This window comes from Panthera uncia, assembly GCF_023721935.1.
Source record: "Panthera uncia isolate 11264 chromosome B2 unlocalized genomic scaffold, Puncia_PCG_1.0 HiC_scaffold_24, whole genome shotgun sequence".
NCBI classification, from domain to species: Eukaryota; Metazoa; Chordata; class Mammalia; order Carnivora; family Felidae; genus Panthera; species Panthera uncia.
In genome coordinates, this window is record NW_026057580.1 from 81,844,350 (window position 1) to 81,916,438 (window position 72,089).

The window sequence follows — 72,089 nt, forward strand, 5'->3', positions numbered from 1 at the left end:
TCCTTCCCTCCTCCCTCCTCCCGTCTCTCTCCTCCCTGTTTACCTCTTCTCTTCCTAACTTATTTTAAACACATTTAGCAAAATAAAACTATACTCATTGTTCTTTTCATTGAATTTTTTTTCATTCAACAATATATTTTGGAGATCTTTCCACAAGACTATATGATTAATTTTGCCATTTCTTTTTACAGCTGTATGCTATTTTCTTGAATGCTTGTATAGAGTACATTTAGAATAGAATATATTTAAAGTCTTCACAAGTACCCTTGAACATATGTCATTTCACTAATGCACAAATATATTTATGGGGCAAGTTCTTAAAGGTGGAAATGCTGAGTTGAATGACCAACACAGTTGGAACTGTAAGAGATATAGCCAAACAATGAAAGGTCGCATATTTGGTTTGATCATTAAAGAGTGCCTTGGGACCCTAGTTAAAATATCCAACAATGACAGTATCGGAACGATTTCTACAGTAACAGGAGTATCTAGTTTTTAGTTTATTCGTCATTTTCAAGTTATTCATATTTTGGTCTCTTTCCTTTGCAGAGGTGATCAAAGGTTATCTTCCAAATACAAAAGCAGAATGCAATCCGGGGAGTATGGAAAGATCTCACAACAGTGGTTTAGTTTAAAGACATATAATTTGTAAATAGAAATGCCTATTTTCCTCCACCTATGTCTTCTTTCATCTTCTTGATCATTTTGGCCACTGATGTTCAAAGCAAATCTGTCTTCAATAGAGTTACTAAATTCTGTAGGACTTGGATAATCTTTTTGCATGCTTTTATAAGCTGGAATTAGAGACAGCAACACAATTCAGCCTCTTGCTGTGGAAACCACAAGCTTCTAAAGGGCATCCTGCCTGGACATCACTTCATAGAGAATAAGCTCTATCCCTTGGGCGCCTTGAGGACTACCCACATGACTTGTTGCATCATGTGACCTTTGGCAGTAAACTTAAATTTAAACCAGAGACCAAACAGGGTTTTTTGCCTTTTACCAATTGAAATCCCTCTAATTTCTGTGACTGTACTCTTCCCATTGTTACCACCACTTCCCAACCAGGTTTATCATCTATACATTCCTGATTTGAACCCCAGACAACTGTTCAACATGGGCCAAGTGGCCCAAAGAGTAACTGATTTTGCCTTAAGGAAGTAGATGGAAAGAAAGAATATTGGTTGGCTCTTTGTCTTCAAAAATCCTACCTATTGTGCAAAGGATCATGGGAATCTGTTTACCTTATGGTGAACATTAGGCAAAGAATCTCCCAGTGAAGATACTTCTGTGGTATTACATGGTGTGGTGAAATATGCTGTGTGGTGAAAATGTTGCCCCGGGATCTTAATGAGTTGCCTTGAGGGAGTGGGGGGAGCAAATGAGTTTATGAAGTAACGTATCATTATTCTTAGTTCTAACATGGCAGTGCATTCAATGACTGAACAGTGAAATTAGCAATTTTCACCTCCTTGTATAGCACACTGCTTCCTTTCTTGATCGGGAAGACCACTAATCCGGAAGTGATAAGAGAGCAAAGTAGCTGGAAAAGTCAAATTGTTTTAAATAAAAGGATAATGCTGTATGATGGCACGCTGCTTACCCAACATTTTATTAGCCAGATCTTGCAGCAACGTTGGGTTGGCGCTCATGAGAGTGAGGGTCAGCCTAGGCCTCAAGTCTCACGTGTGATACAGGAACCAAGGCACTTTTGAGTGGTCAATGACTGGCAGGGCTGTAATGAAGTCTGAAGACCATCTTCTGTAATTAGTGCTGCTCTATGCAAAGAAAGAGGTATAGTGAGTAATGAATATGATCATGGAACCATTATAAATGAAAGAGAAGCAAAAGGTCACTCCAAAAAACAAAGAAGAAAGGAAGATGAATCTAAAGCACTTTAACAGGAGAAGGAAAAGGAAGCAGCTATGATTTGACCAAGTGAGGAGACTAATGACCAGTGGCCCATTGTGAATACTTAAAAGTATAAAGGGACCTGGTATAATGAGCCTGAGACAGGAGGTGGGGTTCTTTTTGTTTTTTGTTTTGTTTTATTTTGTTTGTTTTTTTTTTAAAGTTTTTTTAAAACCAAGAAGTGAGTGAAATGCTTTGGTGTGAGGTTCGTAAAGAGTGAGGGAATAAATGGAAGTATACTGGGTCTTACTGTGACCCAGACCTCAGTATCTTATGGTCAGGTTCACTGCAGTGAACCCTCCACAGCATCCCAGGAGGCTCCTGCTGTTTACAGAGCCTTATGGCTGACCACGTCAAAGGACAGCAACAAGAGCAAATGATGCCACTGGCCCAGAGAAGAAGGACACAATAGTTACCCTGGAGGAGGCATGTCTTGCCCCCCACACACAATGTGGCTCACTTGCTCTCTTCTTCTCTTGTCTCTTGTCTCTTTGGACAAGGCCGAGGGATGACTGAGTTATCTCTTCTTCTTATCCTCATGGGGGGAGGCATGGGCCCATGCTGGTCAAGCTAACTTCTCATGTAAGTGGGGCTGACTCTGAGTGACTAGAATCACATATGGTTTCATTTCTAATGACATCTGGAAAGCAAGGAGTCAAGTATTGTCTTGTAGAGATGTCCTGGTGAACACAGGGAATGAGCTGACTCTGTTCTCTCTGAGAGATTAGTAGGGAGTGAAGTAGGCAGGCCTTGCTCAGGATGGAATTTTAGTAAGGAATTAGAATAATGTTTCTTTTCCTTTACTCCCTTTCTCAAATTACCGCTAAAAGGAGGTGTAAGGATGTAGAAAAAATAGGAAAGGAGGCAGAAGGAACTACCAGAGCAAACGCAAGAATTTAAACAAAATTACAACCCTCCAAAAAGAACTGAAAAATTTTTGGACCTCATTTGACCACTTGCCTCATGTCTCAACACTGAGTGGATTCTAATTAATATTATACATTTAGAAATAGCTTTTGTACATTTATAGCATTTTGTCTCTTAAGGCATCATAATTTTCGTTTAATTTTACGTGATCTAATAACATAAGCCTTGTTACATTCACACAAGTGAACATCAAACTAGGAATAAAGAAAGCATGTTCTTGTTAAAATAGAAGAAATTTATGTCCAATTCCTCCATCCCCGGAATTGGCACTGAGCAATGTGATAGCATGACAGGAAGATGAAGCCAAATGCGTCTTCTCCTCTCCTGGACGTGTAACAAGTTCCCTCAAGTCTAATCCCCCCAGCAAGGGACCCCACAGTTTTCATTAATATAATGCAAAAACATATGGTTATGAAAAGAAAAAGAACATAAAGAAATGAGCAAAAGAGCTACAGAATTCAAAGAAAACACATTCCCTAGTACATACCCACATCTAACTGCCTAAGAAATTTCAATGAAAATCAGATGTGATTTTCAGCATATATTCTGCTTAAATAAAATATGAGTGAAATACAGGATTTCTCTATGTGGTGGTAAGAATTTTCCTTTTATGGAGTTATAATTGTATAGAGTTAGGTGAGGTTTAAAATTAGATAACGTTTGTAAACTTCTAAAGAACCATATAAGCTTATATCCCCAAGGTATGAAAATTAATTCTTAGTGTTCAGGAGATGCAGATATGATTATAGAAGAGGGGAAAAAAAGATGATTTTTAACCTATATGTGTACCAACCTCAAGACATAAATTAGAAGTTGTTTTTAAGAGACAAAAAAAATCCTAGCAGTTTTTTTTTTTTTTTTTTTTTTTTTTGGTGTTTGGGGGGAGTTTTAAAAAATGTGTTGTTGTTTTTGTTTTTTTCCTAAGAGTAAATTCCAGAGAAAAGTAACCCAGTGCTCATTTCATGTGTCTGTCCTGGTAGAATACAAGAGTGCAGAAATCCAGTGAAAAGAAAGCCTCTGCCCATCAGGTTCCAAATTTCTTAGAAGACCCTGGGATCACCATAAAAGAATAAAATGGGGAAGGGAAAGAGGAAAGAGGAAAGAAATAAAAGTGGGGAGAGAGGAAGAACACAGGAGATCGATCCAACGAGGAAATGAGTCTTGGTGTATTCCTAGTAACTTGATGTTTCCCCACTGTATACATTCCAGCCCAGCGTCACTATTTGGGACTTAGCTTGTTTTTTAATCTGAGGCTTTGACTTCCTTTCGTCTTTCTGAATTTGATATAGTTCATCTTTACAAGGTGTTTAGGGACTGAGGACCGTGAAGACTCACTCTAAAATGATTAGGATAAGTAACAGGTTGAGGAAGGTTTTTTTTTTTCTTTTTTCTTTCTTTCTTCTTCTTCTTCTTCTTCTTCTTCTTCTTCTTTTTTTTTTTTTTTTACTTCAGACCTTTGGGAGTATTTTTATATTTATTCCTCTTTAAAGCAAAGTATAATTCCTTTACAGGAGTTGAAATTCAGCATCATAACAGAAGGACGGAATATCTATTATGCACTCATCTGTATGTGACTGAAAGACACATGAGGGTAAGAATGTCAACAAAATCCTAACCTAGTTCTTCCAAATGCTGTCATTCCTTCCACCAACACACGTTTACTGACCACCTCCTGTGTGCCGTGCATTCACTCTCCCAGGCCTGGGGATATGGCAGTTAACAAAACAGATAAAAATCCCTGCTCAAGGAACTGACATTCTTGGGGGTAGGAAATCTGGCAGCAAATTGGAGATGTCAAAGAGATTATTTACTTTAAATATTGTCACATATACTTATATAGAGTAAATCTAAGAGTAAAATGTAAGATATTTTAAAATTCTAGAATCACAAAATAAATATTTTAAAAATTCTTGAACACTTGGGGTGCCTAGGTGGCTCAGTCTGTTGGGTATCTGACTTTGGCTCAGGTTATGATCTTGTGGTCCACGGGTTCCAGCCCCACATCAGGTTGTGTGCTGACATGACAGCTCAGAGCCTGGAGCCTGCTTCAGATTCTGTGTTTCCCTCTCTCTCTGCTCTTCCCCTGCTCGCTCTCTCTCTCTCTCTCTCTCAAAAATAAACATTAAAGAAATCATAAAAAAGTTCTTGAATATTTGAGAAAATTGGCATACTACAAAACATGAGTTTTAGTAGTTTTGAAACAAATCTGAAGTTATTTTGTTGGTTTAAAGAACAAAAATATGTTACATATAATCTGTTTTTTTTTCAAAAAATGTTAATTTCATATTCAGTGATAGAAGTCTCAAGTGAAAGATGGATAAGGAAGAAAAAATATTTTTCTAATCTATTTCACAAGCGAGTGGGGAATTGGAGGGAAACTTCTTAAAAATATTTCCCCCCCAACTTATCTAGTTTTATTTTTGTTATGTTTCTATAAAGCCTATCCCAGTGTCTTGCCTTTCATAGTTTTTCAGTGAATATATGTCGCACAATTATTTTGTAAGTATAACACAAATTCTCGATTAAGAGAGCACCTTCAATTCATTTTGGAAAAAAACTTTTTATTGGTTTGAAGAGGAATAATAACCATAATTTACAATGAACTCTAATCTTTGAATCCTCAAGAACCCAAATTTTCCTTTACGAAATGGGTAGTGGTTATGGCTTATTGTTCAAAATTTATTGGAAATGATGACATTGTTTTATTTTATAACCCACCAGAAAGATAGTTATTACCAAACTGCTTCATTATCCTATAATTCCAGAAACTCCACATTATTAAATTACTTAAAATATGAACTGGTCTTTTCTTTTTTGATGGTTTATCATTGTTTAATTGGCAGCATTTTTTTCTTTCTTTGTGGCACGCAGAAATAGAGATACATCTTATACTTGATGGCACCTTAGATTTGATGAAATGCCCTAGAGTATAAGCTGAATTTCAGTAACAAAATGATCCAACAATTCAGTGGCCCAAACTAAGCAGAAATTTTTCTTCTCTCCTTAGGAATCTGGAAATGAATGTTCTGGGTTTTCTGGAGACTGCGTTGCTCCATATGAACATTCAGGGTTGCAGGGCCCTCCCACCTTATTGCTCTGCCACTGTCTTTGCACAGTCAAAGCTGGGTCATCAGCATGTCTAAATTCTAGTTCATGAGAAGGGAGAAAGAGAGGAAGGGGAAAGCAAACAATGTCTTTGTGGGCAAGTGAGACAGAGGGGGCAGGTCATACATCCCATCGGTGAGAACACTGTCACGCAGCCAGGGCTGCCATGTTGGTTGCTCATAGTCACATCCATGCAGTGAGGTGAATGATGTAGGTGTTGTGACATAGCATTGGGCTGCTATTGACCTGATGTGATGACAGAAGGAGCATCATTTGCCTCTGGACACAGTTGACTGTAGGTAACTAAGACTATAGAAAGCAAAAATGTGAATGAGGGGAAGAACTTTTGTAGACATTTTTCCAATGTCTTTTCCAAACAATTGCCAAGGGATTCAATGAGATCAGTGACAAGACTGGTATTAGCTATCTGTTGTTGTGTGACAAAGTAACCCAAACTTGCAGCTTAAAACAATTTACTGTCTCATGGTTCCCGTGGGTAAGGAGTCCAGAAGTAGCTTGGCTGAATGTCTCTGGCTCAGAGCCTTTGGCAAGGCTGCAATTAAGGTGTCAGCTGGGGCGATAGGTATCTCCATTTCCAAGATCATGCTCCTGGCTGTTGGCAGGCTTCATGTCCTTGCTGGCTGTTGGCTGAATTTATCAGCTCCTTGCCACATGGACTTTTCAATGGGGCAGCTCACAATATGGCAGCCAGACTTCCCTCAGAGGAAGTGAGATAGATATTGAAAGAGAGCAAGGCAAGGAGTGAGTTAGATAGAAGTCACAGTATTTCTAACTGAATATCAGAAGGGACATGGCATCACTTTGGCTCTATTCTGTGTCAGAGGTAACTTACTATGTCCAACCCATACTCAAGCAGAAGGTGTTATACAAGGGCATGAATATTAAGAGGTGAGGATTATTTAGAGCCTTCTTGGAGTCTGCCTACCATAGTAGTCCACAAAGAAATCTATATCATTAGATATTTTTACAACAGAATAGACAACAATTGGTCATGAAAGGAACAGGCATTCACCTGTCTGGAGGCAGAAACTGACATTATCTCAAAAGTTCCTTTACCTCTCTGATTATATTCTCTGTAATGAAATGGGTTCTTTCTATATTCTTGGTAAATTTTGTCAGACACACTACTGTAGTTCAACCATTATTTCCTCTATTGTCACACAGGGGGAAAAGTCTGACTAAACTCTCTCAAAGCAGTGTAAAATAGTAGTTTAGAGACAGACTACTGGGTGTGAATCCCACCTCTTAACTTACTAGCTTCTGGATGTTTTGTCTCCATTTTCTCATCTGAAAAATGGAGATAATATTTTTACTTACATCATAGGGTTGTTAAAAGGACTAAATGAGTTAAGGGCTTAATAAAAACTAAAGTACATATTATATGATCAATACATGTGAGCTAACTAAAGAAATTTAATCTGTTCTTTAACTATGGAGAACTTTTTTGGGAAAAGGCAGTTAATCTTTCTTTATATGATTTCCTACATGTCAACCACATTGACATTTTCTCTTCCCTGACGTCTTAAAATGAGTCTATATATCTAACGCAATGATTCAAACACCTAAGCTCAGTGGCAAGATAAATGTGAGTATAGAATTGGCCAAGGAGATGGGGACTTCTATCTTCTATTGTCATATTCTAAGTCTATATTAAGCCTTTCATCCATTTATAATATATTTATTTTTTGGAGACTATTTCTTGGGTAGTGATCTTTTCAAATCTCCATGAAACAGTTAGAATTCAAATTAGAAATGTTCCTTTGATGTCCTCTTAGTTGATTCTTTGTAGCCTTTGATATTTTTATTTTATTTTATTTTATTTCATTTTATTTTAAAGTTTATTTATTTATCATGAGAGAAAGAGAGAGCCGGGGAGAGGCAGAAAGAGAGGGAGAGAGAATCGCAAGCAAGCTCCATGCTGTCAGTGCAGAGCCTGATGTGGGGCTCGAATTCATGGACCATGAGATCATGACCCGAGCCGAAACCATGAGTCAGATCCTTAACCGGCTGAGTCACCCAGGCACTTTTGATATTCATATTTTTAAAAAATCATGTTTATTCTAGAAAAAATAGTGAAAATAAGTAAAAAAAAAAAAAAAAAGAGGAAAAGTTAAAACAAATACACTGATAATCCCAATATTCATGAGCTCTTCTTAGTTCATTTTTATAGCTTTATATTTTTAATTTAAGAAACCATGCTTATCCCAGAAAAAGCAAATTAGGTAAAAAAAAAAAGTAAATAAGTAAGAAAAAGTTTTTAAAAGGAAAAGAAAAGAAAATACACTGATAATCCCTTATCCATAGAGAACTGTGACTATCATATTTGAGTCTATCCTGGGCAGCATTTTTCTATGTATACGTGTCTGTGTGTATATATATATATATATATATATATATATATAAACATTAGTGTGTCTGACAGAATTTACAAAGAATATAGAAAGAACCCATTTCATTACAGAGAATATAATCATAGAGGTAAAGGAACTTTGGAGATAATATCAGTTTCTGCCTTCAGACAGGTGAATGTCATATTAGCCGATAATACAGATTTCAATTTAATAGGTGATACTTTTAGAAGAAAAAGGTATTTTTTAATAGGTATTGGCCCTTTCATTTTGTAATCTGTATTTTTTTTTTCACTCAAAAGAACACTCTGAGCAAGTTGGTTCACTCTAAACAGAGGTACACCAACAGATGGAAAGAAACCTGTGTACAACATAACAGGGAAGAAAGGGAATCAACTAAGAACAGGGAGACGTGGGGAATAGTAAGACTGGAAAGGGACTGGAGAGCAAAGGGAGGGAGCTCCTTTGGTTATCTGGGAAATGCTGGATTGGCTCTTCTTTCCCCTGAAACACAGAGAGGCCTGGAACAGCTTGCTCTTTATGCCGGGGCTGAAAAGATCCAGCCGGCATGCAAGCCAGTGGCAGACTTTCTTCCTGCTTACATTTTATGCATTTGATGACTACCCTGAGTATATGGAAGGGGTTCTCAAGGGTACATTCTGAACACCTAATATATATGCTTATGTAAATATATATACATTCATCTTCCTAAAGGACCCCATTGATGTCTCATTTGGGGACCAAAATGAAAGAGCCAATACCTATTTAAAAAATACCTTTTTCTTCTAAAAATAACACCTATTAGATTGAAATCCATATTATTGGCTAATATGACATTTTCCCAACCTGAATGAAGATACTGGTCTATTAAACTGGAACATAATAGTATATTTTTTTCATATTTTCAATGAAAAATAACTAATACAACGTTTACATTTGACAATTTAATTTAACTTAATTTAGTTGACCAAGGAGAGAAAAAATAGAAAAAAAATATCTGCACAGATCACTAATTTCTTTTAATTTTTTTTAATGTTTTATTTATTTTTGAGAGAGACAGAGTGCAAGCAGGGGATGGGCAGAGAGAGAGGGAGACACAAGCTTAACTGGCTGAGCCACCCAGGCGCCCCACAGATCACTAATTTCAAGAATGAAAAAAGATATTATTCTATGGACATAAAGCAATAATGAGAAAATATCATAAACAATTCTATGCTGATAAATTCAATAACTAGAGAAGCTGAACGATACAGACTCTAATTAAAAACGATAAATGTACAGAAAGGACATTTATGTATTTTAGACCAGAAGAAACTGAAAAGGAGAGGAAGACTAAAAGGCCAGGAACAATTTAAGGATTTCATTTTGAAATACTTCCCAGTAAATTAAACAATGGGTCATTGGCTAGAATGAAGTAGGAAGAGGGCTGGGTATAAAAGGAAAATAGGAATTTTTCTAACAAGTAAGACTAGATTGCCTTCTTTAATGGAGAGGCAACTGATAATTGAGATGAAAAAAAAAAATGGGGCACCTGGGTGACTCAGTTGGTTGGGCCTCCCACTTCGGCTCAGGTCATGATCTCAGGGTCCGTGAGCTCGAGCCCCGCATCTGGCTCTTTGCTGATGGCTCGGAGCCTGGACCCTGCTTGAGATTCTGTGTCTCCCTCTCTCTCTGACCCTCCCCCATTCATAGTTTGTCTCTCTCTGTCCCCAAAATAAATAAACATTAAAAAAAAAAAAAAAAGCAAGGGTGCCTGGCTGACTGAGTCGGTGGGGCGGGTGACTCTTGATCTCAGGGGTGTAGGTTTGGGTCCCATGTTGGGTATAGAGATTACTTAAAAAAAAATCTTAAAAAAAAAAGCAGAAGAGTCACCTTTACATAATCCTTATAGGATTGATGGCACAGAAAATCTCATAAAAACTGACTCGGGTCAGATATAACCAGTGATATTTGGGAAATCTTTCATGACTTCTGGCATCTAAGCAACACAGTATCATATTGCAGCCTGCTTTTTTTTTTTTTATTTTAACCGCTGAAACATTGCAGTTAGAAGTTTGGATTTTACAATTCTATTCTGTTTCTGAAAGGATTTCTGAAGGATTTTTACAAACAAGGCAGTTTGTTAAAGAAGTCCGGATGCTAAAAAGAAAGCTAAAAAGTTGTATTTTCTGCACATCTAGCCAGCAGGTATATTTCCATTACCTGGTTGCAGTGTTCCTAAATTTCTAGTGGCAAGTGTATTTTCATTAACAGAATCTAAAGCTGGGACCCACATTATGCATTTTATTAAAGCCCCTTATTTTACAGGCGAGACAGCCACACAGCTTCTCTTGGCTCACAGATGTTAAGTGATTCGCACAAGGTCACGTAACTAGTTAGTGACAAACCCATATTTTAAAGTAACATCATACATATCTGCCTATTATGAAGCGTTCTGTGCTAAGTGCTTCAATGTCACAAGAAACTCTGGTGGAAAACATTGTAAAAAAAAAAAAGTCTTTTTAAATCCCGTTTCCCATTTCTGTTGGTAAAAATGAAAGCCTGAACTGATAGTCCTATCAAAACTTGACTGGTAGATTTGTAGAAAAACAAGTGTGCAAGATCATTAAACAGCCCACACTGTTGCACATCAGCTTCTGACTCTGAGAAATCCAACACTGGTTTTAAAAAATGTAGGTTTTTCTCCTTGGTGGCCCTGCAACCCTATACTTCCTTTTTCTCAGGCTGCTCTGCCTTAAAAAATTACACATCTGGAGTACTCACGGGCTCAGTGCACCCAATCTAAATCTTTTCCCACTCATAAATGGGCTCCCATAAGACCAGTGTTTTTCCAACTGAGGATCATGACCCATTAGTGCACCATGAAATCAATTCAGTGGGTCATAACTGACGTGCTTTTTTAATTAAATAAAATAGAGTGCATTCTCTTCTTTACCATTCGACCCCCACTAATATTTTAGGCTTGAAGGGGATTTTCTTTGATTTATATCAGGGAGCCTTGAGGAGAGGTAGTTTCTTTTCATTTTGATTTTGCTTGAGTTAACATTCATTCTAGAGTTAGTTTACTAGAATCCCCGTAAATCCTGACCAAGAAAAGTCCCTTGCAGAGGGTCCTTAAAAGAAGAGACCCTGCTTCCCTATGAACACTTTATGTACTAATTAACTCAGGGTGCTGTAGTCTCCTTTCCAGCTTGCTCCTTGCCAGGGGGGCCTAGAAGCTATAGACTTTGAGGTTAATTGCACCCAATTGAATTCCTGCCTCTTCAGTGCAAGTCAGACTCTCAGAGCCTTAAGGGCTCTTTGAAGCTTTGGCTGCCAGAAAACACGGGACTGAGAGGATGAGAATCAGCTGGAGTTCAAGACTTAGTCCCACTCCCTCCCCAAATGGAAAACCACATCGAAATATTTGTCCTCTGTGCTTTGTTCCCAAAGCAAACACTATTTAGCTAAGTATGGTGTAAAGGGTTGCCATTTGCCACAACTGATAAATAAACTGGTAACCACAATGATGAGGGAGAAGTGGGGGTATTTTGTGGTCTTGGGGGGAACTGAAAGCTCTCTTTCATTGGAGACAGGCTACAAAAGACAAAAATCATCAAAACAAAGAAATAAATTGTTTTCTTAGAATAAAAGCTTTGTTGGCTGCAGTAGGGGAGCACATTTTTAGTTTTAAATGATTGCTTATTAGCAGGTAGAAGAATGTGTCTTGATAAAGGGAGGAAGTACAACTCAAATTTCGTTTTTTATTTTTTTGTTTAAAAAGTTTTATTTAAAAATTTGTATTTTGGAGCCTAAAAAGTATGGCAAAAATAGTCAGATGACTGGATTTTCCTGGTCAAAGCAAATTTAAAAGGGACAAAATTTAAAAACCATATAATAAGTAATTGATGCTATAGGTTCAGATAAATTTAAAAGTTTAGCTGTGTATAATAGTCACACTTAATCCAGGAGAACCCATTTTTTATTTTTTTCTTTACTGTTTATTTATTTTTGAGAGACAGAGAGCAGGGGAGGGGCAGAGAGAAAGGGAGATACCGAATCCAAAGCAGGCTCCAGGCTCTGAGCTGTCAGCACAAAGCCTGATGTGGGGCTTGAACTCACAAACCATGAGATCATGACCTGAGCTGAAGTCAGATGCTTAACCCACTGACCGACCCAGGCACCCCTGGAAGAATCCATTTTTCTATCCTTATATTGCAAGTCTTTTCCATTCATGTAAGCTTTTGGTTTTATGGGGATTTGATGAAATGTGCTTTATATGTACCTACAGACATACAGATTAGTGCTAAAGAACTACACCAAATAATTTTCACAGTATCTATGAATCAGGGGCATATCTAAATTTACCATTAGCTGTCTAAAACACAAAAATACGATCTTGGCAGTATTCGTATATTTTATCCATGTGTGCCAGATTGTTTGAAAAGAAAAACAAACTAGGAAGAAAAATTCTTAAAATTCCATTTATATTAAAAACTTTTTGAATCATCTATAATTGAAACATGATTGTAAACTCCTTGGGATTGTGGTAGTGTAGAGTAGCATGAGTATTGAAAACAACCAGAAGTCATCTATGATTACATCTATAATGTCCATAATTTAAAGCAGTCTTAAATTTTTTCTAGATATAAAATGCTCAAGGTTCAAAAAGGAAAAGCCAGTGTTAACTTTGTCTCTATATACCCTTAATAATTTTATAGATTTATGTAATTACCCCCTTTAGTTCCTTTTATTTTCTTAATATGAAATTTTTTGTCAAATTGGTTTCCATGCTCATGGATTGGAAGAATAAATATTGTTAAAATGTCAATATTATCCAAAGCAATCTACACATTCAATGCAATCACAATAAAAATTGCACCAGCATGCTTCTCGAAGCTAGAACAAGCAATCCTAAAATTTGTTATGGAACCACAAAAGACCCCGAATAGCTAAAGTAATATTGAAGAAGAAGACCAAAGCAGGAGGCATCAAAATCCCAGACTTCAGCCTCTACTACAAAGCTGTAATCATCAAGACAGCATGGTATTGGCACAAAAACAGACACATACACCAATGGAATAGAATAGAGACTCCAGAATTGGACCCACAAAAGTATGGCCAACTAATCTTTGACAAAGCAGGAAAGAATATCCAATGGAAAAAAGATAGTTCCTTTTAGTTGGTAGATTCAAGTATCTCATATTTTTGTCTATAAAAATACATATATAACATTTTGGTGTATATTCTTTCACTTTTTGTACATACAATATTTATAATCATGATGGATTTATAGTTTCATGAAAATACACAATAATTATTTTCCCATAGCAGTGAAAATTTTCAAAAATGTAATTTTAAGGGCTATCTTTCATCATGTGGCTCTGCTCTAGTTCATTTAATCATTCTGCTATGTTACAGGGTAGTTAGTTGTTTCCAACCTTTTGTTTTAAATAATGTGTGATAAATGTGTTTGTTTAGGAATTCTTGACTTTTTCCCCCTATTAACTACTTAGAAAGAATTCCATACAGTGAGAATATTGGGACAAAGCTATTTTCCCCATTGATTTAAGACAATTTATTTATCATATACTAGATTCTTAGAGATTACAGTCAGCACCAAAGCCTATACATTCTGTTACATTGATCTATCTATCCATTGATTTTACCACTAAATTAAAATTTTAAAATATTTATTTATTTATTTTGACAGGGGAGAGGGGCAGGGAGAGAAGGAGAGAGATTAATCCCAAGCAGGCTCTGCTGTCAGTGCAAAGCCCAACACAAAACCACACAATTTTTTAAGGAGGTGATATTTTTATTGGAATTGGATAAACATGTAAATTAATTTGGGAAGAATTAATATTTTCTGTATTCCTTGAAATGTGATATATATTTTCCAACAGCAAAACTTCCTTCTGCATCTCAAGAAAAATTTATAGTTTTTTAAAATATTTTTTAATGTTTATTTTTGAGAAAGAGACAGAGCATGAGTGAGGGAGGGGCAGAGAGAGAGATGGAGCCACAGATCTGAAGCAGGGTTCAGGTTCTGAGCTGCCAGCACAGAGCCTGATGTGGGGCTTGAACCCACAAACTGTGAAGTCGTGACCAAAGATCATGAGCGAAGTCAGATGCTTAACTGACAGCTGCCCAGGTACCCCTATGGTGTTTTTAAACATAGGTCTCACAAGTTTTTGATAAACTATTACTAGGTTGCTTTACTATTGGATTGTCAGATTTGTATTATGCTTAATATGTTATTATAATTATTTTATAACCACTTTAATTGCATATAGATTTATTAATTATTAGATTGATTATCTTGGATTTTCTCAAAAGTTAATACTATATACATATTATGATTTATTTATTCAATGACAAATACTTGTTAAACATCTACTATATGTCAGCCAAAAGTTCTAAGCGCCGGCACACAATACTTGGGGGAAAATATAGATTATGGGGGTTATGTTTCCAGCAGGAAAGAACAATATTCCAAGTTTTACTAGAATAACCTATAAATTAGTATAGAGTGTGCTTACAGCAATTGAGCAAAGAAGAGGCATATAAAATAACCAGGATTGGTACTGAAATTTTAGATAGAGCAAAAAGCCTGATGAAAAGTATCCACTGAGTAAAGAGGTTGGAGTAAACTGGAAAGAGTAGTAGTCAAAGATATTTAAAAAAAAATACATAATGAGATCTTGCCATTTCCAACAAGGTGGATGGAACTAGAGTGTATTATGCTAAGTGAAAAAAGTCCATCAGAGAAAAACAAATATCATATGATTTCACTCATATGTGGAATTTAAGATTCAAAACAGATTAACGTGGGGGAAAGGAAGGAAAAAGAAGGTAAAAACATATAGGGACAAACCATAAGAGACTCTTAAATACAGAGAACAAACAGAGTTGATGGAGGGAGGAGGGTGGGGGGTGGGCTAAATGGGTGATAGGTATTCAGGAGGGAAGTTGTTGGGGTGAGCACTGAGTGTTACATGCAAATGATGAATTACTGAATTCTGCTCCTGAAACCAATACTACATTGTAATTTAACTAACTTGAATTTAAATAAATAAATTATATACATATGCAGACAGGCCAAATAACAGGTCATTATGAGTCATAGTAACACTCTGGAGTTTTTATCTGGAGTGACTTGGAGAGATATTAGAAGATTTTGAGAAAAAGAAAGTGACTGATATGAAATACTTTAAATAGCTATGGCTTTGGCTGCTGTGGTGAGAACAGATTTAAGAGGATGGAAGCAAGGAGGCCAGTTGGGAAGTAGAGCAGAAGCTGTAGGTTTCTTGCCCATGGAGTCTTGGTCCACTTCAAAATCACCTGTAGGTAGCTCTCGTGTATACTGACTGCTTCCTGTTTCTGTGCCTGAGAAGAGCAGCAGAGACATACCAGGGAGCCATGCTTAGAATTGACCCACTAAGAATGAGAAAGGGAGTTGGTGAATAAAGACTTTCGTGTCTCTCAGTGGGACAAGTCTGAGGTGTGTTCTGCCCAGTCTCTTAGAAGGTCCCCAGCAGAACTGAGCTCCCAGGTTCTCTTTAATGCAGCTCCATCCACTTTCCCTGTTCCACTCTCCATCCAATCACCATGATTCCTGGGAGTACCCTCTTAGAGATGGCTTTTGGAGGAATCCAAGCTGAGATAGGGGACTATTGTAGTAATCCAGGCAAGACAGGATAATAACTTGGACCACAGTGTATCCTTAAAGTAGGGACAATTGATTTAATGCTGATTATACTTTCAGGAAGAGCTGAAAGGATTTGCTGATGCATTTAATGTGAAATGTAAGAGAGAAACAGGAATCAAGATGATGTTTTTTTGTATGAGCACTTGGAAGGATAAGGTATCCATTAACTAAAATGAGAAAGAGTGTAATACATCTGGAAGAGACCTAGTATACAGTGTGTGGTAGGGGTCATTTTTTAAAAAATATAAATATCCAGTTGATCCAGCACCATTTACTGAAAAGAACTTCTATGTACACAGTACTGCAGTATCACTTCTGTCAAAAATCAAGAGACCATCAATGTGTGGGTATTTGTCCATACTTGCTATTCTGTTCCATTAGTCTATTTGTCTGTTCTTAAACAAATACCCCACTTTCTTATTTTCTGTAAATTATAAATCATATATTCATCAATGTAATCCTTCTAGCACTGTTCTTGAAGATCACTTTTTATAACTTTATAATGTCTACAAAGTTCATAATAACTCTTAATATCCAGCACATAATTCCTTCAAATCTGTTCTTCTTGAAGATTGCTCCTATAACATTATAATAATTTTAATAATTAGTGGTATAATTCCTCCTTTTCTGTACTTCTTGAGATTACCCTTAGACTTGTTCAACTTTGTAAAAATTTAAAAACAGCTTATTACTTCATGCACACACACACACAGTGAATATTACTAGAATTAGGTTGAATCTTTCAATCGATTTGGAAAGAATTCACATTTTTACAGTATCAAGCTTTCTTTTTTTGCCTTTATTTTTATGTTTTTTAAATTTACATCCAAGTTAGTTAGCATATAGTGCAATAGTGATTTCAGGAGTAGAATCCAGTGACTCTTCCATACATATAACACCCAGTGCTCATCCCAACAAGTGTCCTTTTTAATGCCCTTTGCCCATTTAGACCATCCCTCCACCAACAACCCCTCCAGCAACCCTCAGTTTGTTCTCTGTTTTTAAGAGTTTCTTATGTTTTCTCCCCCTCTCTGTTTTTGTATTATTTTTGCTTCCCTTCCCTTCTGTTCTTCTGTTTTGTATCTTAAATTCCACATATGAGTGAAATCATATGTTATTTGTCTTTCTCTAACTAATTTCACTTAGCATAATACACTCTAGTTCCACCCATGTTGTTGCAAATGGCAAGATTTCATTCCTTTTGATTGTCGAGTAATACTCCATTGTTACAATACTGAGCTTTCTAACCAAAAGAATATTTTTAATGGAGAAAATAAAGCATATTTCTATAGTTATTAGAATAATTAAGTAAACAAGAAAAATCATGATGCAAGGTGGGTAGAATTGTTGGAACCAATATTCTGGAGTGGGCAACAGTAGATGGGATCTAGTACTCAAGTGGCAGCATTGACCTTAGGTAGGGACATGGCTGGTTCAGCAATTCCAATAGGAAAGAAGAAAGAGTAAATGGTAACATGTGCCAGTAGATCAGTAAACTCATGATGATGAGACTTTATGGACATTCTCTTTTGATTGCTTCACTTCACAAAAAGTAGCTGCCTAATAGCATGGTTAGAGTAAATATCCTTGTGTTCTGATTTTTAATGAGAATGCCTCTGGTGAGGCATCGTCTAGTATAAAGATAGCTGCTGGCTTAAGATAGTTATTTTGTCATCTTTTAAACATGTATTTTCTGAAAGTTATCAGGAAAAGTGCCTTCTTTGCCTGTATCTTTTGAGATCAATGTCCATTTAGTTTAAATATTTGTACTTCTCTTATTATGAACATCCCCTTCTAGAAGTCAAATTTTGTACCTTCCTCGGGGCCTTGTCTAGGTCTGTTATGTTTCTGCTGATGTTTATCCATCAAGGCAACATACCCTAGTGTGAATTCACCAGGTTTTCTGCAAGGCAATGGTAGTACCCAGGAGGGAGGTGGTGTTGTGATTCTGCACCTCATTTATACCAGACAATGTTGTTTAACTTTTATGGTCATGGCAGGATGTTGGAATAGTCCGCAATGATTGTGCTAGCTGGAAGCACAGTTTCTTTGGTAGCTCAGAGACAAGGATCATAAGTAACTTTTGATTCTTTCCACTCTAAAGTGCATTACCTTATGATTGCTCGCACTGAAATGTATTTGCTGCATTTCTACTAATGACACACTTTCATGAAATTTGTCTCATGACTTTTGTCCACAGACATAGACTTTGATTTCCAATAAAAAGTTAATTTAATTTATCAACTTGTTTCGCTGGACTCCTCATTCTACACATTTAATAAAGGTCAGAGAAGAGTCTAAGCATCCATTCCTAATACCAGACATAAATATGTTTCAAAATTTGAAAAGTTTAGTCCAGGATTTCAGAGTTTTTATCGGTGGCTGTAACAAGTGATACTTCTTGATAGGAAGGTCAGAGCAAAGCACTGCTGGAGTGGCAGGCTCTCATGCACCTGGGAGGCAGATGAACTATTGTGTCAATTGTTAGACAAAGATGCAATGGCTGGGATGGGAGCTACAGGTGTGGATGAAGGTGGAGGGATTGAGCATGAGAGTGGATGCCAAGAAAACTGGGGATGGAAATGAGCGATCGATATGAACTCAGAAACTAATGGGAAAAGAATGGGAAGCTCTGATGAAGCCAGGAACCAGAGAACAGATGAGGGAACACAGAGAACTAAATTGATTTGTCTAATGAAAAACAGGGCCAGTCAGCTACAGAGCCCATGACAAATATAGGGGCCGAATTTGTCAGAAGAAGCAGAGATGGGGATCCTTCTCATGAATTGTGTCTAATTTTCAGTCCACAGCACAGGGGCCTTTTGCAGTGTATGTATGACCTGAAATTGTAGCCAGTGTTCCCATGGTTTACAAATGTATTGGAGTGAACCAGGACTTTATTCATTCCACTGATCAGTCATGAATGTAAGCATAGATGCTCTCCTGCTTCTAACAGGCCACCTAAGTACTGCTCAGTTTTCAATGACTATAAAGTTTTTTCCATGAAATAAGCAATTATTTTTTTAAGTTTATTTATTTCTTTTGAGGGAGAGAGAGAGAGAGAGAGAGAGAGAGAGAGAGAGAGAGAGAGAATCCTAACCAGACTCCACACCATCAGCACAGAGCCCAACGTGGAGCTCAGTCTCATGAACTGTGAGATTGTGACCTCAGCCAAAACCAGGAGTTGGATGCTTACCTGACTAATCCACACAGGTGCCCCCAAACAAGTAATTCTTTTTCTCTTTAAAATGGTCTTTTCTCCAATTGTAAGCTCTCCAATTGAACACGTTATCAGTTTCCTTTTTCCCCCATATTATCCTCTGCAATATGAGGGGAAAATCTTGAGGGAATTGAGACACATAAAGCTCTGCCCTGTACTCCATTTTCAGCATGTATGATTTTTATAAACAATGGAAGATTTCCCACTCTAACTACAAGTATTTCAATAAGCAAATGTTTTTCCCTTTCATTTTTCAAAGTCTTTATGGTACAGGCTGTGGTGTGCCGGAGACCAGAGGCGTTCCTGTGCCAGACGTCAGTTTGGCACACACAGTCTTCAGCTGTCAGCTTGTCTGCAAGGAGATCTAGGCACTCCATGCTCCCATTTCAGTCTCGGTGTCACACCAGCCGCCTCCCCTTATTGGCGAGCAAGCTGGGATAAAGCATCTGTCCTAAACTCAATCATGTGAGACACAGAATGAGTGGCAAGATTTGACAGTCATTATAGCTTTCTCTCACTCAGCTCAAGACCTGCAGAATCCAGACAGTAAATCCCATTTTAGCGTGGGCACATGTTGCGCATAAGTCAACACAGTCATGGACTCTCAAGTACACGTGACATTTCACGTTCTTCAACTTAATAAAGTACTTGTAAAATAATTCTAAAACCTCATTTTTAAAACCTTATAAAAATAATCAGGCACCACCAGTCTTCCTAAAGCTGCTGAAATCTCAGGAAATAGATCACTCTTTTATCACTATTCCCCAAAATAATTGATACGTTAAAAAAAAAAAAAAACTCTTACATTATGGTTTCACTATTTCAATTACACCAATGAGAGAGTCTCATGGAAAACAAATGTAATCCGGTGTTGATAGTAAAATTAATAGGTCATGCGTTTGCCAGAAAAACTTTCATATATTTTGGGGACAATATAATGTGAGAGGAATTTTGGATGATTCAACCAATTATTGCCTGGATACAAATATAGTTCAGATTATGTCATATTTCCCAAACAGAAAATCCTTGTTCAATAAAACTTTGAAATAATGCAATTTCCATGGGAAATGGCTGTATTCCTGCCCCCATCCACAGTGTACTGAAGACCTTCCACTGCACCAGAACTGGCCATGACAGAGCCTGAACAGATGGTTTTCCATGAAATTTGCCCCAGTAGTCTCTTCAAAATCCAACCTACTCTTGCTCACCTCTTTACCATACTACCAGGTATTGGAATGCTCATAGTTAGAATACCTTGTCTGCACTGAGGCATTATCTACAAACTCTTAAAAATTGCAGAATCATGATATCAGAAGTTACTGTCAAGAATAGTGAAGAGTTTTAGATTTTATCTTACTTGCATGCTAACAAGTTAGCCAGTCACGGTTTCTTGGATGCTGACAGAAGATAGGACACTCTTGGGTCATAGACAAAGGACAGTTTGTTGCTCACAGACATAGCAGTGGCTGAGCCCCAGTTCTCATAAGTCAATGCAAAGAGGGCCAAGTGATACCTGCACATGCAATGGATATGTCAGAGGAGATGAACCCCAAATTTAGGGAAGAAACATATTTCTTAATAGGCAATAATCTTCCTTCCCATTGCTATGAAAGCAGACACTATCTTTATTATGCTAGGCAGTAAATAAACCTACCTTGTTCTGAAAGGAGGCACTATATCTAATTTCCAAGGCTGTTTTCTATTTGCACAAACTTGAAAAGATAGTTTTGAACAAAAGCATCTGTATTAACTATGTTTTGTAGTTCCTGTAACTTGACATTTTAACATTTTCAAGATGGATGTCAACTACTTTAGGTAAATAATTAGGGATTTGAGTTAACTACTGGGACTGCCCACACTCTGAGCCTCACATGAGTTTGCAAAGGTGTCACTTTTATTTATTTTATTTTATTTTATTTTATTTTATTTTGTTATTTTTTGAGAGACAGACAGAGACAGAGCATGAGCAGGGGAGGGGCAGAGAGAGAGGGAGATACAGAATCCAAAGCAGGCTCCGAGCTCTGAGCTGTCAGTACAGAGCCCAACGTGGGGCTCGAACCCATGAACACGAACCTGAGCTGAAGTCGGATGCTCAACCGACTGAGCCACCCAGGAGCCCCAAGGTGTCACTTTTAAATGCAGTTTACCAATCCCAGAGCATCCGACCTTACTTTGCTTCCTCCTTCAGGTGGAAATCACAATAGAAGTGTTTGCCTGCTATTCCACCCTCTCTCTTTCTCTGCCTCATGAATGACCTTGGTGTTCCTCCCTGTGGCCCTGCATGGCATGCTGCATTTCTGCATTTTCCCTGGGGCAATAGTATCATAAACTTTTATGACTCCAAGGCAGCTCTCTCTTTGATCTATGTATGGCCCCACTATACCTAAATTAAGACTAAGTTATGATTGAAACACAGTCAGTAACTGCAGCTCACAAAACATGCAAACACATTAGAAGTCCATGGAGAGTTGTCTTCCAACAGATACTACCTTAAAGACCGTTGATTTCAATACCCATTAATGCCCAAATCCTTTATAAGAGAACTCCATACTCCTATGCAATTCAGTATATCTTTTAGACACTTTTCTTCAAACACTCTTACATTATCTATAATTTTTTATTTACCTGGCTTTCTTTTACACCTTCAGATCTAAAAAGAACATGTATATTTGAAGACAACTGTGATGTGCATTGCACAGGCCTCTTCTCTACTACATTTCTCACTCCTGGAAACTTCCTTTGCATAATATGATTATCTCTAGTTTCCTCAACCATCCTGGTGACATCCTGTTAAATATAGTCTGCTTTGTCTATTTTTTAAATATATACTGCTTCAAAAATATTTTAGATGCAGTATGAATAAAAAGCCCTGATCAAGTAGAATAGAATAGAATAAACTTGCAACTCCTTTTTTGCATCCTATATAGGCATGTTAGTACAGCACACCTCTGATGATTAAGAATCAACTATCGGGGCGCCTGGGTGGCTCAGTCGGTTGAGCCTCCGACTTCAGCTCAGGTCACGATCTCGCGGTCTGTGGGTTCGAGCCTAGCGTCGAGCCCCGCGTCGGGCTCTGGGCTGATGGCTCGGAGCCTGGAGCCTGCTTCTGATTCTGTGTCTCCCTCTCTCTCTGCCCCTCCCCCGTTCATGCTCTGTCTCTCTTTGTCTCAAAAATAAATAAATGGTAAAAAAAACAAAAACAAAAAAAACAAAACAAAACAAAAAACAAAAAAAAAACCTATCAACTAAAGTCTTTAATCCTGTCACTCCATAACTGATTCAACCTGCTTTAAAATATAGGCTTTAGGGGCACCTAGTTGGCTCAGTTGGGTGAGCCTCTAATTATTGATTTCAGCTCAGGTCATGATCTTACAGTTCATGAGATGGAGCCCCATCGTTGGGCCCTGCACTGACAGCATGGAGCTTGCTTGGGATTCTCTCTCTCTCCCTCTCTCTCTGCCCCTCTCCCACTCACATGTGCATGTTCTCTCTCTCAAAACAAATAAGTAAACTTTAAAAATATATATAAGCTTTATATTTATTCCTGTAAAATTCAACCTTAGATTTATTTTTTTCTTTTGAGTCTCTGATAAATCTCCCAGATTCTGAAAACAAAATAAGTTATCATTCCTAGTCTCAAAGCATCAAAACATTTAATAAGAAAATTTTATATAACTTTATCCAAGTCCTTAATTAAAATGTGGAGGAGGATAGAACTGAGCATAGGGTTCTGTATACTCAGTTGGAACCTCCCATGGGCTTTATAAGCATAGTTGTTCAACACAAGAACTCATTTAATTAAACCTTCTTCCAGAACTTACTTGTTTAAAAAAATTCTATATGGATATCTTTGGACCACTGAATTTTTTTATTTTGTCCTTCTGTCAATTTTGCTAACTAAAGAAGTTAGTATACTATGACTTACTCTTATTGAATCCATAATGGCTTCATTTTCTCCATCATCTAGAAGTTTATTAATATATATATTTTTAACATAACATAATATATTCTATGTATAGAATATATATACATGTATATTGTATGTACATATATATGTATATATAATACATATATTATACACATGTAATTGTCTATATGTATATGAATGTGCATATACATATGTGCATGTCTGTACATATGTATATTATATATGTATACATATACTTATACACTATATTATGTGTATATAATAATTATATATAATATATTATAATTGGATGTAATTACACATTATATATAAACATATTTTATAATATATTATTAATTATATTCCTCTATAATTAATAATATATAATAACATTCAGAACAAATCAGATTAGTCTACTAAATTATTAAACTGCTATCTTGGGAAGTGAGTTTTTACCTCCATTATCAGCAAAAATTTAATAAATGCATGTTATATGTAGCTCTGTTCTACAATTTGTCTTAAATGACATAAAGAAAAAAAATCTCATTAGAAAAAGAAACTCCTGGAAGCTTTCAAAAAATGGAGAGGATTCGGCAAATTAGTCAGTGGAAGAAAAGGCGCTGGTAAGGGAAACATGCCAAAGAAAAATGAGAAAAATGAAAAAAAAAAAAAAAAGAAAAAGAAGGTGAGGAAGAATACATTGCATTTAAGCCTTTTAATTCAAATTGAACTTATCCTTTCAGAATTACATTGTTGTTACTATCTTTCTGTCCATTACTCTCTGCAATTGCTCTCCCAACTATCATTTGTGTTCTCAATTTCCATCTTTATTCCATTATTTCTCATGTGTATATCCTGTCTGGCATATAATCCTTGGAAGCAGTGACTATATCTAATTCTTCATTATTTTGACCCCCTACAGCTCCAGGACATAATTGCCTCACCTTATATACTCAGTGATAATTTTGGAATTGGAAATTTCAATTTTGGGGGATTACACATGTCAGGCTGTTAAAGCTGTAAGGAATTTTGGATACAGAGAGCTAGAAAGATTGAATGATTTGCCTAGAATCGTGTAAGTTTCTATGCATTCATTCACAAAACCCTTCTCCTTAGCCTTGTCTTTCTTGGGTAAGATTGGCCTAAAATCTCTGTATGGGCTGCTTACAAGGCATCAAAGCCTATTATGATGGTTTGGCTTGTTGGAACTGGTTTACATATTAAGAAAGGTACACTTTGATCCCAGCATCTGAATAATTCCTTCTAAGACCATGTGTTGCCTCTTACATAGACACAGACATAAACAAATTCATCCCAGAGAGTCAATGGAAGTTTTCCTCAGATGTTGATATATATTTAGGGGCTGATGGTATATATTTAGAAGGATATCTTTCTTAACTCTTTTTACTAGCAATTGGGATGGTGCCAAAAGTCACAAACTGAAAGTTAGCATTTCATTAAAATGACCCAAAGAGCAAATTGAATTTTTCTATACCTCTGGGAAGGACTAGCTCTGATATATTTATAAGCAGAGTTAACCAGAAGGCACAGCTTCTGTGATGATGGCACTGGTCTAAGCTCTCTACTATGACTCATGGAAACAAGCGGCAGTTGTGGCCATGGCTTCACCAGCTGGGCTTAAAAATCCCAAGGATCTTATGTGTCAACCAGACCACAGTCCTTCCCTGCCTTTCCACTTAATGATCACCAAGATCCAGTGTGTTCTAAATGCACATCTCAACCTGATTTATTTTTAAAACAATTCTTTATAAATTACTAGAACATTTTATTAGTTTGTATATTTTTAGAAATTTTAGGGGTGAGTGTGGGAGGAGGAACACTATAACATCCACCCTTTGCCCATATCTCATTAAAAATCCTGGAAGTACATGGTTAAGAAGCCTATAATATCTTCCTTCCTTATGTTCAGTACCCCAATTTTTAATTTGGGAGAGGTATCCTGGGTGATTTTGAGGTACAGTAGCACAAAGATAATGTTTTGCAGTAATGTGGTTTTATAGTGGTATAAAACATTCACTCATCTCAGTCTAGCTATGTAAATTTTCCCTCACAAAAATCCCTGGATAGTCTTTTTTCCTGGAGCTTTTCCTATTTGCAAATTTAGTATTTGTCATCTATCTTCCCAATAGCTATGCAAATAAGAAATATTTAAAAATATGTTTTCAGTTTTGGAGTAAATTATGCTGAACAAATACGTCATTTTAGAATTGACTTTTTTCCTCTAAGAAGGAAGAAGCTTGGCAGTCCTTAATACTTGAAAAACTGATGGGGCAAGGGGAGTGGCTGAAATAGAAAAAAAAAAAAAAAGACTATGTACTTATTTTATGGACAGAAGTCCCTCTCACCTGGGGCCACAGAGGCCCTAGAACACCTGGGTTTAAGGCAATTTAGAAGTGGGGAAGGTGTCTCCTTGAGCTAGTGCGGCTCACTGCCTAATGTTATCCTGAGGCCAGCATCCCCTTGGAGAGGTCCCAAAGGCTGCTTTTGGCTGCGGCATTTGGAAGTCCAACTGTTGCAGTGACCAAACCATTTTCTAGGACAGCCCAGATGGAAAGGAAAAAATTAAACCCAATTTTATTTTTATTACCATAGAACTTCTGTTTGCTCCTCAAGTTTTGATAAATAGCCAACTAGATCTTACTGAAAATATAAGAAAACACCCAGTACCATGAGATGAGCTTTCATATTCCAAGCTATAGCCTGGAACCCATCTTTTAAACCATGTCATAAAACCCAGAAATTCTGGTTTGTAATGACAATGAGAGTGTAGGGGAGCTGGTAAGCATCTCAAAAATAATACAATAATAAGTGTTCATGTGTTGGTTTAATGGATTAAAATAGAAAAACATCAGGAAGATATATCAGCTGAACTTAGTTAATTTTTTTTAATTTTGGAAAATTGTCTTTCATCTATTCTTACGAGTTTTCTCAATTTTTATTTATGTCACTAACTGATCTTTGAAGTGTTGCATTGGAAGCAAAACCATTAAGCTTTTGATGATTATTTCCATAATTTGGAGTTTGATCACTTGGGTCATTTGTCCCATGTTGACATGAAATGTTGTACTCCAGTGGCCTGTAAGAGGACAAAGCATGAATGTTTCTCCACTCATCATCCTGAAACCAGGCAGGTTTTTTTGCACAATTTGTAGGATCAGTAACAACAGCAAAAGGCATTCTCCACTAGTTAACAAATCTTTTCAAACTCCTACATGAAGCCTGTTCCTACCCTGTTAACATGCCCTTGGCAAATTTTAATCCAAATATTAAATTCAAGTTTACATAATTATTAATTACCATTATCTATTAAATATTACTCATAGTTAGCTATCATATGATTTGTTGTTGTTCACAAACTTCTTTCATTTGCAAATTTAATTTGAACCTTACAAAATCCCTCTGAAATATATGATTCACATGTATTAGCTCGGGCTGCCATAACAAAATACCGCAGACTGGGTGGCTTAAGCAACAGAAATTCATTTTGTCACAGTTCCAGAGACTAGAAGTCCAAGATCAGGGTGCCAAAAGGTTGGTTCTTAGTGAGAACGCTTTCTGGCTTGCAGATGGCTTCCTTCTTGCTATGCTGTCTCATGGTCTTTGCTCAGTATGCATGTGGAGAGGGACGTGCTCTCATGTCCCTTCCTCTTCTTATATCAGTCCTATCAGATCAGGGGTCCAAATTCTTGGCCTTAATTAAGCTTAATTACCTCCTAAAAGATCTTTAATTACCTCCTAAAAAATCCTATCTCCAAATAGAGTCATATTGGGGATTAGGGCTTCAATGTATGGATTGGGAGGCTGGGCACCACTCAGCCTACGACATCCCATTTTGCAGATAAAACAACAGACTGAAGGCTAGAACTAGAAGTAATGTCAGAGCCAGTGCTTGCTTCTGAATTTTTAACTCTCTATTACTTGTTTTGTTGTAATTCCCTTGTGATGAGAAAGGATAATTTTATAGGTTTTTGTAAAGTGCCCATGGTTTTCCAGATACTGCAAATACTTAACTGTAAACCTCTAAAACCATAAAAGCATAAAGGCATTAGATTTTTAAAAATAATTATGAAATGGAGAAAGATTCTCTAAAGAACCATAAAACCAAGAATCCAAATGGAAAAAAAAAAAGATAAATTTGATTGGATAAAACATTAAAGGCCTGTAAGACATAAAGAGAATGAGAAATACAAATTTGAAGCATAAGAAAGAGTGGAAAATATTTAAGATGCATATGACAGGCAGGGAGCTAATTTTCTTAACATACACAGACCTTTTATAAGTCAGCAGCAAAAAGACAACACTCCAAAAACTGAGCAAAGGACATGAATAGGCAGTTCACAGAAAAATAAATAAATAAATAAACAAGAAACACATACAAATAAACTTAACTTCTCTTGTAAATAAAGAGATGCATGTTAAAATAGAAACAAGACACTATTTTCTACCTACCAGACTGGAAAAGATGAAAATTGCATGGAGAGGGGGTGCAGAAAAATTATCCTTTTGCTACACAAATGGGAAAAATAAAAATTAGTGCAATCGTATGGAAGATAATTTGGCAGTATTTGTCAAAATAAAATAAGCATATATCCTTTAATCCAGCATTTCCACATCTGAGAATAATTAAAACTTCATAAACCATCACACACACATAAGGAAAGTTGTATATAAAAAATTATTCAATGTAATATTGTTTGTATATTGCTAGGGCTGCCATAACAAAACCTACACACTGGGTGGCTTAAGCGACAGAAATTTATTTCTCATGGTTCTGGAGGCTAGAAATCCAAGGTCAAGGTGATAGTAGGTTTGATTTCTTCTGAGGTCTCTCTTCTTGGTTTGCAGATGATTTCCTTCTTGCTGTGTCTTTTCTCTCTGCCCATCCTTGATGTGTCTCTGTGTGTCCTAATCTTTTCTTCTAAGGGCACCAGTCAGATTGGATTAGGGCCCACCATAATGGACTCCTTTTAACTTAATTATCTCTTAAAAGTCCTTTCTCCAAATATAGTCACATTCTGAGGTATTGGGAGTTCAGACCCCAGCATATGAATTTGAGAGGAGTATAAATCAATCCATAATAGTTAAGAAGAAGGGGGAAAAAGCAAATATATATATACACACACACATATATATATGTATGTGTATATATATATTTATATAGTAAATACATTATTCCAATTCTACACCCCAGCATTGTAAATATACTTTCAACAATAATTACCATGCTGAACTGTATGCTACTTTTGATCTGTTCTCTTAGATTTTCTTCTAGTTTATATTCACATCTCTGTTAAAGAAATGAAAAGAGAGGAAAAACATTAACAGGTGGCAATGTCTTCTAGTATCTAATAGATTAATTTTTGAACTGAAATTCCACTGCAGTGAAATTGCTTCTGATTCACCAATTTGAGTTTTTAATTTTTGGCTTTATAGCATTAAAAATTTCAAAATATTGAAATTACTCAGTATATAATGACAAAGACTACTGCTACTATGTAAATGGCCACTAGCCTTTGAATTCAAAAGCTCTAGGAAATTTTTTCAAAAACATGTTGTGATTGTGGCAGTTGGGTGGCTCAGTCTGTTGAGCATCTGACTCAGGTTCAGCTCTGGTCATGATCTTATGGTTCATGGGTTCACACCCTGTGTCAGGACTCACACTCACAGCACTAGACCTGCTTGAGATTCTCTGGCCCTCCCCTGTTTGCTCGCTCGCTCTCTCTCTCTCTCTCCTCTCTCTCCTCTCTCAAAATAAATAAACTTTAAAAAAAAATGCTGTGACTAATTGAAAATTTCAGTTGGATTTGAAAATGTAACTTGAAACTTTGGAACTTGTTGTCCAATCAGTATTTGCTACCTTTTTATTTTATTTTTTTTAACGTTTATTTATTTTTTTTTCAACGTTTTTTTTTTTTTTTTTTTTTTTTGGGACAGAGAGAGACAGAGCATGAACGGGGGAGGGGCAGAGAGAGAGGGAGACACAGAATCGGAAACAGGCTCCAGGCTCCGAGCCATCAGCCCAGAGCCCGACGCGGGGCTCGAACTCACGGACCGCGAGATGGTGACCTGGCTGAAGTCGGACGCTTAACCGACTGCGCCACCCAGGCGCCCCTATTTATTTTTGAGACAGAGAGAGACAGAGCATGAATGGGGGAGGGTCAGAGAGAGAGGAAGACACAGAATCCGAAACAGGCTCCAGGCTCTGAGCTGTCAGCACAGAGCCCGACGTGGGGCCCGAACCCACGGACTGCGAGATCATGACCTGAGCCGAAGTCGGCCGCTTAACCGACTGAGCCACCCAGGCGCCCCTATTTGCTACCTTTTTAGATCTCTGAGTCAGATTTGTCAGTGAGCACCCAAGAACTGATTTAACAATTATAACACACGAGGTGGACCTTGTAGTGACATCAAAAGAGAACTGGACTGTGAGTCAGGAAACCTACCTTGAAATTTAGCATTGGTGCCCCTGTGACCTTGGAGAACTTACCACTTTGAAATTCATTCTGTCCTGTTAAATGGAGTCATAACCATTACCCGAAAATTGTAGCGGAAATTCAAAGACATAACAGAAATGAAAACAACTGGCACAGAGTATTTGCTCATCCAATACTTTACTTTTACTCTTCGTCAAGGCATTGGGTCAACTGTGGAAGGATCAGAAGATGAAATTCCATCCCTCAAGCCATTTATAATCCAATCAGAAAGACTGTATGTGAACTTCAAGTGATATTTTACAAGAGTTTAGAAAGAGGATTATCAGGAATAAGAATAACCGGGGAAGAGTTCAGGTAGAATATAGACTGAGGAAGTACTTAAGGATGGAAGATTTGCATCGTTGGAGTAGGGGAGGGAGCATCCTATCAGGCAGAGTGACTTAAAGGAAAGCAGAGGTGCAGAGTTTAACAGCGTGTCCTTCCAGCATTAGAGCATGATCCTCTCCCCAGAATCTTTAGCAAACAATGAAAATACAATAAAAATAACCTTTTATTTCCTGGCACACATCCTGACTTCACCAAGGCACAATTTCAGGAGGAATAAACTCATTTTTTTTTAAAGCTGTGCTTTCCTTCCATTATTTAGCAGAAGTGGGTTATCAGAGAAAGAACTGAGTATATATCTCCTCCATAAGCATAATGTGGGGAAATTTCAGCATATGTCCTGAGCTCAAGGCCGTAGACAGAGGTTTTATGAAGGATCTTCGAAATAAGGGGATCCAGAGATACTTGAAACATAGGAATCATCTAGTCCAAGCTTGCTGGTTTACAGCTTGAGAAAAATGGTACCAAAACACACTGAGTGACTTTTCAAAAGCCACAAGTAAGATACTGAAAGACCTGAGATAAAAACCCAGGTCCTCTTGGCTCCTGAATTTCCTCTTCAGGAAGATCTAACTATAATCTAGCAATGAACTGATGTGTAATCATTCATTCATTTATTCAATCATTCAATTAATCTTTCCTGAGTGCCTGCTATGTGCTAGACACTATCCCCAGTACAAGGGACAATAAGGTGTAAAAATAAACAAAGATGATCCAAATGAGAACAAAGGCCATTTGCTTCAAATTTACTATAGCATTTAACACTTAGCACCAGAGACTCCAAGGCAAGCAGGGAAGTAGGAAACGGTCACAGTGGAAAACGAGGAAGGCTTCAGGTATGTTCTGATTAGAGGCTATTGGTATGGGGAGCTGGAGATGTGCTAACTAGGAGTGGGCTGTCCAGTGTGATAGGTTTGGGCAGCATGTTTTACTTTCTCTGGTTGGTTCTGAGTTGGAACTGGGGACATAATCAGAGAAGCTGGCAGTCGTTGACCTAGCCCTGACCATTCTACTGCCCATTTAGATCAAAAGGCTGTAGTTTGTCTTCCTGAACTGGTTGCTACAGAGATGGAGGGTCAGAGTGCTACTGTCATATGTGGTGTGGCCATTGTCCATGTTTATATTCAGGCCCTTTGGGAGGGAACCAGAGAAGCTGAGCCTCCTCTCATCGAGTTTATAGTCTAGTAGACAAGGCAGATGATGAATAAGGGTTTAATCAGGCCTTAGAAAATGCTAGAAAGGAAACATTCCTGGGTGCAGAAGGAGATTCCCAGTAGTGGACCTGCTATAGCTGGGGTCAGGGAGTCTCCCTGAGTAACTGACTTCCAGCAGGGTCCCAGATGTTAAGTGGAAGTAATTCAGAAGTAAAGAGTCAAAATGTTATTCTGTTACTATTTGTGAGGTTTATCAAAATGTATCTGTCAATAGTAGACTATAGTCTCACAAAAGGGGTATTAGTTCCCTTCTCCATCTCTGATCAGAATGGAACAACCAGACACTTTTGGTTTCTCACACCATAGCAACAAAATGAGGAGGGCTCTCATTGTGAGGGCCTATTGTGTCTTAAAACAAAACAAAACAGAACCAGAAAGAACAGCATTTAACATGAAAATAGAATCCTGACCCTCCTTGGACTAAATGTTGTTAATCAAGTTTAAATTTAGCTCCCACACAGTCTCAAAAGAAAAGGAGACAGCCAGGCCCAGAGAGGAAAAACTTCCGAGGCAAGGAAAACAAGCGTTAAGTCTACAAGGGCGCCTGTAACAACAAATGTCGCTGAGGAGAAGGCGCCTCCAGAAAGCTCATTAGCAACCAGACGCAGCCACAGGGGCCGTCTCCTGCTGGGGGGCGGGGAGGGGGGGTGGTGCCACCACAGAGCTTGGGACTCAGCGGCCCACCTGCTCCACTCCTGAAATGTGCCCTTTACTGGGGCGACACCCTTGAGGGGGCTAGGACAGAGAAGGGGAAGGGTCTGGAAGCCAGGAAACACCACAGGCAAGTGAAGAAAAGCAAAGCTATCGTCTTTAACACCCACTGATAACCAATAATGAGGCAGGACAAGAGGCAGCTAGAAGTCTACAGGATTAAAGTGAGGGCCAGAGCATTGCCACAGCCCTATTCTTCCAGCCTTGTGAGTCCCGAAGCTGTTCCCACTCTTTGGAAGTCAAAGGACCTCTTAATATCAACCTATTGTATGTCCATTTACATGAGTGGAGATGAATTTTATTTTTTAAATAAATTCTTTTTCTTCTTTTTTAAAAAGGCTACCTTGAATTTTGTGAATTTTGTAAAGACTTGAAATGAATTTGTATTTCTTTTGCTCAACAGCAGGGGCATGCATGGGAAAAAAGTGGGTAAATGTAGTTTACAAATAGCGGCACAGCCCTCCCCTGTCTGTCTTCCATCCTGTCAGGCTCCTAGAAGGGCAGTGCTGTGCTACACGATAGCAAAGAGTGAAAAGGAGGAACTGACATTTACTGAGTACACACTGCATACCATTCTTGGGTAAGAAAGGTACTATTTTATCAGGGTACATGGGTGGCTCAGTGGGTTAGGCCTCCAACTCTTGGTTTCGGGCTCAGGTCAGGATCTCACTGTTCGTGGGTTCCAGCCCCACATCAAGCCCCATGTCAGGCTCCATGCTGACAGCGTAGGGCCTGCTTGAGATTCTTTCTCTCCCTCTCTCTCTGCCTCTCCCCTGCTCACCATCTTTCTCTTTCAAAATAAACACACATTAAAAAAAATAAAGAAAGGTACTATTTTACCAATCCTCTTTTATGGAATGGAAAACAGCTAACATGGAGAAATTAAGTTACCTGCATCAGGTCCTAAGTGCGAGAGCAAGGACTTTTTCACATCACAGCAATCTCCATCTCTCCATACTGCTACTTTTTAAATTAATTACACAAGGAGGCCTTTAGAGTGAAGTGGTTCTAATTCTTTAGCAGCCTATGTAAGCAAACCAAAACCCAAGCCCAAGGTTAGGAAATCGAAACATAAGGACAACCACTCACAAATGGCCACCTGGGCTTTTTCAAGAAAGGTGAACACTTAACCTATAGCCAGTCAAATCATTTCCTTGCTTTCCTTTATCTTCTTTATAAAAGTATCTCCCCTAGCTCCTGTTGTTGGAGTGCTTCTAAATACTTCCAGTTTGGTACTACCTGATCCGAAATTATTTTTTTTTAATTTTTTTTAATGTTTATTTATTTCTGAGACAGAGAGAGAGAGAGAGAGAGAGAGAGAGAGAGAGAGAGAGAATGAGTGGGGGAGGGGCAGAGAGAGAGGGAGACACAGAATCAGAAGCAAGCTCCAGGCTCTGAGCTGTCAGCACAGAGCCCGATGCAGGGCTCGAACTCAAGAGCTGTGAGATCATGACCTGAGCCAAAGTCGGATGCTCAACCGGCTGAGCCACCCAGGTGCCCCTTGAAATTATTTTTGCTTAAATAAATTCTTAAAATGTTTAATATGCCTCAGTCTATCTTTTAATGTGCTTAAGTCAGTCCAACCTCAAACCCTTTAACTTTGGAGGTAGGACAGGGGCTGGTTGACTACTTCTCATGCACGTTTGCGAAGGAGCCTTGTACTTTGTACCTTGTGGGACTTTTGGTCCTTTATGTTCTAGATGTTATTGGTGGGATGCACCAGGGATGAGTAATTGACAGGGGATGGGGCTTTTTGCAGGTAGAAGGTTCTGTACAGCTGTGTGAGCGGAAGATTGTAGGAACTTTGATTAAGAAGGCACAGTAAGTGTTAAAACTAGAAAAGGTTTGAAATGTGATTCATAATCCCCAAAGTGTATTTTGTAGACAAAAGAGTGAGGAATTAATAATTAGGCCATTATCCCCAAATATTTTTCTTTCTTTTTAAATCTATTTGTATTGGTGTCTGAGGACTATTGAATCTTTTCACCTAGGGTACAGTTTGCAAATGTTCTCAAATTTCTCCAGTACTTCAGGGATCCCCTTGCAAAATAATGGCCGATCTGAGAGGTTCATCTCAGGCCTAGAACCCATCATTGCTTTCACCAAAGGGGCTCCATTTTGGTCCTTCAGTCCATGTTGGATTGCCTTGATGGATTTTGTTTGAAAAATGTTGTCTCTGCCTTAAACAAAAATTTTTTTTTAAGTTTAAAACCACTGTACTGAATAAATGTAATGCCTGGCTGGTGGTAGTCCCTCAAAAAATATTTGTTGGCCAAGGATAGACTACTTGAACCAGAAATGATTCTTCTGGACTAAATCATATTTGAAATAACAACATAATATTAGAAGCAGTCATGTGTTTTCATAGAAGATAAAACCATGACATTATTAATTTGGTTCAGGGTGGGAGATTAGGGAAATCATGCTGCTGTTGCCTAACCCATTTGTGGGATTAATTAGATCTCTTGAGGGTCAGGAGGAGCATATGAGCTGTCACCTTACCCAAGATATTTACTCAACTCACATTTTCCTCTTTGGAGTTGTTTTGACCCTTAAACTTTTTTTTTTTTCCTGTTGAAAACTAATGATTCTTGTAGTCCCTTCTACTCTGAGAACAGGGACATTGTGAATCCTCTAGGAAGCTATTTTTACCACGCACACATTCACCAGGAGCTTCCTATCCCACACATAGCTGTAGAAGTAGCTTTCTCAGACTCTTTGGTTAACCCTGACATTCAGGACAGGTAAAATGCCCTGTGTGGGGAATATGGCTCTGATGAGCAAAGAATGATGGAGTGGACAGCATTTTTCTCATCCAGGAAAAGAAATAGTGACCTGCCATTTATTGAACCCTTACTAAGAACCAAGCACTCTGAATTCACCCCTCTGAAGTAGTTACCCTACCCACTTCACAAAGGGAGACTGTGTTTTGCTTAAAATGTTCAAATAGCTCTCCATCCTAACCAGAAAAAAATCTAAGCACTTTACCCTGGTTCCAAGGCCCTGGGTAATCTGGTTCATCCTTCTCTCTGACCTGACTTTTCTCTTTCCACCCTCCCCTTTGCCAGTCCTTTTCCTGTCTGCCTGTCTCTTGGCTGTCCAAGCTTATTTTGGGGCTTGCTGTCTTGTTGTCCTTCCCCCACATCTTTGCATGGCCGGCTTCTCCACATCACTTGGTCTCTACTCAACCCCACCTAAGTGGACTCATCTGTCCATCCAATAAAGTAGCCTGCCCCTCCCTGCCCCCTGGCTCATTCTTCATCTGATGATCCTGTTTTATTTTTCCTTGAAGTCTGGCTCACTAATCTCTGAAATTTACTTATTATTTGTTTCATTGTTTATATATTTGTTTGGCTCCTCCACTTATGGCAAACTGTATAAGGGTTTGTTCAAAATTTTATGCCCAGGACCTTCATTCATATTTGTTGGGTGAATAAATGGACAGGTGAATGTTAAGTAGTTTAAGGTGCATCACACAGCTGGTGCAAGCTGAGTCAGGCCATAAACACAGGTTTGTCCATCTCTATTCTTAGGACACTAAACTCATAGATAGGGGTACCAAGAGCATTGGAATTCAGAGAGGATAATGCCAAGTGGCACAGCATTTCCTATTCCAGAATTCAGCTGGGGCTAGAGCTACCCCATCTAAAGTAGTGTTTCTCAAAGAAAGAGACCCAACTCACTGGTATCAGAATCACCTGAGAAACTATTAAAAGTGTGGTGTTATGGGCCTCACCTTAGACCTGAATCAGACCCTGGAGGTGCTAACACAGGGGTCAGCATTTTTAACTAGGCTTTCAGAGGTTTCTTATGGACTGTAAATTTTGAATGCCACAGACTTAACAGAAATGTGCTCCTGGCTACACTATTTTATTTCTTTTCTTTTAAAAAAATTTTTTTTTAACTTTTATTTATTTTTTTTAGAGACAGAGCATGATCAGGGAGGGGACAGAGAGAGAGGGAGTCACAGATTCTGAACAGGCCCCAGGCTCTGAGCTGTCAGCACAGAGCCCAACACGGGGCTCGAACTCATAAACTGTGATACCATGACCTGAGCCAAAGTTGGACTCTTAACCGACTGAGCTACCCAGGCGCCCCACTATTTTATTTCTTTAGACAGTTGCCGTGTATGTAGATGTACATCACTCATATATGTTGGCTATTTGACCTTGGAAAGTGCCTGTTTCCCGGGACAACTCACTCTTTTGGAGCAGGAGTGACTCTCTCCCGGGTTAGGAACCTGAGCCCCTCACTGTGATGCAGTCTCCCTTAGAACCTCCGCTCAGCACCTTCTGCAGAGAGATCAATGTGTTCACCTGTCTTTTCTGCAGATCAGCATGGAACTGGGTCCTGTATGACTGTGAATGTGATTGATGAAAGAGTAATTTCGACTCAGGGGCTTTAAAGACCTAGGTGAACTCTTGGTAAAATTATTATTTGAGAATCCCTTATTACCCTTGAGAGCAGGAAGGAACCAATAAGCCAAATAAGAGATTTGGCCATTTTTACTTCTTAATAGCCCAAAGAAGAAGTCTACAAACCCCATAAATAGTGACTGTGTTTATACCACCTGAAAAGAGCACCTTAAAGGCTGCTTTGATAATTTGATCTCGAGATCCTTTTGCTCTAAACTTTCTTAGTTTTGGATGAGTTACCTGTTTTAATTTGTTACTTTCACATTTAACTTACAAACACAAACTAAGCAAAGCCCTTTTGTCTGTGGAGGATCATGGCTACTCACTGGAATGATCTGAATAACAGAACTTTTTCTGTGTAGCCTGGTGCTTATTATGGAGCTGGAAAATCTTATATCTGAATTCCTGTCAGTTGACCTTAATAACTTTTACTTTTAATGGACTTGGAACTTTGATTTTTGCCCAGCTTGAAATCATGGGGAAAAAAGAAGTTTCACCTGAAACCTGGCCCAGAATTCTTTGTGGTTTGTAAATTATGAACACACACCCAGGTTGGATTAGTGTTTAGAACAAAAATCAGACAGGAAAGGCTTCACTTATTTCATGTTTCAGAAAACAGTTTATAAGTCCGACCAACGCACTATATATTATAGATGTCAAAATGCATTCCCGGGCATTTGAACGAATAAGAATATTTTAGAGCAAAAAATCAAGGCGAAATCTTAGATATCTCATCTGAATATAGTAGATTTATTTCAGGGGTTTTGCTAGCAACTTTTTTTCTTTCTTTCTTTCTTTCTTTCTTTTTTTTTGTAAGTGAGACAGAGAGAGAGTGCATGAGTCCGGGAGAGGGGAAGAGGGAGAGAGGGAGTTCATGAGTGGGGGAGGGGGCAGAGGGAGAGAAAGAGAATCTTAAGCAGGCTCTACACTCAGCACAGAACCTGACCTGTGCCTCAGTGAGGGGCTCAATCTCACGATAGTGAGATCATGACCTGAGCTGAAATCAAGAGTCAGACACCTAGCCAACTGAGTCTCCCAGGAGCCCCATTGCTAGCAACTTTTTAAAGGAGTTTTAGAAAATGCAGTTCTCTAAAGTGTGGTCTCCTATCAATGATATAGTTTTAATATCTCTCATTGACTTGTCACTTCTTGGAAGAGGTGATCTCTGTCTGCCACATCCCAGTCCTGTTTCCTTCCTGTGATCTTCTGGTGATGTAGAGCCAGTCCGTTCAATGATGCATCCATTAGGCTATTTAGGGTTGTAAATACAGAAAACCCAAACCTAGCTGATTTAAAAAATAAAGTAGCTCCATTTCTTTGACATTATCTCAGTTCTGCCCTTGTATTAGCTTAGATCTCTCACCAGGTTTCCTCATGACAACAAAATGTTTTCTAATGGTACCTGGGACTATTATGCCCCCTTATTTATGTCCAGAGTCAATGGTGTATCAGTAAATGAATTGTTTTTTTTTTTTTTCCTTGCTTTTTAAACCTAATATCATGTCTTGGAGATTACTACTAATGTTATATCTAAAGTTGCCTCACTTTTTTTTTTTTTTATGACTGCATGGTACTCTGATGTATGGAGATGCCTTAATTTATATAAGGAGTTCCTTAATGATAGACATCTAGACGCTCTAGTTTTTTGATATTGCAGCACTGTTACAATGAATATCCACAAATACATGTTGTTTAGCACAAATGCAACTGTATCTCCAGGGTAAATTCCTTGAAGGACAATTGATAAGTGAAAGAGGACATACATTTTACATTTTCTTAATATTTCGCTGTGGAAAATTTCAAGCACATACTAAATTGGAAGATTACAAAATGCAGACAGTGATACCCTTGAACCCACCCTCCACCATCAACAATTATCAGCACATGTTCAACCTTGTTCCAGTCTACTCTTTCACTTTAAAAAATATAACCAAATCCATAATTTTTAATATCATCAAAAGTATTCACACTTCTCTGATTATCTTATAATATTTTGTAAAGCTGGTTAGTTCAAATCAGGAATCAAAAATGTCCATAGACTCATTTGGTTGATATGTCTCATAAATTTCTCTTAGTTTATAAGTTCCCCCACTCTCCTTTTCTAATTCTTTAAAGTTTTGATTAAAGAAACCAGGTTGTAGAATTGTGCCTCTGTCATGTCATTTGACATATTCCTTTGTCTCCAGCATATTAGCAAACTGACAGTTAGATCTAGAGGCTTTATTAGGTTTCACTGTTTTGTTTTCATTTTTGTATTTTGGCAAAGACATTCTACAGGTGGTCCTCAGGTGTATACTTTTTTGGTTGCTTCTCTCTTGGCTATAATGTTATAATTGATCAATTGATCAATAATTGATATTATTAGCCTAATCCATCTATAATAAATTGCTCATCAACTTTCTTCTTAATAATTTTAGCAGCAATAGATTATAATTGTCTAGGTCCATTATTTCATTAAGGGTTGCAAAATGGTAGTATTCTAGTTCTACCATTCTTTCTGCATTTATTAGTTGAAAGTCTATAAAAAAGAATGTTCCTTTAGTTGGTTACTCTGAGGTACAACTTGTTTATGGAAAGCAATATAAATGTTTGATTCTTTCCCATTTGTTCCCAGTTATTATAATAATGGATTGGTTCTCCAATACTGTTATTTGGAATACGTGCTCCCTTGGCACATAGATTATGTCATCTACATATTATTTCCCTCTTAAGAAACTAGGGCTCATTCCAGGTGTGGGGCAGGCTGTATCAGATGAAACTGGAACATGTCATATCAAAAAGCATGAAAGCTTTCTAAGACTACTGGAATTGTATCAAAGGAACTTAAGAGCCAATTTAAAGGAAATCCTACCAGCCAAAGATGGAAACATTTGAATACTAAAAAAGAAGAAGAAGAAGAAGAAGAAGAAGAATTGCAATGAATAGATATACAAAAGTGTAATAAAATCAATGTGTTTATAAATATACACTTTTTTAAAAAAACCTCATTTGTTACCTTTGGAGCATACATTTTTTTAAATTTCCATAAGTACATTACAGGCTTCCTAAATAGGACAATTATCAGTATTGTGATCATAAAAATCTCAGCAAAAGTCAAGCAATTAAGTAGAATTTTATAGACAAAGCACTATGAAGATTAGCAGAATTCAAAGCTTTCTCAGCAGCCGAGGTCAAAATCTTTGACATGCGTTTGTGTTATATCTGTATGTGTCATGATTATATCCTTTTTATAATTTATCTTTTAACGAGAAGGTTGGACTCCATTCTTAAATGACAGCTCCTAAAGTTACTGAAAAGAGGAGAACATTTTTAGACCTTTTTTCTCCAATTCATTGGGGTCACTTTCATTGGTTGAGAAAACTTGCCTGGCTTTTTTTCTATAGCATATGGATCAATTATGAATTAAAAAGCAGCTGGATAAAAACATTGAGATGTAGAAGTCCTTAGGACTAGACCCACGTGCACTCTTGCAAGTTATACAACTTGGTAAAGTCACTCAACCTCTTAGCTTCAATTCCTTTATGAATATAATGAAGGAATTGAGGTAAATGTTCTCTAATGTCCCTTCTGAATTTTAGAATGTGGTGGTTTCGTGATTTGTGCCTGTACAGGGAGAGAGACCTTAGAGATAAAACTTTGCCAGTTGTCTAGAAGAAAAATATTTGAATCAAATATCCACCTGTCAGTGCTCTCTGCCTTCTCCATGCTCTGCCAGGTAAGACTGGGTTTCCGAAGATTTTCTTTCTCTTGTCTACCCCCATTCCTTTACACAGCTGCTTCCTGCCCCCCTCGAGAAGTCACTAACTCCCTTTGTGTTCAAGTTTCTCCATCTGTGAAATGCAAGGCTGAGTACCCATCAGCCTCCCAGGGGTATTCTGTGTCTGACTCCATTACAGAGCATTCACTATGCTAAGCATTATCTACAAGCTAAGTTTGGCATTTCCTTCCTTTCCTTTCTTGATCATAATTTGATCCTAACTTCCTTGGGAGCCTCTTGTCTTTACAATCTGTCAGTGGCTCTAATCCTGTTTTAACATAATTTCGAGCTATGGTGATGCTAATCATGTCATTGATAATGAGCCGGGGGATTGCCAAGAGCCTTTTAAAAAGTGTGTTCCAATAGTGAAGAAAAGAGTCCAAAAGCAAAAACAAGACAAAACAGAAAAACCCACAGCAATAACACAGGAAAAAGGGCCCACGTAAATAAAATAATTTACACGAGACAGGGTTGCCAGATAAAATACAGGACACTCAGTTAAATTTACATTTCAGATAAACATAGAATAAATTTTTAGTCTAAGTGTGTCTCAGTCCCATGTCCATACTAAAAGGTCTTTTGTTGTTTATCTGAAATGCAAATTTAACGGGGTGTCCTGTATTTATACTTGTTAAATCTGGCAACGCTAACAAGCTTTCTGTTCAGGAGATAAGCTGAGTTTCCAGTGTGCAGCTGTGCTTTTTTTAGATCTTCCGATGCTAAACAGAGAAATACTCCAAAGTTGACCAGGGGAAGAGGTTGAAACTTCCCCATAGTTTTACCGTTAAAAAATAAGTGGGAACACAGTAGATACCATCATGCTGAACTTTTAGTGTCCATGGATATTTGGCCCTAGGAAAAAACAATAACAACAACAACAACAACAAAAACAGTTGGCATTCTGTGAGAAGTTGCAGTTCATGGACTTCAGTAGAAACTGCAAAAATTTTCTTAAGGCTGTCAAAACTGTAGTCCTTGACAGATTCTGGAGACAGTACTGATAAACAATGAAAGGATGCAGTATTTTCAGAAAGACTGGGTTTCAAGCACATAGTGCCAGGAGCAAGCTGTACAATAGTGAGCACAGATTCTGTGATCCTGCTATTGAAGACCATGTAATAGTCACCGAGCAAAAGGCCCCAGCAAGTCTCTGTTTGGGCGCTTGCTCACTGATACTCCCCGTGCCACCTCAGAACACCATCTGTGACATCTGTACCCCTCAGGGATGAGCTATGAGAAAGCTCAATTCATTAACGACTGTGACAATTAGAGAATCAGCTCCTTTCTTGCTTTGCATCAATAAAAAGGAGTTTTCTCTAACGTTCTTGGGCAAATAAAATGGCCAGAGAAAGATGCAAAAAAAATAGAGAAGTATGATTGTCATCCGGTCCAGTGTCAAAGTATGTTCTGTTGTCTGGTGTTGGTCTATGAACTATTTGTCACCATTCAGCGCCAGGAAAATTATAGAAACGTAGAGTAAGCACTTAGAAAACTTTATAGTATCCCACAGAGTAATATCAAGTCTGTGGAATGTAGTAATGAAAAATTGGGACTCACATTTTGTATGTCTTTTTTGTTATTGCTGGCTTCACTTTTCTAGTAATTTGTTTTTCTTGTTTTCCCCAAAGTATTTGTCATCAAAGGACTATCACATTGCAAGAGATGAAAGGCACACTACTTTTTGTGCCCTTTTAGACAAATAAGAACTACAATAGCTTAAATTAATTTTTTAATGTTTATTTATTTTTGAGAGAGAAAGAGACAGAAAAAGAGTGTGAGTGGGGGAGGGACAGAGAGAGGGAGACACAGAGGGAGACACAGACACAGAGTCTGAAGTAGGCTCCAGGCTCTGAGCTGTCAGCACAGAGCCCAATTCAGGGCTTGAACTCATAAACTATGAGGTCATGACCTGAGCCAAAGTCAGACACTTAACCAACTGAGCCACCCAGGCGCCCCATATTAAAATCGTTATATTTATCAATTCAGACTTCCAATAAATAGTAAATACAAACCAGTTTGCTGGACATTGCAAATACAATGATGAATAAGACAGATACACTTCTGTGATTCCTGCCCTCACAGAGTACATTCCGGGACAAGACAGATAATAAAATCACAACAAAGTAGATAGAAAAATACATGATATGGGAACACACTGTAAAGGACTAACCTGGTCAAAGATTCTGAGAAATGTTCCCAGGGAAATTGTACAAGTTCTGTTAGGTATGTCTAGTCTGAAATTCAGAGAAGAGCTTTGAGCCAGAGTACAAAGTGGAACATTCATCTGGAGATGCCACTTTAAGGCTTAGGGATGGAAGAAATTGCCAAGGTGGACAATATTAAGTAAAAAAAGACGGGAGAACTGAATCTTACTGGTCTAATAGCTGAAGAGGAAACTGCAAAGGAAATAGAAATAAAAGTAGCCAAAGAGGTGAGGAAGCAAGGAGATTGTGGAGTGTCTGGAGCAAACAAAGAGGATTTGGAAAAACAAAAACTGACACGGAACATTAAATGCTGCCAAGAGAACAAACAAGAACTAAAAAGTATGCATTGGGTTCACCGATGTGAAAGTCATTGCTTTTGGTGAGAGAGGCTCCTGGGATCTGGTGGTTAGAGGTAAGGAAGTGTTTCAGAAGCCAAAGTGCAGGGGGAAGTAAGGAGAAAAATATAGTGATGATAAACAACTTTTTCTAGAAATTTTACTGTGGAATAGAGGACAATGTAGGACTGTATTTGGAGGGAAATATGGGAAAAAGGAAATTTCATCTTACTTTTAAGATGAGATAGCAAATATAAAGGGTGACTCTAGGGATGGTGTAGCAAACGAAAGCTTGGAGACATAAGGAAGACAGTAGGGGTTAATCAGTGGCAGTTTCCAAGAAGGCTGGAGGAGAGAATTCCTGTGTGACTTAATACTCATCTATTTGTGATTACAAATGCCTGCTCTCTGCTAGATTCTCACTTCTTTGAGGATAAGAATCGCATTTGTATGGTTCATAATTCTCTACTTAGTGCCTGGCCCAGTGCTGGAACAGTCAGATGCTCAGGAAATAATTGAAGAGAACCAGACACCAGAAGAGGCTATTTGTCTGACACTTGGGGAGGCACCTCCTCCTCCTTGATGAGAAGGCATGAAAGAGGACTGTGAGGAGGAAGGGAGAAATGTGAGGAATTTTCCAACTGATATCTTTTATCTTCTCTCTGAAATGAAGAATAAAAAAAAAATGAGTTAATAATGTAGAAGGCTTGAAGAGAATAATGTTTTGACACTGCTAATGTGAAACAAGATTTATAGATAGAGAACCATCAAGGAGTAGCAAATGACAATCTGTGATGAAGACAAAACTAAGTTGTGTTAGATGTTCATATATAGAACATACTTCTTCAAGTCAGAACTATCAAGGAAGTCATGAAGGAGAAAAAAAATCTGGTTGACTCTGAAAATTGTGTGTAGGAGAAGGAACAAGGCTATGGGATTGGGGGAGGAGCAGGCACAGAAGCTCAATGATAGAATTTGGCCTTTTGGAACCTATAGGAATCGTGGCTATATTGAGCTGAAGTTCCCTTTGGGCACTAAAATGAAAGAATTTGGGGCAAGGGGCAGGGGTGGGGAAAGGCAGGGGAGGTTCATGAGCATCCTCAGCCATTTCATAAAATGCCTATTTTGCCTTAATTAAAGTTCCCCAACTTCATGCTAAATTCTTCTTTTTTGTTTGAGAACCACTGGCTTGGCAATGGTGATTTCATCCCTTGGCTGTTAAGTAAGCCCCAACAATGTCTTTCATAATATCTCCTTGCTCTTTATTTTGGGCTTTCCTGTCAAATTTCACAGCTTCCTTTACATCCACCTATTTCACTCTCATACTGCTGGTATACCAGATGCTCCCTTAATTTACTGGAACTTCAGTTCCCATGACATTTTTTTTTTTTTTTCCTCACTTGGTCCCTACTGTTCAATGTCTACCTAGGCAAAACTCCATTGTAATCACTTCAACTACTTTCACCAGTACCCCAATTTCTAGACTTTTTACCACCCTCTACCTACATATTCTAAATCTTGCCTCAATCCAGCAATTTGACTCTTCTGCGACTACGGAAAACTGATGAAGAAAATTGCTCAACTATAAAGGATGAGAGTATTCACATTCACATTAACATCCAAATGCTGCTTGGAAATACTCTCATCTTACTCTAATTTCCCTTGGTATTTCTATTCCTCATTACTTTCCTCTTAATTCTTGCCATGCTGCTATTTTCTGTCAGAAAGTAGTCTTATTATAATTTCATTAAAAAAAAGAGAGGCCATACTACATCATTCCACTTTCCTTCAAGAAACTCATTTTCCCTACCTCCATCCCTGCCCTGCTCTATGTACAATACATACATGTACATATGCACCATGTACCTGCAAACGTATCCTCACCCCATCCTATCTTTACTTTCTCTCCTTCTCTCTCTGTAAAAGATATTTCTTCTCTTGCCTTCCTAGAGCCAATCCTTACATTTGCTTTTTGATTCAGCTATTACTGCCTGCATTCATTTTCTATTGCTGCTGTAAGAAATCACCATAAATTCAGGGCCCTAAAACAACACAAATTTGTTCTCTTACATTTCTGGAAGTAAAGGTCTGAAATCAATTTCACAGGCTAACGTCAGATTTTGGCAGAGTTGGTTCCTTCAGGAGGCTCTGGGGGAGAATCCATTTCCTTGTCTATTTCAACATCTAGAGACCAACTGCACCCCCTCGGTTTATGGCTCCTCTCTCACAGCATCAACCTCTTGTTTCCATCATCAAATCTCCCACTATTCACATTGAGTCTCTTGCCTCTGTCTTATAGGGATGCTTGTGATTACAGCATGCCAATCTAGATAATTAAAGATAATTTCCTTACTCTCAAGACTCTTAATCACATCTGCAAAGTCCCTTTTTCCATGTAAGGTAACTTGTTCACAAGTTCCAGAAATTAGGACAGGACATCTTCATATTATTCTGTCCACCCCACTATCTCTTCTAGAATTTTGCTTCATGGAGTCCCCTCTGTTCTCCTGCATCCTCACTATTTCCCTGCTGGATCTATCTTCCCAGCTAGTAAACCTGCTTAAGTGTCTCTTATCTTATTTAGGTACAGTCATTGACTCCCTTTTCTTTTTACTATGATGATCTGTTTGCATGATCTTTTTTCACTCCCTAATTCTATCTATTGCTTATGAAAAAATGACCTCCAAATTTGTAATTTTCCAGTCTATCCAACTGCCCACTGAGAATCTCCACCTGCATGGCCTAAAGGTATCTTAAACTCAGCATGTCCAAAACTGACTGTGAAAGCTGCTTTTCTCATTCCTCTAATTTCTGGCTCAGTTATCGGTGTCTCAGTTAGCTAAACTGAGCAAGAGAATCACTTTTAAACTGTACTCTTCCCCTCTGCATTTAATTGTCCTCTGTGGTGAATATAATTGTGGATCTTTGCTTGCTCAATATCTATTCCAATCTCCTTTTACTGTTTCTTCCCATACTAAAAAGGCTTAAAAACTAAACAATGACATTTCCCAGAAGCCCTTGAAGCTAGATCTGATGGTGATTCAGATGCCCTTGTGTGAGGCTTGATTCAAAATTGAGTTTAGAAGGAAGAGAAGCAGTCCACTAGGCATACATTTTGCTGGTGTACATTAAACAGATAACATGGTTGTTCTAGCAAATTCCAAAATCATCACATGATATTTATAATCAGAGCAAGAGAAACAATTCCCTTGGCAGCCTAATTCTGCTGTGACAATGAGAATTATTTCTGGAAGTTCAAGCTAGAATCTAAATCTTTAACCCTTCCAAACATTCCACAAACCATTCATATTCTGTTTAAAATATAAAACAAAAAAACCTTTCTGCTTTAACTGGCCATAGTGGATTTGTTCTCTGCAACTGAACCCTGACAAAAATAGTTACAAAATTATATGCATGTTTATTCCTAAGTATATGTTATATTGTTTTATGTGTATTCATTGCCTTAGTTTGGGCCCTTACAGTTTCTTGTTTGGGCTGTTACCACGACTTCCTAATTGGTTGAGCTAATCCTATATCTCCACAGACCTTAACTGCTTCAAAGGTACTTCATTAATTGGGGTTACACTCCAAGGTCTTTATGATGGTAGGCAAATTCTTCATTTACCAGCTCCTGCACATCTGTCCAACCTCACTTCCTACCAAGCTTCCATGCTTATTTTATGCTTTAACCATCAGGTTCCAAACACAACTCACTAGGTTGTGGTTGTGTGATTCCCTCTCTGTGTCCATCTCACAGACACCTAAGTTGCCTTCAAGGTCCAGTTCCAATATATCCTTTTTTTTTGGTAAAACCTTCCTTGACTCATTTTGACAGAGGTAGAGACCTCTTCTTCTGTGCATTGCCTTATTATGTATCTGCTACTGTTTGTCCTCTTAAGGCCTCATTTAATTCAGGAAGCATGCACATTCATCTTTTTATTCCTGTACTCATCAAGGACCTAAATCCACATGGAAAATACACCCTCAACAAATGTTTGAGCAATGAAAATATCAGTTACAGAAAATAGAATAAAATAGGAGAGTAGCAGTCCATTCCCCACTATCAATAAATATTTATCAAATACCACCTAAGTTAGAGTCTAGAAATATGATGGTAAAAAGGCATTCTTTCTTAGAGCTTATAGTCTGGGTGGGAGATAGTTAAAAAACAAATAAAACATTAAAAACAACAACAACAACAACAACTGGTAATAAGTAATAAATACCCTAGAAGAAACGAGGGGATGAAGAAGATCTGAAACTCTGAGATTACTAAAGAGAATTTCAGCTTAGGAGGGACAAAATTAAATTTGCATGTATCCATGGTTTAAAAGGAAAACTTTAAACCTTTTGTAAAGTTCCTTATATCCTCCCTGGAGCTGAATTCTCCAAATGGTTGCCTTGTTCCCCCAACCCTAGGCTCACTGTCCTCACAGAGTCTGTACTTCCTCCAGTATTCCCTCTCTTTTTGGTAACCCCCTATCCTTGCTTCAGAATGAAGCTTCCTTCTTGGTTCTCCACGGTTGAATTAGTCCAGAATGATGTCTCTGGGTTTCTGTAGGACAGACCAGCATGGGGCAAAGTCAAGTCCTGACTCTCTTGAGATTTCCATCTCTAAGTAGATTATGTGAATGCCTCTCAACTTTCTAATTACTTGGTGGATGTTGGTTAGATGGCTTTCTCTCCTCCTCCCTACCCACCCGCCTCTTTCACACACACACACATATACACACACATACCTACCAAGGGTAAATATTAATTCTTAGAATTTAAGCCATAATAAAATAAAGAAAATTTTTGTTCAAAGGCATATAACTTACCAGATTGCCTCTCTCAAAGTAAAGCTAGGATTTCCCATTGTTACTGAGCATCTTTTATGTCCCAGGTATGTGCTTCATGCTTCTTTCAAATACTGACAGTCTCATCTACCTTGGAAAGATTTTTGAATCTCCAACCTTTTCTCTCCATCTCTACTCCCTTGTCTGTCTTCAATTGCTTACCTGGAACAGCTTCAACAGCTTCCCCTGGCTTCCCTAAACTTAAGGTTCTATTTCATTTTCTTTTCTAGTACTTGTTAAAGTAGACCTTATTTTATTTTTCAAGTCTGTTTCCCCATCCAGACTGTAAGTTCTTTGAGAGAAAGGGTCCAGTTTTGCTCACCTTTTCTACTTCTAACACAATACTCAGCAGATAATGATGCTCAGTAGATGTTTTCTAAGTTTATTTATTTATTTTGAGAGACAGAGTGTGTGCACTCAGGGGAGGGAGGAGGGGCAGAGACAGAGATTCCCAAGCAGGCTCCGTACCTTCACTGCAGAGCCTGACTCTGGAACCCATGAACCCTGAGATCAAGACATAAGCCAAAATAAGAGTCTGACACTCAACAGCTCAACCGACTGAGCCACCCAAGCGCCCCAGTAGAAGTTTTTCTGAATCAGCATCTCTTTAGTTCAGAAAAGACCATCCAAGTGACAATCAGTAAATTTCTAAACTCCTGTTAAATATTTGAGACAAATATGAACTATCTTTTTTGCTGTTGGGAAAATGGAGTTTCTAGGAAAAGCAAAGCAATCACTTGCAATTGTAGTCTTCCTTTCAGAGCTCTTTCCTGTGTAAAAGAATTTTGTAAACAGTAAAGAATGATCTCTATGTAAATGAATATCCTTATTATATTAATCCTGAGACATAGCTGTGGAATATGTATTTTAAGTATTCTTGTGTTTTAAGTATCCTCATTTCACAAATGCAGGTACTGAGAAATACATTAGTGAACGACGTTAGCCAACCAGCCACTCAGACCAGGGCTCAGTTCTTCTGATGCAAGCAAACACTGTGAGATCTCTCAGTAAATTGTTTTTTGTGGGTTTTTTTTTTTGTTGTTGTTGTTGTTTTTATTTGAGTTGCCGATGATTTTCTTTAGACTTCCTACCAATGGGTAAAAGAGCCCAAGAGGAGGGAGGAGTCATATGACCGAGGCTTGACTTGGTTCTGACTGGCTCTGGGTTTGCTCCAAGTCCCAAAGTCACAGTACTTTCTATGTTAGTCGTGGATCACATGAAATAATACATGCCTAAGTTCTGCAGTCTATGAGGACTCTGTGCAGCACCTTTTCTGTTTTCTCCCCAGACCTTGTAGATCACTTGTGATAGTTGCTGTGTTTTCTCCTGGCTTTATGACACCAAATTGGAAACGATGAATTTAATGCAAGACACTATGAATGCTAAATGCTAATGCTAATGCATGCTAAATGCATGCTAAATATATATAATACATATTATATATATTTACAGATTTATATGCTATAACAATATAATATATATATATGATGAGACTATAATAAAAAATAAAATAAAGTAGAATACAAATACCCCAAAGGGACGAGTGATTCTTTTATTCCAAGTCTTTTTTTTTTTTTAAGATTATTTATGTACCTTGAGAGAAAGAGAGAGAGAGAGAGAGAATGGGGGAGGGGTAGAGAGAGAGAGAGAGAGAGAGGGAAAATCCCAAGCAGATTCCACACTGTCAGCACAGAGCCTGACTCAGGGTTTGAACCCACGAACTGTGAAATCGTGACCTGAGCGGAAACCAAGAGTTAGCCGTTCAACCAACTGAACCACCCAAGCAGCAAGTCTCTCAATAACACAAAGAAAAAACACTTGCCTTTTTGTAGTTTCCCTCCTTTTTATCACTCCAAACATAAAATAAATGTAGAGTTCTAAATACATGGCTAATACCTGTTTCCGATTCTGTGTCTCCCTCTCTCTCTGCCCCTCCCCCGTTCATGCTCTGTCTCTGTCTGTCCCAAAAATAAATAAAAAACGTTGAAAAAAAAATTTAAAAAAATAAATAAATAAATAAATACATGGCTAATAAAGGCTATTTAAACTTGAATCAAATGCATTTGTACCAAAAATAACTGAATATTTGCCTTTCAGTTATATGGATCCTGCTCTGTTCGTCTTTTCCTAAGAAGATCTGTACATTAAGTTGCTGACATTTGAGTGGTAGCTGAAGCCAGTTTTGAACTGCATTTCAGTTCATGTTATAATGATTAATTGTGGCTTAATAAATTAATAACATCAAGTTAATACTTTCTTAGAGATTTGAAAAATCGCAGACATCAGTCTTTAGGAAAAATCCCTTTAACTTAGTCCATCATTTCATATCTAACCAGTGATGTTCAAAGTCCTGACCTAACTCAGAATCTCTTCACAACTATCCACACAAGTACTTGAGGGGGTAAGTTTTTAAGCCAAATGCATCATGTATGTCTGGATAAAAACCCAAGGAACTTTTCCCAAAGTGTAGTTACACATCCGGCTCTCCTGTTCGCCTAAAACCTAGTGAGTTTCCGAAGCTGTAGGACCGGCCACAACTTCTTTGTGAGGCCAAGAGTCCCACTGCCCTGCCGCACCACCCCAATTCAAGGGCATGTCCCGAGGCAATGCCTGTGTCCTTTCAGGCTGAAAGCTTTATTTGTCTGCAGTTCAGCTGAGACCCCAGAGACAGAGCTGCATTGACAACCCACCCACTCTTCAAGGGGGTCACCTGTTGCCTCACCCAGGTCAGGGGAGGTCAGCTTCTCAACAGGAATTTTTAAAAAAGAGGCAGGCACGGGTCTGTCCATAAAAGGATCTCTTTGAGGTTGGTGGAAAAAAAAAAAAAAAAAAAAAAGAAAGAAAGAAAAAGAAAAAGAAGAAGAAAGGCAGGGCATTTTGTGTCCCCAGTTAGACCCTCTGGAACAAGGCCGCCTGAGAACAGGCCTGTGAGCACTTCTTATTGGAGGCCAGCCAGCGGAGGCAGCCCAGACGATTTTCACAGGACCTCTTGCTGCCACCGCTCACCCACGACAGCCTAAATTGGAGTCAGGGCGGCCACCTCCTGGCCCCGCCCCCCACCCCCACCCTGGGCGTCTGCTGAGCAGCACAGGGCTTTACTGGAGCAGCTGCCTCCTGACAGGATCAAGTAATTTAGGGTCAAGGACAGGAAACCAGATTCACACAGACAAGCAAGATGAAAAACTGACATTTGCTGATGACCATATGGAGGCTTCACTCTTCTTTGCCTCCTTCCCTCCTACTGAAAAGGTCAAGAAATCCACTCCCGAAACCCTTTCTCACACAATACCCCTCTAACTCAATATACCTGCTGAATAAGAATTCAGGCACATTCTGACACAAGTGGCAGGCCTTGTGCAGTTCCCGGGACTGTGGTTTATGTCCCTTTGCCTCCTTCTCTTCCCTCCAGAGACCTCGGGCACATTTAAGTGAACAGCCCAGTGTGCTGGGCTTGCACAGCGTGGGAAATCAGGGGCGAGGGCTGATGTGGGCAGCGCTCAGCCTGCTGTGGGAAGGAACCACCACAGTTGCTGCAGGCTCATTGCTAGAGAAGAGAAAAGAGGCTGCCTGCTCCTGCCTCCCTCCCCCAGCATCAGAGAATCTTTCAAAGGAGAGGTGCCTTACAGCTCAGTGGAACCCCAGGGCTTGCTCTCTCCTATGTCCTCCTTCCTGCCCCCACTCCACTATGACAACCATGCATTTAGAAAGTTAGAATTAGGGGCATTTGGGTGGCTCAGTTCATTAAGTATCCGACTCTGACTCTTTGATTTTGATCAGGTCCTGATCTCGCGGTTTGTGAGATCAGATCGAGCCCCACGTGTTGGGCTCTGCGTTGACAGCACAGAACCTGCCTGGGATTCTCTCACTCCCTCTCTCTCTGCCCCTCCCCTGCTCTCGCTGTCACTCTCTCCCTCTCTCAAAATAAATAAATTAACTTAAAAAAAAAAAAAAAGATAGTATTTGAGAGTATCTGAGAGTTCAGAAACCAAAAAGTAAACATGTGAAATTGGAAAGAGTTTGGCCAGACTTTCAGGGCTAACCCACCCTTCTTATTCCCAAATAGCTAAACCTCCCCTTGCCTCCAAAAACTGTCTGAAACAGAACAATTTTCTTTACTGCATTGCTTGAGATTTGTTGTTTCCACTTTTATATTTTATTTATTTAAAAACATTTTTTTTAGTATTTATTTTTGACAGAGAGACAGACAGAGTGCAAGCAGGGGAGGGGCAGAGAGAGAGAGAGGGGGACACAGAATCTGAAGCAGGTTCCAGGTTCTGAGCTGTCATCCCAGAGCCTGAGGCAGGGCTCGAACTCATGAACCATGAGATAATGACCTGAGCCGAAGTCAGACACTTAACTGACTGAGCCACCCAGGCGCCCTTCCACTTTTATATTAAAAAGAAAAAAAAAATGTGAATACCTCTAGAAAAACTTGAATGTGCCGCAGTATTTCATGCCTCAGTCTTTGGCCTCATGCTCTGTTTTCTGTCTCCACAGGGCAAGGATGATATCTTGCTTTTCTCCAGGCCCAGCTCAAATATCCCCTTCTCGGTGAAGCCTGTTTCATGCCCTCAAATTCTCCCTCTTCTCTGCACTCTGTAATGCAGTTATTCTATACTCTGAAGGTACCACTACTACTTAGTTTTAATGAAGTTTTTTAGCTACCACCAGTGAAGCATGGATTTTAAGGCTCTTCTCCAGGCACTGCAGCATGGAAACTTCACCAGAATCCTTACCCCAATGTCCCTGTGGCCAACCCCAGGCATTTGTGGGGTGGCTGGGGGACACTGCGGCTAACAATGCTGTCGGCTGGAGCTCACAACCTTGGCTTCATTTGATCAATACTTTAAAACAAGCCCCTTAGTGGCTCTAAGCGACCCAGATCCAAGCACAATTAAAGGCGAGTCTATTCACTATCATGGGGAGTGTAGATTTGGGACCATGGCTCTCAGAAACAAACCTATCCAAGAAGATCCAGGAGGAAAACAAAAGAACCCCAGCATCATCCACAACACAGCCTTTTGTGGCACCAAGTCTTTATTAGATTTGGTGTGTGTTCTTTTGGAATCTGCACATGTTTTATTGTTGTTTGTTCAAGCCTGAAGCAGTCTTGTCTCTCTCAGCCTGCTCGCTCGTCAGAGGCTGATGGATGCCAGTTACTGTTCAGCTGCTGGTAGATTGCTATTTGAACGAACCACATCTGAGGGCACTGGTGCTGGTAAAGCATCTTTTTAGTTGAATAATGCAAGACAGCACATTTGGGGAGGTGGAAGTCGTGCAGTGGTAGTTCAGAAGGAAGACAAAGAGGAAACAGACCACTGACTCTGGTGGGAACCAGGGTGGTATGAGGCGTCCCGCACGTAGAGACAAAGATCCCAGTAAATTACCACGATGCCAAACAGAGGGCCCCGCCAGACACGATGGAACCGCATCCCTCCTTTGTCCAACATTTGAGAGGAAAATCACAGTATGTGCTTTTGTCATGTTCGGCCAAGAGAATTAAAAGACATGCTTAGTTTCTCTTTAAAACCTTTGCTGAAGGGATGGATTACAGCCCTCCCTCTTTGCTGATTCACTTGGTCATACCTAGTCGCATGACACCAAAAGGAAGTGAGCACTTTGTGTGCATGGTTTTGTGCAAATTTCCTTATCAGTTGCTTGTTGTTTTAATTGAGAAACAGGGAAGGAAAGGTGGGGTGCACCTGGACTTTTCTGCGCTGCAAGCTCTCAGGTATTTTACAAAAACACATTGCAGACACCAGGGATCTTTTAGGCTATTGAATAAGTTGTAAGAATCCCCTGAGCTTGTTCTAAGTTCCAATTCCTTCTTCTGCCTGAGATAATCTCATTTATGAACTTGAGATCATGTTGAAGAGACATAAAGAATCTTCAAAGGTTACTTAAACAAAACTCGTACAAGATGCTTAGGGTCTGCTGAAGAAAACAGTCTTCTTTTGAACTTACAAATAATAAAGGTTGTGAAAATGTTTCATGAATGAAAGGATGTTAATGTCTTATAATGATGAGAAATTGCCTTTGGAAAAATTCAAGTCATGGCTTTGACAATAAAGCATGAAATATACTTTAGATTTATAATGCCCCACTGGCTATCTGCAGAAGGTGAAGTATGCATAAAAAGCCAAATTGATGCAAGTCTCCCCTCAAATGCTGGAAGAGGAAAAGTACAGAGAATAGAGCTGTGTTATAAAACCCTGGGGTGGTCTTCCTCAAAGCAGTCCCCAAAAGGCTCAAGATGACTTTGGGACATAGTAAAACTTAAAACAAAGGAAACCAAATAAAATCTGCAGAATCATTGCATGGTAGGAAGCCAAGGCTGGGAATTTAAGAGCTGTGACCTCTGGCCATCCCTGATGCCATCCTCTGCCTTTGTGACCCCCAGTCTTGTCCCATATAACATTCCATCTCTGAGGTGCCTTGGTGACATTCACTCATTGATTTATGTATTCAATTTTTTTCAAGAAATGTTTACTTGAGTGCCCACTATTTCAGTGCCCTGTGCTGGGTGTTGCTGGATTTACATGCATTTCTCGCGTGTTCCTTACAATCCTACCCTATGAAGTAGGTGTGGTTGTTGCTTCAACTTACAGATGAAAAAACAGACTTTGGCCAGTTTTTCCAAGGACACAAATCTATGAAAAGATTTGCCTGGGATACAAATTCAGGAGCCCAGGTTTTAACCACAACACAACCTTAAGTAGAGGTATAACCAGCCCTCAGGAAACCCTCCACGAGGGGAGGAGACAAAGCATAGCTTGTACACGTGCAGATACAACCCAGTGCATTGTCCTGTGAGAGAACAAGAGCTTGAAGTTCAAGGAAGTGGGCTAGAAGGGGGAAATCACCAATGACTGAGGTAACTGTAGGTAGCTTGAGAGGGAGGTAGGATTTGAGCTGTGTGTTGAAGGATACATAAGATTTTAGAACTGTATCATAATCATACATCAAACCTAACTAAAACAGAATAACCTGTGATTGTCCTGCTCTTTCTTTCTTTTTTTGTTTTTTTTTTTAATTTAAAACTTTTTTTTAATGTTTACTTATTTTTGAGAGAGAGAGAGAGAGAGTGAGCTGGAGACGGGCAGAAAGAGGGAGACACAGAATCTGAAGCTGTCAGCTCAGAACCTGCTACAAGTCTCCAACCCACGAACTGTGAGATCATGACCTGAGCTAAAGTCAGACACTTAACTGACAGAGCCACCCAGACACCCCTGTGTTGCTGTTTCTTATACCTCGGTCCCGGAGTCATTTTTCAGCTGCCCCTTACCAAGTCTTTGACTAAAACATTTGAAAAGACTCATGAATTCATTTCTCTTTCTCTCCCTGCAACTGCTAAATTGATTCAAAGCCTGGTTATCCCTTACCTGGAACACGTCTGCATTAGAATTCTTCCTCCTCTGCTCCAGTGCTCCTCACTGCTAGGGCAGGATGACATGGCCTTCCTACTCACCGCTGGGGTCCAAAACTAGAAGAGCACCTGCCAAGGCCAATAAATAGGAAGTTCATGTGATATGCCAGGCATGTAGATTATGAAGACATACTAGGATCTGTCCCATGATCTTTACCTGGAAAACTAATGGAAATAAGAGCAGCAGGCTGGGTTATTGACCATTAAGCCATTGTTTTGGGCCTAAGAGGTATTCGGAGCAGAGAAAACCTAATTTCCATCTTCATATGACTGCAGTATTGTTGTGAGCCAAAGCACAGACATGTGATGGAACAGTGCTACGAGGGCTGCAGAAGCTGGATGAGTGACACACATTAGACCCAGGATAGTTGTTCTGAAGAGACAGGTGCCACTCACAGCGGAGATGGCCCATTCCCAGAAATTTGGGTTTGAGCAAGAGGCTCAATTAAATTTAAATTTAAATTTAATCAGGATTTAAATTTAAATTTAATCAGGATTTAAATTTAAATTTAATCAGGATTTAAACCAGCAGAAAGAAATATAAAACATATTTCAAGGGAGAGAATACATACTTATTCCAGCATTTCTCAAAATGATGCCATTAAGCTTGTCATTCAAAAAGAGGTAGGAGGTTAAGTGCTCAAGGGATTAAACACAAAAGTGAACCGAAATCTTCCCCACAGGGCCTCTTAGAAATACTAAATGGTAATATGCCTTGTGAGGGAAACATAGTATACATATACGCATATATGGTGCATGTACTTATATGATATGTATGTGATAGTATATACTATTATCACATGTAACATGGAGTCCAGAGGAAGATCAGGCTTCAGGGATGGTTGGTTGGGTGACTGACAATAGCAGGTAAGATCCAGCTTCCTTCCATATCCCTGCTCTGGTATCCACAGCATTGAGGCTGGTTTTCCTCAAAATCATGAGTTGACTATCAGTAGCTACTGGAACCAACACCTCCCTGTTCGTACTCAGCAGGAACATGGTTCTCTTTCCCAAAAGGTTCAAGGAAACTTTACCTTGTGTCTCACTCACTGGTCCAAACTGGTTTAGGCTCGCCTATCCTCAGATTGATCACTAGCAAGGGAATGGATAGCCAGGACTGGCTAGACAATGTCCACTACACACACCTTGGAAACACAGGCCTTCATTCATTCATAATTTCAACATTTCATCTCTCCTTCCAAACTCTATTAACTGAGTACCAACAGTGCTTCCAGGTTACCAATCTCTTCCCTTAGGAAGCACACCATCTGGTGAGAGGAAACTAATGCTGCACTGTAATTAGTGCACAGAAAGCATTGGGGGGTCCAGTTGAGGGAGCCTACAGAGGACTTCACAGGATGGGAACTTCTCTGCTGGGAAGAGAGCGACAAATAGAAGAGCCTTCCATGTGGAAGTTTTATCTTGGTGCTCTTGGGGGAAAACATACAATTTGATGAAAGGACATATAAAGAGAAGACATTGAGAAAGAACACTAGAGGAGAAGGAGCAGTAGTGCTGATGAGATTAAAAAGAAAGAATGTCTGAAGGAAGAAGAGCGGTGCAGTAAGGTAAATGAGAAGAAGACCAATGACAATTTATGAAATGTCTGGCACAGTGAATTGTAAACTTCTCAACAGATGAGGAGCCTGAGACTTAGGTAACTTCCCCCCAGGGCAGGTAACTAGTAAGGAGGGGGCTGCTATGGACTGTATGCTCGTGTCCTCCCCAAATTCCTATGTTTAAACCCTAAAAATTCATACGTTGAAGTCACCTCAGGATGCGATGGTATTTGGAAGGGGGATCTCTGGAAGGCAATTTGTTCATGAAGGTGGAGCCCTTGTAAGAAGATGAATGCCTTTATAAGAGGGGCCATGAGGGAGCTTGCTTTTTGTCTCTTTCTCTGCTCTCTGCCATGTGAGGACCCAGCAAGATGATTGCCATCTGGAAACCAGGAAGAGGCTTTCCACAGAACTCAGCCACGTTGGCACCCTCGTCTCAGACTTGCCAGTCTCCAGAGCTGTGAGAAATTAGTTTCTATTGTTTCCGCCACCCAGCCTACAGTCTCTTGTTACAGCAGCTGGAACTAGCTAAGATGGGAACTGAGTCAGGATTTGCATCCAGGGAAGGCTAGCTCCAGAACACCCACTCTTTTATATATTACCATATCGTCCAGTGAAAATGGTGAATGGATTTTGAAAATTAGAAATGCAGTGTCAGTAAAGGAGGAGGTGAGAGGCCGAATGGGGACGCAGGGAAGACAGAACCGCGGGCACCTGGGCTGAGGTACTGGAAACGCGATGAAGAAACTCACACCCAGCCCAGCAGCACTGGCTTTATTGCTATTCTGTCTTTTGCCAATGTCTTTAAAATTGTGTCAGCAGCTGTCTCTGGGGCTCTTTTTTCTCTCCTGATGCAAGTTTCACACCTTCTCTGCAACTCTTCAGCTAATCCTAGGCTTACTTATTGGTGCTTATTCCTTCCTTTACTACATCCTCTTCAGAGGGTTTGTCTTGCTCTAATTGTAAGCACCCTCACGTTCACACACCTATGCGTCATGATTTTGTTCCTTATTGTTTCATTCTGTGGACTTTTGGAGACCGAGTCAATAATCTAAGCTGGAGATGTTAGTCACTTAGCTCAGAACTTGTGGCTTCTAGCTCAGTGGGTTATAATTTTGGATGCACACGTTGAATCAACCAAAGCCTTTAAAAAAATGCAGATTCCTGGCTCCCGCCCCAGACCTCCTAAATAGGAATCTCTGAAGATGGAGTCCAAATATTCCTATTTTTAAAAGTTGCCCAGGTAAACCCATGCAACTGACCCGGCCCTGGTCCAGGGCCCACTACTGGGAGCCGTGGCTCTAGCTTCTGAGTCACTCTCCTATTACTTAGTCTCTGCTGTTTTCTGGGCTTTGAGCTCAAAGCAGAATAACCCTTGACCACAGATATTTTGTTACTGTATCTCTTTGCTTACAGAGTCACCTCCCATGGCTTGGGAACATTGTGGAAACGATCTTAGGTTGACCCAGTATTTACTGCAATTTTAAAGTCATATCATAATTATATCTTATCTGTCTCCTACACTTCCTTGTCTGGAGCCCAAATCTCTTCTCACTGTTCATGACAAGACATAAACTGTTCATGTCTTGTCTTAATCCAGAAAGGATCATTATTCTGTATGGGTCTATTCTTGCAGTCATTTAAAACCAAAGTCAGTTATCTCTGCCTTTATTCAGTTAGTCATTACCATCTTTCTTATACTCCCAATGCACATGCTTGATCTGACTGGTTATCATGGCCCACTCTTTGTCTCTAAATCCATCTTTTCTTCATCCGAGCTATATATGGCTCATATCGTATAACAGCAAACATTGGGATGGTGGAAATCTAGTGGGTTAGGATGGGAAGCAGAATCACTACATGATCCTGGGGGAGCCTAGGATTTTTAGTTACTTTCTAGTGAGAGTTTTTAGTTCATGGAAATGATGCTTGGAAGGTGAGGGGTTAGGGCCTTCTTTGCAGATCTCTAGGATGGAAGTCAAAGTCTGAGGTCATTTCCTAGGGATGCAGGGGAGCTGAACCAGAGCCTTGGAAGCTTCACTGTGGTCAACATTCCTGGGAAAAGACGCCTGGACAAAGTTTTGTGATTTCTGAGCTTCTAAAAGGGATGGATGAAACAAGAACAAGAACAAGAACAAGAACAAGAACAAGAACAAGAACAAGAACAAGGAGTGCTGAGGAATGAGAACTGGCACTGTGAGGGAGAGGCTCTGTGCTCTGGTAGAACACCACAATCCAGGAGCACCTTGGTGGCTCAGTTGGTTGAGTGTCCGACTTCAGCTCAGGTCATGATCTCATGGTTTGTGAGTTTGAGCCCCACATTGGGCTCTGTGCTGACAGCTCAGAGCCTGGAGACTGCTTCCAATTCTGTGTCTTCCTCTCTCTCTCTTTGTCCCTCTCCCCCTCATGCTCTGTCTCCTTCTCTCAAAAGTACATAAACATTAAAAAAAAATTTTTTTTAAAGAAAAGAACACCGCAATCCAGGTGAAAGTCTAGAGGCCAGTGGTACTTGTAGAAAAACCAAATTCCTGGTCACCTGGGTGGCTCAGTCAGTTAAGCGTCCAACTTTGGCTTAAGTCATGATCTTGTGGCTCATGAGTTCAAGCCTGGCATTGGGCTGAGTGCTGACAGCTCAGAGCCTGGAGCCTGCTTTGGATTCTGTGTCTCCCTCTCTCTCTGCCCCTCCTCCACTTGTGCCTCCCCCCCCCCCAACTCTCTCAAATATAAACATTAAAAATTAAAAAAAATAAAAGGAAAAACAAATTCCAAGCCCTTTGCATATGGTACTAAATGAGTTTAATGTTTGTGTAGCTACTGTGTGTTGAGGGAGTATAGTGGGAAGGACCAGGTCTGAGAGAAGCAAGAAAAGGGATGAATCTGCAGAGTGTGCAAGAAGAATCCAGGAAGGCCCTCAAGGACTTTGAGGGTCTTCAGTTCTTGAAGTCCTGTCTAGTGAGTGCTTAGTACTCATGGAAACAATTTTTGGTTAGACTTTGCTCAGTTTTTCTACTATTAATCAACAATCAAGAATTTCCCTTTCAACAGCTATGACGTCTGTATGCCTTTTTTAAGTTATAGGAGAATTCTACATGTGCCTTTTGGGGTATGAAAAGTTTAGAACACTTGCATTTCCATATTTGCATTTTATGCCTTATCCGTTTGTGGAAACTCCATGTGACCATGCCATGACAGATGTCATTTTAGCTTCATTTTCACTTCTTCTGGAATTGTTTGTTCACTCCCCTTGATTTAATACTAATTTCAATGTACAAGATATGCAGTGTCATCCAACCAAAAGAATATTTAAAAATGATGCCATTGCCCTGGTAATGAAAAAATGATTATCGTGTGCTAGATCAGAATTTATATACAAATAAAGTATCTTTAAACATATATGCAACAATTCCCACCTCCAAACTCATGGGACCAGACTAGAAATGATTCTTGGTTTCAGCACATCAGTGGTCTTAAGATCAAATAAAATGTGGCTGAAAATTGGAAAATTAAGCATCTAAAATGAAAATGTTTCCCTTTTTCCCTTTTAAGAAAGTGCTTTGTTTATTTCATTCAAATGGAACAGGGAATTCCTATACTCAACCACCACAATGCTCCTAATTTGTTAAAGATGTTTCTTCTTATGATGGGGAATCATCAGATGCAAGAATGTCAAAGCTAACCTAGGGTTTATTACAAAAATATAAATTGCCCAATGACCTCCCCACTTCCTCTCCTTTTGGTTTCTTTATGAATGAACTCTTTGGAGAGGAACATTGCAAAGATGCTCTCAGATCTCTTGATGATATGGAACCAAACCACGGAATTAAAGTGTTCTCTAGTCCATAATAATTTTCCTCTTGATATCCTTAAACTCTAGATTAAACCAGTGAATCTTTTGCATTCATTTAATAAAGGATGAAAGAGTCTTAACAGTGTACAATTTATTAGCAAGATTTAATTTTTACAAAAGATCTTTATTTTAAAACTATGGCAAAAGTTAGTCATTTTCAATTAAGGAAAAAAATAGATTGAACACAGCTTTAAACACATGCAGCAATTGGGGCAACTCAGTTGTTCAAAAACAATGTAAATCCATGTAGCTGAAGATGAAACGTTTCTGGGCTACTCAATGGTAAAGTCACTTACCGTTATCACAGGCACAATTTCAGAAGATAAATATCTAAGAACATAAAATGAATTTCCTGACATTCAGCAGCAACCACCCCACCCCTACCTCTGTTAACTTCTAGTGGATGTTAGTAACCACGCATGAGTAACAAGGAACTCACTGCAGTGAATAATGATAGTAAATGTCTTGCTCAAGCACTTATTCAGTAACTTGAAAATAGGTGTTTACATTATATAATTAATCATCCAATTAGCTGGTATTATAATCAGTAGATAGTTAGTGGATGGTTCAATTGCTATTCATTCAGTTACATTTAGTGTCTGAGAATATCAGATAAAATTGTTCTGTTTTGTTAGTCCCCATGTGAAAAACAGAACATGAGTGGAGGATGCGATGTATCCACATCATTGGGAATATAAGCATCAATAAGGCAAACCTCCTCATGATGGTTCTTCTGTGCCACCACTGAGCTTTAGGCTGAAAGAATTGGTTCTTGCTAATTATAATCTGCTTCATTTTCTTACAGAAGCTCTTCAGTGTTGACAGAGAAGCTTGCCCATTCATTTCTGGGACTACAGTAAGTTGATATATAGGGGACATATTTAGCATGTCTTTCCACAGGCATGGTGGTTTTCCCTTTCCCTGAAGCCTTCTTCAACTATCTTACTCTTTTCTTAACTATATTTGCATGAGATCACATCTACCTATGTGACAGGATCTCTCCCCTAGAATGCTGGCAATTGAATTTTTTAAAATGTTTATTTATTTTTGAGACAGAGGGAGACAGAGCATGAGTGGGGGAGGAACAGAGAGAGAGGGAGACACAGAATCCGAAACAGGGTCCAGGCTCTGAGCTATCAGCACAGAGCCCAATGCAGGGCTCAAACCCAGGAACCGTGAGACCATGACCTGAGCCGAAGTCGGACACTTAACTGACTGAGCAACCCAGGCACACCTAGAATGCTGGTAATTGAGAACAACAAAAGATGTTACAAAATAATTTTTTTAAAGCTAACATTCAGTTCCACTAGGTTATTAAGAATGCACTACATGCCCAGCATTAATGTAGATGCTGAGGAAACAAGAATGGATAAGGCAGAGCTCCTGTCCTCAAGTAGTTCACTAAGAAGAAGTGAAGATTCTTATACAATGGTGTGAGACACACTAAAATATTCACAGGCTCCTAGTTTTATGAAAAGTCCATAGAGAATACTATTTATTTCATCTGGTAAGGATAATAAGAATATTCAGATATACAAAAAAGAGGACATCTAGCATCTCAGGATTTAAAGGAAGGTCATCAAATCCAGAGGCTCTCATGGAACTCATCTCATAGAACCAAAAAATTAAAAAAAAAAAAAAAGGCAGGAGACATACGTCAGGTTGTTCATTTTTATATTTCCAAAAGTGGACACCAAAAAATCAGATAATTGGCTAAGATTATTGTCACCATCTGCTTTCATTATCTATTGCTACATAACAAACTACCCCAAAATTAATGACTCACAGCCACAGCAAGTTATTATTTCTCACAACTTTCTGGTTTGGCTGAAAATGCTTTACATGGTGTCAGCTTCGGGGGCTGCAAGTTCCAAAGGAGCCTCACTCACAGGTCAGCTTGGCAATTAGCTGGGGCTACCAGCCCGGGGCACTGCTTCTTTTCCACATGGCTCCTTGGGCTTCCTCACCAGATGGTAGCTGGGGAAAATATTCCATGAAATGAAAGCGGAAGCTTTTGCTCTGTTCTGTTACTGAATACATATCATGGAACCAGCCCAAATTTAAGGGAAGAAAAAATAGATTCTACCTTTTGATGGGACGGTGACAAAGTCACATTGCAAAAGGGATGGGCAATATTGTTGTGACCATGTTCAGAAATACTATCCACCACCTTCATTTGAAAACAGGGCATTTTAGCACTGATGTATTTAGAAGGACATAATCACAGACTAATGGGTGATCATGTAAATTGAATAAATCTAGCTTAATGAAAAACACTATGTAGTTTATATTTTTTCTAGTCACTAAATACCAGACATAACTTTATCAAGGCTCAGCACTGGCTCAAAGACCAGCCAAGGTTTAGAGACCAATTATTTAAGCCAGCAACTTTAACATCTACTTAATGACTCATGAGAAATACATCTTAACAACCCAATGAGCACTTACACATACATGAAACAAATCAAAAGTATCATGAATGTTGTACTTCAAACAATTTCTTTTTCAACTTTTCCTATTTTATTAAAAATAAGGATGTTAATATTCCACTAGATTAATTTCATGATCTAATAACTGGGGAATACCCAGGCCAGAAAAGAACATTTCTAAACCATTCCCTCCTTATTCTGTCTCTATTGAACACCTTGAGTAATGACAGTATAACTGTCAACTAAGACAGTCCTTATTACCTTTAGCAGTTCTTTTTTGTTAGAAAATCATCCTTTTGGGGTGCCTGGGTGGCTCTGTCAGTTGAGCGCTCCACTTTGGCTCAGGTCATGATCTCACGGTTGGTGGGTTCAAGCCCTGCGTCGGGCTCTGTGCTGACAGCTCAGAGCCTGGAGCCTGCTTCGGATTCTGAGTCTCCCTCTCTCTCTACCCCTCCCCCACTTTTGCTCTGTCTCCCTCTGTCTCTCAAAAATAAATAAATAAATAAATAAACGTAAAAAAAAATTAGAAAATCATCCTTTTATTTTTTTAAAGTTTATTCATTTTTTTAGTAATCTCTATACCGAATGTGAGGCTCAAACCCCATGACCTAGCTTGAGTCACTAGATCTTCTGACTGAGCCAGCCAGGTTACCCTATTCTTTTAGTTTAGGTAAGATTTGCTTCTGGCTTTCATATATTTTTCTTTGGGCCCAAGAATAATCTATCCTCCACCTGAGAGATCGATCATCCAGTATTTGGGGACAGCTGTCATACCCCTGAAGTCAGCTTGTCTTTCCTTCTCACTCCCTTTCCTTCATCTGATCTTTAGTGAACAGTCTCCTGAGTTCTATAGGGACATGGATAAGAGAGTGAGCCCTGAGGTCAATCTGCTGAATTTAAATTCTGGCTCCAGCTTTTATTAGTTGTGCAGCTTTGTGGAAGGTACTCAACTTTCCAGAGCCTCCATCTCCTCACGTGTAAACTGGAGGGTAATTATAACATTTAGATCATAAGGGACTATGAAAGTTAAATGAGAGAATATAAGAAAATGTTTTGCATGGTACTTGGCAAGTATTAAATATTTAAAAATTATTATTGTTTTCATACTTATCTCTCTTTAGTCTGTCTATACTCCATTTAAGATGTGGTTCAGAATATTATATTCTGTGCATTTACATTATATATTATTCTGTATTATCTAATGATGATACACAGCATTCTTTTTTTTTTTTTTTTTTTTTTTTTTTGAGAGAGAGAGAGAGAGGGCCCAAGTGAGCAAGGGGCAGAGAGAGGAAGAGAATCTCAAGTGCGGAGCCCTAGCAAGGCTCAAAGTGGGGCCCAAACTCACCAATGGTGAGATTATGACCTGAATTTAAGTCAGATGCTTCACCTGAGCCTAAGTCAGATGCTTAACCAACTGAGCCACCCAGATGCCCCAACATTCAATGTTTCTTATAATCTGTCAAGTGTAGTATGAGAAGAGAGTATCCCTTTCCTGGATAAGCATCCTATGCTTTTCTTTGGGCAGATTGAGGTGGCATAACTTTTATGACAGTTTTTATTTGTATTCAAACTGAACTAGCTGGTGTCTAAAATCTCTTGTTTTTCACACATGTTTCCGTTAAGTCAGGTCTCTGCCCTCCCACATTTGAGCTTTTGTCTTTTAAGACCCTATTCATTATTATCTCATTAGATTCAAACCGCTGTTACAATCTGTTAAATAACGTTATATTTTAATTCTAATCCTGCTATCCAGTGAATAATAAAACGTTCTGTCTCCCTGCATCTCCTCCATCTAGACGCTATCTTCTGAATCTCCTTCTAAGATATCATACATAGATAAACACGTAAGAGGAACAGGATCTAGCTAGAGCCCCCACAACAAAGCACCAGAAACACCCATCAAGACACCAAATGGTCAGTCAGGATTCTCTATCTCCAGTATTTTGACCAATTGCTGCCATCAAAATGGTCTGGTGACCAAACCACTTATTTCTCTTCTCTCATTTTACACGCTCTAATGAAAGATGTCATATGGATTTTTTTAGAGCTCAGTTTTACTATATCTTCCACATTTCCCTGAAATAACATTATGGCAATAACCCCATCAACCAAAGAAGTGGAAACATCTATGGTATAGTCAGAAGATGTGATTCTGTCTCCTGACTGTGAAATCTGGGGCAAAGTCCAGTTCCGTTCCATGGTCCAGTGATCACCTAACATGTATCCAAGTGCCAACCGACACTTCCACTTTTGTACTTAATAGTTATCTCCATATTTATATTCCTGTATTTGTTGGGTTAATTAATTCTAAGAGGAGGAAGAAGAAGGAGAAAAGAGAAGCAAAAAGAAACCCCAAACATCAGCAGCTTAATACAATAGGATATGTCTGGTTCGTGTGTTTAATGCATGTGTTCCTGGATTGTTGGGGAGCTTTCTTCCATGTGGTGATTCAAGAAACCAAGATCACTACTGCTTGTGGCTCACCGTTCACTAGGACCTCAATGTCTCTGCATCCAGCTGAGGAAATAGCAAGCTAGCCTGCAGAAGACACACTGGCCAATAAGAGGTACATATCACTTCTGCTCACATTGTAGTGGGAAGACTGGCCACATGGCTGTACTGAGGTGCAATGGGAATGGTGAAAGGTGGGCTCTGTCTGGGCAGCTGTTTCCCTGATACAACTCTACAAAAGAAGCACAGGCAGGCCCCACACAACTCCTTCACCACCTGTAACTCTATGACCTTATTTCCTAACCTTTCCCCCAAGCTTCCTTGCCTCCTGACACTTTCCTCTGCCACTTCAGGGCTTTGCCTTGGCTTTTCCCTCTTCCCAGAATCTCTATAAGCTTCACTCCCTCACTTCTTTGCCACGTCTGCTCAAATCGCATCTCATCACAGAGGCCTTCTCTGACCACCTCATTTAAATAGCACCACCTGCCATTCCCTATGCCCACGTCCTTTCAAATATACTTTTCTTAAAAAGAACAGTTTTAGGTTCACAGAAAAATTGAGTGGAAGGTACAGAGAGTTCTCATGTACCCCCTGTAGCCATGGAAACACAGCCTCCCCACAAAGAATGTGTGGTACACAGTGGTACATTTGTTATAATCAATGAACCTATACTAACACATCATTATCACCCAAAGTCCATTATTTCCATTAGTTTTCACTCATGATGGTGTGTATTCTATGGATTTTAGCCAATAGATATAATGAAAATGTGCCTACCATTATAATGCATATGATGTATTCACACAGAGTGGTTTCACTGCCCTAAAATCTTCTCTGTTCCACTTATTCATCCCTTCCCCCATCCTGATCACTTATCTCTTCACTGTCTGCATAGTTTTGCCTTGTCTAGAATATCATTTGTCGGAATTGTACAGCATGTGGCCTTTTCAATTATTGTCTTTCACTTAGTAATATGCATTTAACTTTCCTCTATGTCTTTTCATTTTTTAATAGCTATTTCTTTTTAGGGCTAAATACTGTTTCATTATTTGGATGCACCACAGTTCATGAATCCATTTACCCACTGAAGGACGGTCTTGGCTGTTTCCAAATTTTGGCAATTGTGAATGAAATTTCTATAAACATGTAGGTACAGGTTTTGTGGGAACATAAGTTTTCAACTCCTTTGGGTAAATACCAAGGAACATGATTGCTGGATTGTATGATAAGAGTATGTTTACTTTTGTAAAAACTGCTAAACTGTCTCCCAAAGTGGCTGTCCCATTTTGCATTCCCACCAGCTATGAATGAGGGTTCTCGTTGCTCCACGCCCTCATTTGGATGCTAGCATTTAGTGCTGTCAGTGTTCTGGATTTTGGCCATTAAAACAGGAGTATAGTAGCATCTTTTTGTTTTAATTTGCTTTTCTCTGATGACATATGATGAGAGCATCTTTTCATATCCTTATTTTCTACCTCTAATCCTCTTTGGTAGGGTGTCAGTTCAGACCTTTTGCCCATTTTTTAAGTTAAATTATTCACTTTTTTATTGTTGAAGTTCAAGAGTTCTTTGTATATGTTGACTAATAGTTCTTTTTTAGCTGGTCCTTTGCAAATGTTTTCTCCCGGTCTGAGGCTTGTCTTCTCCATCTCTTGACAGTGTCTTTCATGGAACAGAAGTTTTCTTATTTTACTTATGTTTTATTGAGAGAGAGAGAGAGAGAGTGCACGGGGCAGGAGTAGAAGGTCAGAAGGAAAGACAGAATCTTTTTTTTTTCTTTTTTTACAGAGAAAAAGAGAGGCAGAGAGCTGGGGAGATGGGCAGAGGAAGAGAGAGGGAGAATCTTAAGCAGGCTCCACGCTCAGTGCAGAGCCCGATACAGGGCTCAATCCTATGACCCTGGGATCATGGCCTGACCAAACATCAAGACTCAGACTCTCAACCAACTGAGTCACCCAGGCACTCCACAGAACATAAATTTTTAATTTCAGTGAAGTCCAGCTTATTGTATTTATTTCATAGATCATGACTTTGGTGTATCTAAAAAGTCATCACTATGCCAAGGTCAACTAGATATTCTCTCACCTTCTAAAAATTTTATAGTTTTGTGTTTTCATTTAGGTCTATGATCTGTTTTGAATTCATTTTTGTGAAAAGTTTAAGATCTGTGTCTAGATTCATTTCTTTCTTCTTCTTTTTCTATTTTTAATTTTATTTTTATTATTTTTCTTGTGGATGTCCAGTTGTTCCAATATTATTTGTTGAAAAGTCTGTCTTTTCTTCATTGCATTTATTTTGCCCTTTTGTCAATGGTCAGTTGACTATATGTGAGTCTCTTTGCAGCTCTCTTTTATATTCCATTGATCTTTGTGTCTGTTCTTTCTCCAATACCACTCCACCATGATTACTGTAGCTGTGTAGTCAGTCTTAAAGCTGAGTAGTATCAGTCCTCTGACTTTTTCCTTTCCTTCAAATTGTGTTGGATATTTTGAGTATTTCACTTCAATTATACCTTTTTTTTTTTAGTGGTTTCCCCAGAGTTCACAATATACAATATACATTTACAACTAACCCAAATCCACTTCAAATAACACTATATTGTTCATGGGTATAATAAGTACCTTAAAATACATGTATTTTATGTATGTATATATAAAATATATGTATTATATATATATTGTATGATATATAATGTACATATATAGAGAGAGAAGCAAATAATTGTTGCTATTATTATTTTATTTTAGATAGAAATATAGCGGGAGCGGGGAAAGGGGCAGAGGGAGAGAGAAAATCTTAAGGTGGCACCACACTCTGCATGAAGCCCAGTGTAGGTCTCAATCCCACAACCCTGGGATCATGGCCCAAGGTGAAATCAAGAGTCTGACACTCAACTAAGCCACCCAGGTACCCCTGTTGTTATTATTTTAACTAAACTGTTAGTGTTAGATCAAATAAAAGTAAGAAATACCAAGGTTTTTATATACCTTCATTTATTCCTTCTCTAATATTCTTCCTTTTTTTTATGTAGAAAGTTTCTGCCTTATATCAAGGCTGATCTACTAGCAATAAATTCATGTTTGCTTGTTTGTTTGAGAAAGTCTTTCTTTCTCTTTCATTCTTGAAGTACAGTTTTGCAGAATTCTGGGTTGGTGGTCATTTTCTTTGAACACTTTAAAAATGTCACTCCACTCTCCTTGTTTGCATGGTTTCTGAGGAAACGTTGGATGTAATTCTTATCTTTGCTCCTCTATAGGTAAGGTGTTTTTTTCCTCTGACTTCTTTTAAGACTTTTTTTAATTTATTTTGATTTTTCTCCAGCTTGAAGATTTATATGCCTAGGGACAATTTTTGTTTATTTGTTTGCATTTGTCCTGCCTGGTGTTCTCTGAACTTCTTGGATCTGTGGTTTGGTGTGTGACATTAATTTGGCAGGAAATTCTCAGTCATTATTGCTTCAGATATTTGTTTTGTTTCTTTCTGTCCTTATTCTCCTTCTGGTATTCCCATTGTACATACATTTTACTTTTTGTAGTTGTCCCACAGTCCTTGGATATTTTGTTCTGTTTTTTTCTCCCCCAATCTTTTTTTTTTTTTTTTGCTTTTCTGATTTAGAAGTTTTTTTCTTAATGTTTATTTATTTATTTGTTTTGTGAGAGTGAGAGAGAGAGAGAGAGAGACTGTGTGTGTGCAGGTGGAGGGGCAGAGAGAGAGCAGTGAGAGAACCCCAAGCAGGCTCTGCCCTAACAGCATGGAGCCGGATATGGTACTTCATCCTAAGAACTGTGAAATCATTACCTGAGTTGAAATCAGGAGTTGGATGCTTAACCAACTGAACCACCCAGATGCCCCCAGATTTAGAAGTTTCTATGGACATTTCCTCAAGCTCAGAGATTATTTTCTTAGCTGTGTCCAGTTTACTAATGAGCCCATCAAAGGCATTCTTCTTGTTTGATTCTTCTTAGAATTTCTATCTCTGCTTGCATTATCCATCTGTTCTTGTATGTTGTCTACTTTATCCATTAGATCCCTTAGCATATTAATCATAGTTGTATTTGAATGTCATGGTCTGATAATTCCAATACCTTTGCCATATCTGAGTCTGGTTCTGATATTGCTCTGTCTTCAAACTGTGTTGTTTTTTTTTTTCTTTTTAGTATGTTCTTGTAATTTTTGTTGAAAGCCAGACATGATGATATACTAAGTGAAAAGAACCCAAATAAATAGGCCTTTAGTGTTGTGGTGGTAAAGTGTGGGAGGAGGAGAAGCATTCTATGTTCCTATGATTAGATCTCATTGCTTCTCGGCCCTTTGGCTAAGATCAAGTGTATATTCCTATGATTACAGCCCAGTCTTTTAGTGAGCCTGTGCCCCTTGGGCTGTGAACTTCACAACCTTAGGACAGAATGGCTGGAGGGGGCTGGGTTTAAATATTTCCCAACCCTAGCAGGTTAGGCTCTGATAAAATAGTTTATCTTGAGGACAGGCCTTGTTAAGAACAGAATACTCTGGTGTATTTCAAAATGGTTCCTTTCCAGAGGCTTTTTCTCTGATCTTCATGAGGAGAACCCAGTAGAGCCCCAAGACGTAAAAGTCACAGAAGTATGCCTTTCTTCCCAACTCCAGGAAGTTTTTAACCCATAGACTTGTCCACAGTAAGCCTCTAGCAATTCATCAATTATAGTTCACCACCCCCTCCCCCCAGCCCCCAGTGGTTCTTGCAGAAGGGGGTTTCTGCTGCCATAAGTTGTGATTATCTCTATCTGTGTGTGTCTGGCTTTCTAATTTGGGGGGCAATACTTTCCCTTATGAAGTCATTTCTCGAAAGGAGTTAAGAAGAGTTGTTCTAAGCTCCTTATGTACCAGAGTGGAAACAAGAAGTCCTCCTAATCTTTTTTTAAATTATTTATTTATTTATTATTATTTTTTTTATGCCGGTTATCACTACCTGATAAATTAATGGTAGCTTGTTGTTGGTATTTTTTTTTTTCCCGTCTCCCCTGCTGGAATGGAAGTTCCATGAGGGCAGGAAAGTATTTTGTTTTATTCATTACTATGATGCTTGAACTCACATCACTACCTTGAATTCTTCTAGGTTTTTAATAAATGAGGTGTTCAGTGAGGGCTTTTGGAATAAATGAAAGAATGGCAGTTTGGGGGCTACTCCTAGTTCAGCCACATCATTTTTGTGATGAATTGCAACCAGGAAGTGATGCAAAAGCTTTACTCACAGAGTTGCTGTGTTGAAGAATTTAATTTAAATTCTTTAAATTTAAATTTGTTGAAGACTCAATATAAAGATCAGGAACAACTGTGACTTCCAGCAAGTGTAAGGAGCCACATTCCTGTGTCTGTTTTGTTTTGCCTCATTCATTTCATATGAATCATACATGTTGAAATAGAGAAAGCAAGGACATGGGCTTACAGCCGACCTGACCTCCATGACTGACTAATAGTTTCAAGGGGGTAAGATGTGGTAAATGTACTGTTTGTTTATAATATTTGAAAAATTTTTGAATTCTAGAATAGTTTTAGATTTACAGAAAAGTTGCAAAGATAGTACAGAGATTTTATATGCCCCATACTCAGGTTCTTCTATTACCACATCTTGCATTATTGGTGCAATTGTCAAAACTAGTGAACCAATATTGCTACATTATGATTAACTAAGCTCTATGCTTTATTGTATTTCATTAGCTTTTCCCTAATGTCCTTTTTCTGTTCTAAGATGCCATCCAAGAGACCATATTACACTTAATCATTGTATTTCTTTATGTTCATCTGGGCTATGACAATTTTTCAGACTTCCCTTGTTTGTGATGACCTTTGTGATGACAGTTTAAAGAGTACAGGTCTTGTATTTCGTGGAACGTCCCTCGGCTGCAATTTGTCTGGTGCTTTTCTCAGGATGAGACTGGGATTATAAATTTCAGGGAGAAAGATCAGAGAAGTAAGATGCCATTCTTAAAGCATCGTATCAAGGAGATGTGCTATCCACATGACTTATCACTGGTAGTGTTGATCTTAATAACCTAAGGTAGCATTTACCAGGTTTCTCTTTAATGTACTCTTTAGAAGCAAGTCCTTAAGCATAATCCACAAAGAGTGGGGTGTTATACTCCATTTCCTTGAGGGCAGAATGTCTATATTAATTATTTGGAATTCTTCTGTATAGATTTGCTTCTTCCCTCTTCCTCCTGCATTTGTTTGTTTGTTCAATTATGTATTGAGATGATGGCTGGTGGATATTTATTTTATATTTTATGTTATAATGCAATGCTACTGCATTTGATTCATAAATTGTACTGTCTCTGGCTTTTTGAATGCTCTTTCAGTAGACTCTTGTGTCCCTTTGACATACCCGTGTCATTTCATTTGAGCGCTTCCTTATTTTCTAGCTTTGCAAGATGATCCAGGTTATCTTGTTTATTCTATAACCAAGTCCTAAGACTGATCATTTCTCCCAAAGATCACTGATTCATTTTACTGCAGAATGATATAAGTAACCAAGTTCTGAATGGGGATTTTGCTCATTGATACTGGGATAAAACTGCTTTCTAGCCTCTCTCAGGAGACAGATCCAGGAAATACATGTATGTATATTAACCATGTATACACACATATCTAAATTTATTTCTATATAGATCCACTGGTATCTGTATGAAGCTAACCATGAGTTCATAATCATGTCTTCAACTCGAATCAGTACCACTTATTCATTCTAGCCTTGATGTGGTATTTTTAAAGTTTATTTATTTATTTTGAGAGAGACAAAGACAGTGCAAGTGGGGGAGAGGCAGAGAAAGAGGGAGAGAGAATCCTAAGCAGGTGCCATGCTGTCAGCTGAGAGCCTGATGTGGGGCTTGAACTCATGAAACCATGAGATCATGACCTGAGCTGAAACCAAGAGTTTAGAATCTTAACTGGGTGAG